The sequence below is a fragment of a genome, unplaced genomic scaffold, assembly GCF_019419815.1.
Source record: "Pyrus x bretschneideri cultivar Hongxiangsu unplaced genomic scaffold, Pyrus_bretschneideri_v1 Contig4, whole genome shotgun sequence".
NCBI classification, from domain to species: Eukaryota; Viridiplantae; Streptophyta; class Magnoliopsida; order Rosales; family Rosaceae; genus Pyrus; species Pyrus x bretschneideri.
In genome coordinates, this window is record NW_025999723.1 from 10,017,500 (window position 1) to 10,089,588 (window position 72,089).

The 72,089-nt window shown below is 37.1% G+C and overlaps 3 protein-coding genes, 1 long non-coding RNA gene and 1 pseudogene across 4 annotated transcripts; 2 read left to right on the forward strand and 3 right to left on the reverse strand.

Moving 5' to 3' along the window:
* Window positions 1-13,128: 13,128 nt before the first annotated feature.
* On the forward strand, window positions 13,129-19,212 carry LOC103956377 (CDPK-related kinase 3-like). Its single transcript, XM_009368348.3, has 11 exons — window positions 13,129-13,783; window positions 14,900-15,030; window positions 15,192-15,233; window positions 15,316-15,424; window positions 15,534-15,612; window positions 16,330-16,626; window positions 17,048-17,157; window positions 17,921-18,028; window positions 18,121-18,183; window positions 18,567-18,734; window positions 18,847-19,212. Exons 1-11 carry the CDS (start codon window positions 13,226-13,228, stop codon window positions 18,982-18,984), a joined length of 1,803 nt encoding a protein of 600 aa, XP_009366623.2. The 5' UTR covers window positions 13,129-13,225; the 3' UTR covers window positions 18,985-19,212.
* A 20,726-nt stretch (window positions 19,213-39,938) lies between these two features.
* LOC103956379 (auxin-responsive protein SAUR32-like) lies at window positions 39,939-40,797 on the reverse strand. Its single transcript, XM_009368349.3, has one exon. It carries the CDS (start codon window positions 40,506-40,508, stop codon window positions 40,137-40,139), a length of 372 nt encoding a protein of 123 aa, XP_009366624.2. The 5' UTR covers window positions 40,509-40,797; the 3' UTR covers window positions 39,939-40,136.
* Window positions 40,798-50,349: 9,552 nt separating this feature from the next.
* LOC103956380 lies at window positions 50,350-53,508 on the reverse strand. Its single transcript, XR_007251213.1, has 2 exons — window positions 52,920-53,508; window positions 50,350-52,778 (listed from the first exon to the last, which is right to left on the reverse strand). It is a non-coding gene; the product is annotated as an uncharacterized LOC103956380 (long non-coding RNA).
* Window positions 53,509-63,926: 10,418 nt separating this feature from the next.
* LOC103956381 (homeobox-leucine zipper protein ATHB-12-like) lies at window positions 63,927-65,472 on the forward strand. The gene is made up of 2 exons (XM_009368350.3): window positions 63,927-64,492; window positions 64,760-65,472. Exons 1-2 carry the CDS (start codon window positions 64,121-64,123, stop codon window positions 65,114-65,116), a joined length of 729 nt encoding a protein of 242 aa, XP_009366625.2. The 5' UTR covers window positions 63,927-64,120; the 3' UTR covers window positions 65,117-65,472.
* A 4,737-nt stretch (window positions 65,473-70,209) lies between these two features.
* LOC125468916 lies at window positions 70,210-71,587 on the reverse strand (annotated as a pseudogene).
* Window positions 71,588-72,089: the final 502 nt, after the last annotated feature.

Consider the following 72,089-nt stretch of genomic DNA (forward strand, 5'->3'; position numbering starts at 1 on the left):
AAACCCAATCCCCTTGACCACCTCCCTTTCCTCCACTCTCTTCACCTCCCCTCCCATCCAAAAACCCACCCCATCCCACCCCACCCCCACCTTCCCCAGCCCTTTCTCCTCTTCACCCCCACCCACTTTCTCCCTTCTCTCATCTGCAACCCCACCCACCATGGCATTGGATTTTTCCAAAAAAATTAAATATAATAAAATTGAAACAAGTATATGTGTGTGTGTGTGTGTAAGGAGTACTGCTGGCTGCCATTAAAAGCAGGGGTATGAGGTTGCTCGGTGGTGAATGAGCTGTCATGGATGAGGAAGAAGCGGAGGTTGGAGGAGGGGAAATCCAATGTGACGCTGAGGTCGTTAAATGAGGAGATTTTGTGGGGTTGTGGGGAACCAGGGTTTTGAGTGCCGGAGATGGCGGCGATGAAGATTTGGTAAATGAAGGCGGAGGTGGAGAAGCGAGATGGGTATGAGATGGTTAGGGCGGCGAATGAGGATTTGATGGCGTAAGGGTTGAAGTATTCGAGTTGGTCGCTGTTTTTAAGGACGAAATTTTGGAAGAAAGAGTTGGTGGGGGGGGGGGGGGGGAATGAGAAGAGGTTTGGGGAGAAGAAGTTTGACGGGTCGGCGAGGACGGTTGATTGGGTTTGGGGGAAGAGGAATGGGTCGATGGTGGCGGGTGGGCTAAAAGGTTGTTGCGGTGGTGGTGACATGGTCTGAGATTCTTCTTTCAGAGGTGAAGAGAGTGGAAGAGAGGGAGATGGTCGAGAGAATCGGTTTCTGGGTTTTCAGGTTTAAATTTTTTTTTAATTATTATTAAAAAAATTATTTTTTTGCCACATGGCACAAATTTGGCAGCCATATAGCACAAATGTGGCAACCACTTTAGTTCTTAACGGATCAATGAATAAAAAATGTAACAGATGTATTATATTGAAGTAAAATAGTACTTAAGGTATGAAAATAAAATATTTTAAAAATATTATATGAGGTTACAATATACCTTAAATCTGAAATGGTAAAATGTAATTTACCCAATATAATATAATCACAAGGACACTTGTGCCATTTTAAAGTAAATATTTAACCTGACAATTGCTAGTGCTTGTGTGTGATGATATGACAATAACTAGTCCTCATAAGGACGGTTGAGAAGATTCGTACTTTAACTTATTTTATTTTCATTAAGTTAGGATAATATTTTTGTCTTATAACAACTTTGACCGTATGAAATAGATAACAATTGTTTTTAAAATACCACATTATTTAGAGCATCTCCAATGACATGGACAATTCGGTAAGCAAACTTTACTTTATGAGTCATGTAACATCCCGTCCCAAATTTCATTTTAACGTACATGGGAAATTACGATTTTACCCCTAATCTATTCGTTTACGTGTATATTTGTGTTGTGTGATGTGGTGGGACCACACACACTCATACACTCTCTTTTCTCCCGGGATTCCCTCCCTCTTTTCCTCACTTCCTGTCACTCTGTCTCTCAGTCTCTCTCTCTCTCTCTCTCCCCGAGTTTCCTCTTCTTCTTCTTCCTCTACACACGGCCACACACACAAACCAACTCAAACCTTCACCAAACAAGAAACCAAGACCACCATCGTGTTCGTGGAGCTGAGAGGAGTTCAAAGGTGCCATTTTCAGGTAAGAATATAGATGTTTTCACGTCGATATCACAATGGCCGATTTGAACACTGTTCATGCAAACCTAAACTAGCTTGTTTTTGGAATTTCTAAGCTTGTAGATGTGTTTGTGAGGTCCCAAGGAGCCTCGGAGTGGTTCGTTGGGTGAATTTGGACGTTGGGAAGGCTAGGTTCGAAGTTGGCCGAACTTGGATCGTTGTTGCAGGTGAGATTCTTTAATTTTTAGGCCTTAAAACTAGTCTAGCGTTGTTCTACTAGTTCTAAGCTTCATTTTGGTATAAAGAACGTGAAATTTGGTTGAAAAACGAGTGAGAAAACAAAGTTTGAAAAATTCCCAGTTTTCCGGCCACCGGCGCCGGCGACGGCGCCGGCGAAGGCTCGCCGGAGAAGACAGGGGAATATTCCGTTAAGTCTAACGGAATATTCCTAACGGCAGTGGACGGAATCTGGTTAGATTTGACGGAATATTCCGTTAGTTGACGGAATATTCCTGACGGCGTCAACTGACGCCGTCAGTGTGCAGTGCACGTGGGCCGCGCGTGGGGGCGCGTAGGGCCGTGCCTGTGACGGCGCGTGGGGGCGCGTGCGTGGTCCAAAATTTTTTCTAAAAATATGGGTGTGATCCTGAGGTTGTGTAGGTCACGTTGGTATATTCAATTGTCCAATTTGAGCAATGTATGAGAAGTTATTACGAGAAGTTGCTTAGGTGCTTTTAAATTAATGTTTTCGTAACTTTGTCGCGTATAGGTGATTCGTTTTCCGAGGACGAGCGTACGCACTCGAGGCAGGGGGGCTACGACCCTTCTATTTATCAGTGAGTGGGCTTTTGTTTTCCGTATATACCTATATACATATTAATTCCCAGAAATTAAATAGAAAAGGTTATTTGTTTTATGCCATGCATTATATGAATGTTGTTTACGCATCATTGCATGTATTATTGGTGACATACATACATATATACATGTGTATTTGGTGCTGTGGATGCACAGGTAAGTGCCAGGTAAGCGGTATTCAGGTGGTTATGCATTCCTGTTTATTATGCAATAGTAGTTGAAATGTTTAGAGAGCTCATATCTGCACCCCCGGTGTTAGTGCTCCCGCCCAGAGAGGGGCAGAGTCCTTCACGTGTATGTTCACCAGCACCACACGCTCGCCTTGGATCCAAGTTAGGTGCAAGCCTTGTCGTGCAGACCACATTAGGTGGCTCCGACTCGTAGGTGACCCGCGATTATTCGCACAGTCTTCACGTGATCGTAGCACTAGAGCGTATATATCACACCCAGTCCTGTCGTGCAGACCACGTTAGGTGGCTCCGACTTGTGTGCAGATTCAGATGTTGAGTTGAGATTAGAGCTCTATATGCAGCGGTACATGTCACGTTAGGTGACTCCCGGCTGCCAGATTATATGTTATTGATGTGATTTACGCTTGGGCATTTATACTTGATTATGAGATTCTGTTGTGGCATATTGTGAGCATGAATGGCATATCATGGAGCATGATTGACATATCTATACATACGTATATATGTTCATTTTCTGGGAAGTATACAGGTTTTACGGCGAGGGGTTAGAATGTATTTTGCTAAAGAGTTTTCAAAGAACTTTGTTTTTGCCCACTCACGCTTTTGTTTTTGCGCCCCTCCAGGTTCTAGTGGTCTAGCAAGTTCGGTGGTTTATCCCAGAGGGCGTCCCGGCATTTCTGACAGACATTCACCATTGTAGGGTCACCTTCGGGTGTAAATATGTCGTATCTTTTCCTTTTGGACTGTTGTAGCTTTGCTCTGAATTGTGTCTCACATACACTAGCACTCTGTATGCTATTAGGTTTTTAATTATTAGTACTTTTATATTACCTTCTTAATTGCTTCCGCACGCGCACATGGCTACGTCACCTTCGTGTGACGGCCAGCACGCCCTGATCTCGGTCGGGGTGTGTCAGCTTGGTATCAGAGCCTAGGTTTGGCAGTCCTGTGTCTTTGTGAGTATTCTAATAGTTGGTGTCTTCTGTCAGAATCATGCCGCCTCGTCGGGAACCACGTCGCTCAGATGAGTCTAGTTTCCCTGATCTTACTCAGTTGGGGGAAGTGATTGCTACAGCCCTTCAAACAGTGATACGCCCTCCCCAGAGGACCCCTCTGGAGACTATGTATAACCTGAAGTTGGATAAGTTTAAAGGTAACGAGGGTCACGAAGGCGCAGAACGTTGGTTAGAACACATAGAGAAGACTTTTCGGGTGTTGCATAACCAGGGGAACCTTCCTATGGAAAGGTGGGTTGAGACAACTTCTTGGTTTCTGGAGATGGAGTCTGCAGCTTGGTGGGAACAAGAACTTCGTAGGTTGACTCCAGCTCAGAGAACCGATTGGAATGTTTTCAAGGACGTATTTCAAAGGAGATTTGTACCCCCTGAGTATATCGACCGTAAGAAACAGGAATTCACTGAGTTAAAACAGCGAAAAATGACGGCTAACGAGTATTATCGTAAGTTTACTGATTTATCTCGTTACTATCCTGATGTCGCTGGTAATCCGGCGGAGATGCTTCGTCGTTTCCGTTTGGGCACTAGAAAGAGATGGCGTTCTATGGCCACTACTACTCACTGTGAGTCCTACCAGGAGTTCTATGAGATACTATTGAGAATAGAGGACTCAGAGAATATGTCAAGTGACAGTGACGAAGAGAAAAACGGTAATCAGAAGAAAGACGACAAAGGAAAAGGTCAAACATCACTTGGGCCTCGCCAAACTCAGAACTTCAAGAGGGGTGGTGCCAGTTCGAGTTCGTCTAGTGGTGGTTTCAGTGCTTCTGGACAAGGACGTGGAGGTAGGTTTTATGGAGGTGCTCGAGGCCAGAGACAAGGTGATGGAGGTCGAAACCGAATTCCATTTTGTCGTAGATGTAATAACCGACATTTCGGCGAATGCAGGCGTGGCAGCGGTGTTTGTTTCACGTGTGGACAGATGGGACATATAGCTGTGAATTGTCCCCAGGGTCAGCAGCAGAAGCCGCAGCAGACCTTTATGCCGCCACCTGCACCGATTCGGCAAATCCAGGGTCCGAGTACTTATGGGCAAGCAGGTAGAGGTGGTGCCTATCACTATCAGGGTGATGTTGTTCCCTATGCCCCGGGACCGTATCAGTACCCCCAGGACCCGTATTCACAAAGTGGTTATCTCCCGTATCCCAGCAACTACATGCCGTATCCTCCAGCTCCGGTTGGTGGTTCTCAATGGTACCAAGGAGGACAATATCAGCAGGGTGAGATGGCCACTAGTAGTGCCGGGTCTTCAAGACAGATGGGTCAGTCCAGTCAGGGACGTGGAGCTCAAGGTCGCGGTGTTCAAGCGAGCAGAGGTCGTGGCGGACGACAGCAGGGCCAGGGGCGTATTCACAATATTTCCCTGCAGGATGCTCAGAACAACCCGGACTTGATAATGGGTACGTTAAACATTCTTGGTTATTTTGCTAGAGTCTTAATTGATTGTGGAGCTACACATTCCGTTATTTCTCATACATTTGCTCAAGTAACGCAACCTCGCCCCACACCTCTAGGGTACGACTTAGAATTCGCTATGCCTAGAGGAGAGAGATGTGTTGTAGATTGTATGTACCCAGGATGTCCAGTGTTAGTAGAGGGTGTTGTTATGCCCGCCGATCTTATCCCGTTAGATATTGTTGATTTTGATGTGATTTTGGGCACAGATTGGTTGCACTTCTATCGTGCCAACATTGATTGTTACGGGAAAGTAGTTACATTTCACCGTCCTGGATTACCTGAAGTTACTTTTGTGGGTGAGCAGAGTGGGGTAAGACATGGTGTTATTTCGGCTTTGCGAGCGAATAAGTTGTTGACTAAAGGTTGTCAGGGGTATCTAGCTCATGTGGTGCTAGAGGAGACCGTTCCTAGCAGAATTGAGGATGTGAGAGTGGTTAGACACTTCCCTGATGTTTTTCCTGAAGATTTACCTGGTTTACCCCCAGATCGAGACGTGGAGTTCAATGTTGAGTTGCTTCCAGGTACCAATCCTATTTCTTTAACTCCTTATCGTATGGCTCCTGCTGAGTTAAGGGAATTGAAAGTGCAGTTACAGGAATTAGTGGATAAGGGATTTATTCAGCCTAGTACTTCGCCTTGGGGCGCTCCAGTGTTGTTTGTGAGAAAGAAAGATGGGACTTTGAGGCTATGTATCGACTACAGACAATTGAATCGGGTGACGATTAAAAACCGTTATCCATTGCCTCGTATTGACGATTTGTTTGATCAGCTGAGAGGTGCTTGTGTATTTTCTAAGATAGACTTGAGGTCTGGGTACTATCAGCTGAAGATTAGTAGGGATGATGTTCCTAAGACGGCGTTCAGGACTCGTTACGGTCATTACGAGTTTTTGGTTATGCCGTTTGGGTTGACGAATGCACCAGCAGCCTTTATGGATTTAATGAATCGGGTATTTCAGCCTTACCTGGATAGATTTGTCATTGTCTTCATTGACGATATTCTGGTGTATTCTAAGTCCAAAGCAGAGCATGTCCGACATCTTACTTTGGTGTTGAAGAGGTTGAGAGAACACCAATTGTATGCTAAGTTTAGCAAGTGCCAGTTCTGGTTAGATCAAGTCGCGTTTTTGGGACATATCATTTCTGCTCAAGGTATTCTGGTTGATCCTCAAAAGGTTGCAGCTGTGGAGAGTTGGGAGCAACCACGAACTGTCACTGAGGTGAGAAGTTTCATTGGTTTGGCGGGATATTATCGGAGATTCGTTAAGGATTTTTCGGTAATTGCCTTGCCATTGACGAGGTTAACAAGGAAAGACGTTAAGTTTGAGTGGAATGATAAATGTGAGCAGAGTTTCCAGCAGTTGAAGCATTGTCTTACTAATGCACCTGTGTTGGCACTCCCGGACGATAGTGGTGATTTCGAGGTTTATAGTGATGCTTCCTTGAATGGTCTGGGATGTGTATTGATGCAGCATGGTAGGGTGATTGCTTATGCTTCGCGGCAGTTGAAAACCCATGAGGTGAATTACCCTACACATGATTTGGAGTTGGCTGCTATCATCTTTGCGTTGAAGTTGTGGAGACACTACCTTTACGGAGAAAAGTGTAGGATCTTCACAGATCACAAGAGTCTTCAGTATCTCTTCACCCAGAAGGAACTTAATCTTCGTCAACGGAGATGGTTGGAGTTGCTCAGCGATTACGATTGCACGATTGATTATCACCCTGGTCGTGCGAACGTAGTAGCCAATGCACTTAGTAGGAAGTCACATGGCCGTATCAATGCGTTGTACGCTAGTCGTATTCCTCTTTTGGTGGACTTGCGTACTACAGGAGTAAGGTTAGAAGCAGAAGATCGAGAAGTGGCATTACTTGCTAATTTTCAAGTTAGGCCAATCTTGGTTGATCGGGTGCTTGAAGCTCAGGTAGCTGATGAACAGATCCAAGAACTAATTCGAGCTCGAGATCAAGGACGGAGGCGAGATCTCAGAGTTCGTGATTCTGATGGCATGTTGATGTTAGAGGGTAGAATGTTCGTGCCTAGTAATGTGGAACTGAAGAAGGAAATTTTAGATGAAGCACATATCTCGGCTTACGCCATGCACCCAGGGGCAACTAAAATGTATCATACCGTTCGACCATTTTACTATTGGCCGGGTATAAAAAGGGAGATAGCTGAGTATGTGAGCAGTTGTGCTGTTTGTCAGCAGGTTAAAGCAGAAAGAAAGAAGCCGTTTGGATTGTTGCAGCCGCTTCCCGTTCCAGAGTGGAAGTGGGAAAATATCACTATGGATTTTGTGTACAAGTTGCCGCGTACACATAATGGTTTTGATGGCATTTGGGTGATTGTTGATCGACTCACTAAGACGGCACATTTCATTCCAGTGAGAGAGAAGTACTCTTTGAGCCGGTTAGCAGAGTTGTTTATCTCAAAGGTTGTAAAGTACCATGGTGTCCCTGTAAGTATTGTCTCAGATCGTGATCCACGATTCACATCGAAGTTTTGGGTAGCTTTTCAGGAAGCTTTGGGTACGAGACTACTTTACAGTACGGCATATCATCCACAGACGGACGGACAGTCTGAGAGAACTATTCAGACCTTGGAAGATATGCTGCGAGCATCGGTGTTACAGTTCAGTGATGCTTGGCACCAGCGGTTAGATTTGATGGAATTTGCTTACAACAACAGTTTCCATTCGAGCATTGGCATGGCGCCATTCGAAGCCTTGTATGGTAGATCTTGTCGCACTCCGTTATGTTGGTCAGAGGTTGGCGAAAGAGTCTTAGTAGGTCCGGAGATTGTCGAGGAGACTACTCAAAATATTCAGGTAATTAGGTCTAACCTGAAAGCAGCTAAGGACAGGCAGAAAAGTTTAGCAGATCGACATGCTACGGACAGAACGTATGAGATCGGAGATTGGGTATTTCTGAAGCTTTCACCGTGGAGAGGTGTTGTGCGGTTTGGAAAGAAAGGGAAGTTGAGTCCCAGGTATATCGGACCGTACATAGTTACAGAAAGAGTTGGTGAGGTAGCTTACAGGTTGGAGTTGCCTCCGGAGTTGGCTAAAGTGCATAACGTTTTTCACGTGTCTATGCTCCGACATTACGTTGCTGATCCATTGCATGTGATACCTCCTCAACCGTTAGAGATAAATCCAGATTTGACGTACGACGAGGAACCGTTAACGATCTTAGATTGGAAAGAAAAGGTTCTGAGAAACAAAACGGTGAATTTGGTAAAAGTTCTGTGGAGGAATCACTCGGTTGAAGAAGCGACATGGGAGACAGAAAATAGAATGAGGGACTTGTACCCTAGATTGTTCTTCGATTATTAGGGGTTATATGTAGTTATTTTGAATTTCGGGACGAAATTCTATTAAGGAGGGTAGGTTGTAACATCCCGTCCCAAATTTCATTTTAACGTACATGGGAAATTACGATTTTACCCCTAATCTATTCGTTTACGTGTATATTTGTGTTGTGTGATGTGGTGGGACCACACACACTCATACACTCTCTTTTCTCCCGGGATTCCCTCCCTCTTTTCCTCACTTCCTGTCACTCTGTCTCTCAGTCTCTCTCTCTCTCTCTCTCCCCGAGTTTCCTCTTCTTCTTCTTCCTCTACACACGGCCACACACACAAACCAACTCAAACCTTCACCAAACAAGAAACCAAGACCACCATCGTGTTCGTGGAGCTGAGAGGAGTTCAAAGGTGCCATTTTCAGGTAAGAATATAGATGTTTTCACGTCGATATCACAATGGCCGATTTGAACACTGTTCATGCAAACCTAAACTAGCTTGTTTTTGGAATTTCTAAGCTTGTAGATGTGTTTGTGAGGTCCCAAGGAGCCTCGGAGTGGTTCGTTGGGTGAATTTGGACGTTGGGAAGGCTAGGTTCGAAGTTGGCCGAACTTGGATCGTTGTTGCAGGTGAGATTCTTTAATTTTTAGGCCTTAAAACTAGTCTAGCGTTGTTCTACTAGTTCTAAGCTTCATTTTGGTATAAAGAACGTGAAATTTGGTTGAAAAACGAGTGAGAAAACAAAGTTTGAAAAATTCCCAGTTTTCCGGCCACCGGCGCCGGCGACGGCGCCGGCGAAGGCTCGCCGGAGAAGACAGGGGAATATTCCGTTAAGTCTAACGGAATATTCCTAACGGCAGTGGACGGAATCTGGTTAGATTTGACGGAATATTCCGTTAGTTGACGGAATATTCCTGACGGCGTCAACTGACGCCGTCAGTGTGCAGTGCACGTGGGCCGCGCGTGGGGGCGCGTAGGGCCGTGCCTGTGACGGCGCGTGGGGGCGCGTGCGTGGTCCAAAATTTTTTCTAAAAATATGGGTGTGATCCTGAGGTTGTGTAGGTCACGTTGGTATATTCAATTGTCCAATTTGAGCAATGTATGAGAAGTTATTACGAGAAGTTGCTTAGGTGCTTTTAAATTAATGTTTTCGTAACTTTGTCGCGTATAGGTGATTCGTTTTCCGAGGACGAGCGTACGCACTCGAGGCAGGGGGGCTACGACCCTTCTATTTATCAGTGAGTGGGCTTTTGTTTTCCGTATATACCTATATACATATTAATTCCCAGAAATTAAATAGAAAAGGTTATTTGTTTTATGCCATGCATTATATGAATGTTGTTTACGCATCATTGCATGTATTATTGGTGACATACATACATATATACATGTGTATTTGGTGCTGTGGATGCACAGGTAAGTGCCAGGTAAGCGGTATTCAGGTGGTTATGCATTCCTGTTTATTATGCAATAGTAGTTGAAATGTTTAGAGAGCTCATATCTGCACCCCCGGTGTTAGTGCTCCCGCCCAGAGAGGGGCAGAGTCCTTCACGTGTATGTTCACCAGCACCACACGCTCGCCTTGGATCCAAGTTAGGTGCAAGCCTTGTCGTGCAGACCACATTAGGTGGCTCCGACTCGTAGGTGACCCGCGATTATTCGCACAGTCTTCACGTGATCGTAGCACTAGAGCGTATATATCACACCCAGTCCTGTCGTGCAGACCACGTTAGGTGGCTCCGACTTGTGTGCAGATTCAGATGTTGAGTTGAGATTAGAGCTCTATATGCAGCGGTACATGTCACGTTAGGTGACTCCCGGCTGCCAGATTATATGTTATTGATGTGATTTACGCTTGGGCATTTATACTTGATTATGAGATTCTGTTGTGGCATATTGTGAGCATGAATGGCATATCATGGAGCATGATTGACATATCTATACATACGTATATATGTTCATTTTCTGGGAAGTATACAGGTTTTACGGCGAGGGGTTAGAATGTATTTTGCTAAAGAGTTTTCAAAGAACTTTGTTTTTGCCCACTCACGCTTTTGTTTTTGCGCCCCTCCAGGTTCTAGTGGTCTAGCAAGTTCGGTGGTTTATCCCAGAGGGCGTCCCGGCATTTCTGACAGACATTCACCATTGTAGGGTCACCTTCGGGTGTAAATATGTCGTATCTTTTCCTTTTGGACTGTTGTAGCTTTGCTCTGAATTGTGTCTCACATACACTAGCACTCTGTATGCTATTAGGTTTTTAATTATTAGTACTTTTATATTACCTTCTTAATTGCTTCCGCACGCGCACATGGCTACGTCACCTTCGTGTGACGGCCAGCACGCCCTGATCTCGGTCGGGGTGTGTCAAGTCAGGTAAGAAAATGTTACTAATGACCACATAAATCAGTATAGTACAAATTTTCCTACTTTGCTTACCTACACAATTGAAGATGCTTAAGATTAGAGCATCCTTTATGGTATAGGCAACAAAATAGGTAAAATTATACTGTAATAATTGACATAACAAATTACATACTTAATTACTTCATAAAAAAAATATATCACTTCAATAAAATAAGCAAACAAGTAGTTAAAACGTTATTATAAAAAGAAACATGAGGTCCGATTTGTCAATAATGTTGAAGTAGGCAATACCGCCACTTTGTTTTAGTATGCAAATTTGAAGTTGCTGTCAAATTTAACAGTAACCTCTTTGCTGCCAGTCCATATCAGCATCATATAGGAATTTGTATTTCGGTTGGAGAATATTAGTGTAGTCTTTTATTACTGTTATAGCTTATGTGGACATTTTGACATCTCATTTGGAGATGCTCTTAGGGTTTTTCACTCTTTTCAGTGTAGTAGGTTTTCGTATATTTATTTAGCAAATAGGAATATTAGGGTTTTTCACTTTTTTCAGTGTAGCAATTTCCTCACTTACAAGTGAAGAAGAATATCACAATACTACACTACTAAGTGGTTACGCATGATGCTAAAATTTGAAAAATGAGATAAACACCATGTGTTGTTTGGATTTTATTTAGCAATTCAGACTCGGCATGAGTGCAACTTAAGGGTTGGTCTAGTGGTGGATTGGCTAAAACAAATGGCAGGCGGTGGTTAAAAAATGATCACATAGCAGTCATACTTCCGTGGACTCACACCTGATCCACGCCTATTTCGAACCTTCGGACCATACTGTGCATGTTCGCCAGCTGACTCACTCCAATTCCCTTTCAAATATTTCATTCCCTGCTTCGCACTCCTTGAACGACAACGCTCCCGCCCCACGTATACCATACCACCTGTCAAACTAAGGGTAATCTAGTAATTCCAGTTCCCTTACCTTGTCAAAGCCCAGCATGTCCATCACCTGCACCGTACACCAACCCAAAATACATCCTCCTTTCCCGGAAAAGCCTTTTGTTTGAATTTAAAATTACAAAACGGCCAAAACATAAGCAAGGACAAAATCAAAAGGCGTTATAAACAGAAGAACACAAGCAAAATAATATACTAAAAGCATTTTTAGATATTTAAAAGTACTTCGTATGCTTAAAAATGCTAATAATAATATTTTATGAGAAAAGCTTAAGAGCATATTCAAAGAAGGTGTGAAATTTTAAACATCAAAATAATATTGATGACTAATGTGGCAATTTGACATCATTTAGTGATAATTTTTTTAATCTTTTTGTGGGGTTCATGATTGGGGCAACTAATCAAATATTTAAAAAACATAAGAACATTTATTATATGTTATATCAATCTATTAAAATATCATTTAATAAATTTGACAGTTGCGGTCGAATTTGACAGCAAAATGCTTTGTTTTGAATTGACTCAGCGTCACGTAAGAAATTGAAGGCTCGATTGGAGAGAGCTTGCTGCTATTTTTTACTGTTGTATGTTTACGTGACAATTTTGATATCTCATTTGAAGATACTCTAAGTCTTATGGAGTTAGTAAAATACTAGAAATTGCTTTTTGGAGTAAGCACACGTACTTATTTAATCATACTCTCTCGAAATTTTTAACATACAATATATCTCATGATAAAATTTTCACATTTTCATAAACTTTTTCAAAATTAACTTCAATTTTTATTAAAAATTTTGACGTGCTTCTAATAAAATAATTACATAAGTATTCCAATCTATCCTAACTCCTACGCCATGGTTACTATAAAATCGAACCATAATAAAGTTTTCACACTTCCACGAACTCTTCCTGAAGTAACCTAAATTGTCATTATTATTAAGAACCTCGACGTGTTTCTAGTAAAAACGCTTACGAAAATGTTTTATACGAAAACATCCCTCCTAACTCCTATGGTTCTATTTGACAAAAGAAAAAAACTCCTACAGTCCAATGACCGTGATTTTGACAATCCATCCGTGTGATTGATCAAGTCCAACGGCCCATGATCTGTCAAACATTTTTTTACCTAGTAAGGAGTAAAACAGCTTGTAATACCTCATCACTTGTCTCCATTGTGTCTCAGAAGCACAGCGCCTTACTCATTCTGTCTCAGTCCTCTCTCTCTCTCTCTCTCTCTCTCTCTCTCTCCACCCTCCCCTGACTCAAATTCTCTTTCATTCTCTTGGTTTATCGTTTTCTCGCCGTAGATCTCAAACTTCTCATTTCTCTCATTCTGTCGTCTCTCGCCGGCGGAGGGACGACGCAGATTCGATAGGGGCCGTCAGATGTGCGGACTTTAACTCGGGGCTCGTGATCCGATACACCGCCGGAGACTGAGTTTCGACGATGGGCCAATGCTACGGCAAAACCATTCCCACCAACGAAAATGACCCCAACGGCACCAACGTAACTACAATCACTACCGACGTCCACCAATCTCAAACGACGCCGTCGCAGCAGGCCGGGCAGAACGGGGCCCGCAGCGTAAAGAACACGCCGGCCCGGTCGTCGAACCCTAGCCCATGGCCGAGCCCGTACCCGCAGGGCGTATCTTCCAGCCCTTTACCTGCAGGAGTGTCGCCGTCTCCGGCGAGGTCGTCGACTCCGGGGAGGTTTTTCCGGCGGAGGTTTGCGCCTCCGTCTCCGGCGAAGCATATAAAGGCGTCGCTAGCGAAGCGGTTCGGGAAGCCGAAGGCGAGTCCGATTCCGGAGGAGGGCGGGGCGGAGCCGGAGCCGGAGCAGTCGCTGGACAAGAGTTTCGGGTATGGGAAGAATTTTGGAGCTAAGTATGAGCTTGGGAAGGAGGTGGGGCGAGGGCATTTTGGTCATACTTGCTCTGGTAGGGGAAAGAAGGGTGAGCTCAAGGACCAGCCTCTGGCTGTTAAGATCATTTCGAAAGCCAAGGTACAATTGAGTTCTGATATGAATTCTGCATTCCCTTTAATTGCTTGTTTAGTGGTTGTTTTCGGAAATTCGATTGTGTTTATATAGAAAATGTAGTGTAGAGGGTACTAAAGTTAACACATTTATGTACAAGTTATGCGATTATCGCCATTTTGAAACCATTGTGGGAAATGTAGAGGGATTGGAATTCCATCTATTACTATTGGAGGATTCCTGTTTCTGGGTTTGTAAATTGGTGGTGGCGAGTAAATTTTGAATAGGGAAGAAAAAGAAGTGATGGGTGTGGATAGAGAAACCACATTGAGGGAAATTGTTATAGTCAAGCAGAATTTATGAACTAGATACTGAATGTTATTAATTACTTAAGTAGAAAAGATTACGGTGGTTTAGTTTGCAGTATCCTACAATGACGAGGGATGTGTTGCATGAAAATGATGTGTTCAACTCAGGGATCGTTAAATCTTACGTTGCTTCTTGCACTGCGGCCATGTTGCTATGTCTGCACAGTGTAGCTGTACGTGTCCTCGTCTCTAGGTTGCATTATTGCATGATAATTGTGTTTCTGTAATGATTGTGTGATCATCTGAGTTCACAAAGGGGGTACACGACAAGTTTGTTGCAAACTGTTACTGGAGCTCTTGATTCACGTATTTTAATTAATTTCTCTTGTAAAACACAAGTCAGAATTGTTAGAGTTTTTAAACGACTTGCCAAAGCTAGGTAACGGTGTAGGTCTGACATTTGTTATGAGTGTAAATTGTGTTACTTTTCAAATTGAATATTTGTGTCCAGAGCTAGATTTTTACCCTTTCTTCACATGTCAAATTTGGTAATCAATAACAGGACAGCATTATGATCGATTACGATGTCTTGTCGGAGGTTGTAATTTATAGCTGGAAATGAATCTGGTCTATGATCTGTGTGTGAGTGCATAGCAAGTATGATAACACCCGTGCTCCAATGATTTGGACACGTGCCATCCTTCCTCATATTCTGTTTCCTTTTCCCTTAGGTCTCAAATTTCTGTAGTTTTAAGTTGTAACGGTACGAGATATTATAAATATTGGCACCCATTTAAATGCATTATGTTTGTTTCTTACCAAATTCATATGGCAGATGACGACAGCAATATCGATTGAAGATGTTCGTAGAGAGGTGAAGATATTGAAAGCTCTATCTGGGCATAAGCATCTTGTAAAATTTTATGATGCATGTGAAGACGCCAATAATGTTTACATTGTCATGGAGTATGTATACCTTGTTTTCTATTCATCCTTTTTATTTGGAGGGTCAGTTGCATGCATGATTGTTGAATGAAGAAGTATATAAACTTTTCTGGTTGAGGCAACATATGCCATGTCTCCTACTCCTTTGGTATGACATCTGTGGATTTGTGTTCTCTTACCAGATTGTGTGAAGGGGGGGAACTTCTCGACAGAATTTTATCTAGGTAATTTCTTTGCCAGTATTGAAATGTTACTCATTTCATTCCAACGGTGTATTGTATGTTGACAAAGTCACCTTAACTGCAGAGGCGGAAGGTATGCAGAGGAAGATGCAAAACACATAGTCGTGCAAATTTTAAGTGTTGTTGCATTTTGTCATCTTCAAGGCGTTGTGCACCGCGACTTAAAGCCAGAGGTTTTGATTGTCAACCTATGTGTTTAAGTTAATCATGAGTTCTTATCTGATTCTACCTCCAAACACAGTGCTAAATATATTCTCTCTTTCTCTCATTCTTGCTTAACAGAATTTCCTTTTCGCTACTAGAAGTGAAGATGCTGATATGAAGCTTATTGACTTTGGTCTTTCTGACTTTATCAGACCAGGTATCTAATGATGATCATCCCTACTCTCTCATTAGTTGAAGTTGATTTCTCTCCTTGACTCAATAAATACATTAGAGCTGCAGTTTCAAGTGCCGCTTGGTTTTAGTTATTATTCTCCTTTTAAAACGGACAACATTCAATTTTCTTGACTATTTGATGTTTCAATTGAATGGAACACCCTGCAGTGAACCATATGATAAGTTTGATGATTTTTATCTACTCAAAGTTAAATTGGTTGAAATTTGAAGATTAATAGTACACATATTTTTTGTATTTGTAATGGTGTATGAAATAAATTCTTTCTTAGAACTGTTTTGTTTTCTCCGCCATTTTTTGAATTTGTAAGAAACTTGTTGAATGTTTTCTACAAGTCCAATCTAATTCCGATAAATCTGTGGATACACTAGTATCAAGTCTAATTTTGTGCAACCCGTCTCATCTAATCTAATCCCTCTTGAAAAGAACAAAAGAAGCATTTAGATGTTTATCATTTAAAATAAAATATTTGGTCGTACAAACCGAAAAAGAAGAAACCATATACTATGAGAACTGTAGTGGAAAACATGAAGTCCTTTTTCAACTAACCAATTTCAATATTTAATGAGTTCCCCTCTTTTGACTGCTTGAGCCAATTCATACTTTGTTTATTTGTACTTATTAACATTATAGGAGGAAACTTTTTCCTCATTATTTATCCATGTATGCATTTATGTGCAGATGAAAGACTTAATGATATTGTTGGAAGTGCATACTATGTTGCGCCTGAAGTCCTCCATAGATCTTATAGCCTTGAGGGAGATATATGGAGCATTGGTGTAATCACCTATATCCTGCTATGTGGAAGCCGACCTTTCTGGGCACGAACCGAATCTGGAATTTTCCGTGCAGTGCTACGAGCTGATCCTAGTTTTGATGAGTTACCCTGGCCTACTATGTCTCTAGAAGCCAAGGACTTCGTAAGAAGACTTTTGAACAAGGACTACAGAAAAAGAATGACTGCTGTCCAAGCCTTATGTAAGCAGATTTCTTTCTATTGCTGTCTAAAGTACTACCCAGGAGATAAAAAATTGGTGGACAGTTTTAGATGATATGCTTTGCTCTTAATCATGTTTGGGTGGTCTTTGTACTTCCCTTCCACAATCTAAATAAAATGTTGATATCAGGGGAGCGGGTGGGAGGTTTCCATTTGGTTGCTCCATCATATTTGAACTAAACATCCATCTATATTGTGTCATATGCTGAAATACCTTTGTTCATTCTTCTCAAAAAGTGTGGTTATAACTACAGATTGTTAGTTCGATACCAAATATTCATTTACAAGCAAGAGTGACTTTAAATTGAATACTATTTGAATTTGGCATTGTTATTTGGTAATGATGATAAGTGATCTTTTCCATTTGGTTTTCAAAGCTAATAATGACACTCATAATTGCAGCTCACCCATGGTTGCGAGATGACAGTCGTCCTCTTCCTTTGGATATATTGATACATAAATTAGTCAAATCATATCTCCATGCTACGCCATTTAAACGTGCAGCACTTAAGGTATTGTTACCATTTCCAAATATGGCTCTTTCTACCTTCACCCCATTTCGTTTTTCAGTATTAGAAATTTTTGATATCGCCTAATTATTCCTATTACACATAGCTTGGTCATGTCTGCTCTTAAATATCAAAACTTCATCTCTTGGTCTTACTTGATGATTAATTTGGTATCGGAGTGATGTGTACGTTATCCTTTCTGATAATGCATAATGTATCTTAAACTCTTTCCTTTTCTGTTTGGATCTTGAAGAATGTATCTTCAACTGTGTAGTATATCATTACCTTCACCCTATGGCATCCTTGAAAATGATGCTTATAAAATGTCAATATTGAGATGTCTTTGATTACATGGGAAGATATTTTTTTTATATAATCAATATCTACTTTTTAAGAAACTTATTTGGCAAGTGAACAGAAAAATTAACCTTTGTTTTGTTAATTAGTGTGGAAAGAAAATTATTAAATTTCCATTTAAGTTTCCACTTTTTGGTTCTATGGCTAATGGAAGTGAAAAGAAAAGGTAAAACCTTTAGCTTTTCTCTTGAACTCTTTCTACAAAGTAGGCAGAGTGATGGTTCATAGAGAGTAGAGACATTCTAATTACCTATCGTTTTCTCCATTTAGCTAAATCCTAGTAATGTAGTGATCAATAATCTGCCATTTCTTTCACTTTTCATGAAGGCAGCTATAAATTGTTTTTGACCATACGTGCATATATTCTATATTAAAATCATGTTTTTGTTTTTTCATGGCATGATTGCAGTCTCTTTCCAAAGCTTTGACGGAGGATGAGTTGATATATCTAAGAGCCCAATTCATGCTTTTGGAACCAGATAATGATGAGCGTGTCTCTCTTCATAATTTCAAAATGGTTATTTACTACTCCGTACTTTTTCAAATTTGAGTTTCCAGGCAATATATATTTTGAAGAGGGGCTTATGTGGAGAAAATTACATTTTGCAGGCTCTACAAAGAAATTCAACTGATGCGATGAAGGAGTCAAGGGTTGTTGATATCCTAAATGCGGCAAGTGTTCTTTTAAATTCTTTTCTTGCTTTTGGATTGTTTTAGTTGAAGGGCTGGTTTGGGAAGTGCCCTTAAATGACTGAAAGCGCTTTTAGAGGAAATGTTTTTGGATTCCAAAAGCACTTGAAGTGCTTCCTGCAAGAAGCACCACTTATGTGCTTTTCCAGAATTAATTGCATTTTTACTAAGGATTGATTCTAAAAACATTTTCTCTAAAAGCACTTTCAGTCATTTAAGAGCACTTCTCAAACGAGCCAGAAGTTTGCTAGCATGTGTAGGCTATCTTATGCTATAATTTATCTGACATTTCATCCTCTTTTATGCCATGACATTTGAGGTCAGCAATTATCAGTTTCTCAATTCCCTGTTATAATTGATTTCAGATGGAACCGCTTGCTTATAGAACAATGGACTTCGAAGAATTTTGCGCAGCAGCAATCAGTACCCATCAATTGGAGGCCCTTGAAGGGTGGGAGCAGATAGCCTGTACTGCTTTTGAGCATTTTGAACGGGAGGGTAACCGAGTCATATCAATTGAAGAACTGGCAAGAGTATGTCCAATTATGCTCTTTTCGTTTTCACTGAGATCTTGTATTCTCTTTTACAGTCGATTTTTGCTGCATTTCCGATTTTAACTCAAAATGGCTTTACCTGTGAATGCAGGAATTAAATCTCGGCCCTTCTGCCTACTCTATCCTCCGAGATTGGATCAGAAGCGCAGACGGAAAGCTCAATTTCCTTGGGTATACAAAATTTTTGCATGGTGTGACGATCCGTAGCTCCAACACCAGACACCATTAGTATTATTCTTTTCTCCCTTTTACCCTATTTTTTTTTTTTAGCTTTTTAACATATAGTTTCTTGTAAGATTCATGGGTTTTTCGGATGATTTGCGGGAATTTTAATTTCGCTTTCTTCGGGCAGGTGGGGATAAAGGAAAATGTGTATAAAAAAATGAACATGCTAGTGAATCCAGTTGGGAATTTCAAGCCAATTTTTTAAAAGTCAATGATTTTCTCTCTTCTCGTTCCCTATTTTTGCAGTTGATATGGTTTTTATTTATTTAGATATCTCGTGTGGTTGAGTTTTTGTTGCACATCATTGTTCTGGGGATTTTGTAGCCTCTCCCCTTTTTGGGCGTGCACTCTTGTGGTCCCAGTAGTTTCGATCGATCAAGTTCGATGGATCACTAAATATATGAACCAGCATCCCTCTCTAAACAAGTGGGCATCTGATAATCTATCCTTCCAATAACCCTAATCAATTTAAATAAACAAATCAAGAAAGGGAAATGATTTTCAATTCAAAAGTCATAAGTAAACACGAGTGTACGGAAAAACAAAACTCTTGGATTATATTGTTGCTGCGTTCGATTATTTCGACGCCCGATGTTAACAAATTGATAGATTAGCAAACTAAATTCTTAATTAAATGGAAAAGTTGCTCCGAAGGAAACAGAGAAATGCAATGTCAAATTAAGCATATTCATGAACAAAAGAGGGGGCTATGCCCTACATTTGTCCTATTGTGATTATATAATAAAAACGTTATAAGATCAATGAAGGAAGTTGAAGTTCTATTATAACTATGACACCCAAAATTATATATACGTTAGCGTGTCACAAAAGAAATAAAATAAACTGTACAAATAGAAAGGTAAATAGAAAAGTTTAAATTGTGATATTTATAGAAAATCATTTTCTTGGTTATCAAGAGAGTAGATGGTAGCGCGTATCAATCATAAACTAGTCGTATAACCAAGAAATAACTCAAGAAAAAAAAAAGATTTATTAAATTCCAACTGGCTAAGTAAACATGATGCTTGAGAAAAACCCTAACGGATACCAACGACAAAGGGAAAATTAAAAGTACCTATTTATTTTGAACCATTTAATTACTCTAAATCTAACTAGCTAAATCTTAAGATTAAACTAGACATGGATACTAAGCTTTTGGGGGTGCCGGTGAAGCTTTGCTGGAACAATGGTTCTTTAACAGAGCTTGGTAGAAATAGTTGTTGAACTTGTAGAAAACATAGTTGGTGCAATCGTCGTCCATTTCTACGACGGCCTTGCAGCAATCTTCTTGAATGGCAACTTTGCGAGTCCAGTAAGATACGCAAATCTCATGGTAACAAGTTGCAGAAGCAGTGTGGTAAGCTCCAAGGCACTTTACAAGCTTAGGATCAGGGTTCCACTACAATGATCGTACTTTGGGGATGCTGGTGTTTTGGGTGCTGGAGGAGCTGTGGAATCGGAAGTAGCCATACATTGTGTCAATGCTAAGAAAAATAGAACGAAAAACACAGCAACTCCTCTCTTCATCATCTCTGCAACTTAAAATCTCAAGTTTGAAATATAAGTGATCGAGTAAGTGATTTGGTCGAGTGAAAGATGTGAATGAGTGATTGTGAAATGTATGGAAGTATATATAGGCATGCATATAGAAGAGTTCAAATTTAAGTTAGATAATCACTCAGAGTTAGACGAGAATGATTTGGTTTTATCTAAATTAGTTGAGCGAAGATTAGTATAAAAGTAAATAAAACCCATAATGTATAGGTGATTACAAACTCTAGTTTAACTATAGGATATTCTTTGTTAGAGATTATTATCAATTCTCATACAAAAATTATATATGCATATGGTCCAATATCCTAGTCGATAAGGTGTTGATTTCTACCCTTGCGTCCAGTTTCGAAACTCTCCCTACACTATTGTAATTCTTTTCTAGTTGACAGTAAGTATCAATTAAAAGAGAATTACATAAAAAAGAATCATCTAATAGTTCGTATTAGTTCACTCTTCCAATTACAGCACACGACTATATACTCGCATATTATATAGCATGCTGTAATTCACCAAATGACCAAGAAATGGATAATCACTCATGGATTCTTCCAAAGGGTTTCTCCATTTTAATCCTTGATAAAGATTGAAATTCAATTAAAACCTTATGTTAGATTATATATTCATTATAGTCTTTGACTAAATTTCCATGTCAGCATAAATATTAAAATTCATATTTTCTTGTTTTTAAATATTTAATGCGTTTTTTTGGTTCCTATAATGCTCCTATTAAATATTTGATTTTAATTTGCTCCATATTTTTTGGCATTGATTATTGTTTAACTTTCTAAAACGATAAACACAATTCAAAGAAAATATTAGTGATACGTTATAAGAATTAACAAATGCTTAATTCAAATTATTCATCATCACCATTCCAAGCATAGAGGAAATAAAAATAGGCAAATCATATATTATACATAATCGAATGCACTAAAACCATGTCCTAATGTGCTTAAATCATAAAACCTAGTTGAATGCACATAAATCATAGTATCAAGTCGAATGCACCTAAACCATGGTACCTATCACAATGCACCTAAATCACAGTATCTAGTCAAATGCACCTAAATATGTAATCATAGTATCTATTTGAATGCACCTAAATCGTAGTACCTACATGAATGCACCTAAATCATAGTACCTATATGAATGCACCTAAATCATTTAGGTATTGTCAATTAGGTCCAATCCATTCGGTACGGTCGGTTACGTACTATATAGTGTATGTCCGATTAATTTGGTACGGTCAATTAGGTTGTGATTTCACATTCTATTTTCTCTATTTGTATTTTTTTTTTCATTTATCTCTGGATTCACCATCAATTTGGCATCTAAAAGCCCTTTTTTCTTCTTTCTTCCGAATACAATGAGATTTTTGGTTTCTAAGTTTTCTGGCTTTTTTTGTTTGATCATGATTTTTGAGTTTTATGGGTTCCTTGATTGGAATAACACATGGAGGTTTATGGTAATGTTATTGTTATAACGAACATGTTAATTATGGATCTAGTTAATTAAGCATTCTTGCAAAATTAATTATATATTTGTTTTTCTAATTGGTTTTAAGAGAGTAATAAGGGTAAATAGGGAAACTAAAAATGCAATAAATTTATAAAAAAACAATGATTAAATGTGACATGGAATACTATAATCTGACATGGAGGACTATTTTTAGTTTTTAATCTTACATACGGTATTATTGAAAAAGCAATCTTATTTAGGGATTGAAATGAAATTTCTTTTTCTTCCAATTACAATACACGACTACATACTCGCATATTATATAGCATGCTTTAATTCACCAAATGACCAAGAAATGGATAATCACTCATGGATTCTTCCAATTACAATACACGACTATATACTTGCATATTATATAGCATGCTTTAATTCACCAAATAACCAAGAAATGGATAATCACTCATGGATTCTTGAACTTGATATCAAGGGTTAAGATTAAAACAAAAAAGAAAAAAAAATTTATTCTTCATTCCTCTTGATATAAAAAAATAAGTGATCATAAATTCTACATCACCAGGTGACCAAGAGAACATGACTCTTTATCCAAATTCGTTGAGTGAAGTCTGAAGATTAGCATGAGATTCATTATCTTTTAGGAAATAAAAAGTAGGAAATTCATCATCCATAGTTGAAATCAAACTCTAGTTTAAAAATAGGATTCTTGTTAGAGATAATTATCAATTCTATGAACTTTTTCCACATTTTATGCGTCAATTGTATGTTGTCATTTATCACTTCTCAAACAAAAAGGGTATATATCACTTAATATTACGGTGTAGTAGTATTCCTGAAAGGTATTAGGTTCGATTCTAGCCAAAGGAAAATTTGAACCACATTATTGCTAGCCCATTGTGAGACTTAGCTCACTCCCCCATCCCCGTTAGGGTAGATATTATCGTTTGTTAAAAAAAAAAAAAACTGTATGTATGAGCTATCAATTGTCAAGAAAAAAAAAAATTATTAGAGTTGAATAATTAACACACATAGCGTGTAGTAGTGCACAATGGGAGGATGAATTAAATTAGCAATAATGATTTTTATCCAAAAATTATGAGATAATTAATTGACAAGCATTATAATTCCAATATAATTGCAGTTAGTTTGGTGTTATATCCACTTCATAAGTAATCTGAACTGTAGAAGATAAATTTAGATATATGTTTAATTCAAAAGGGTTCCTTAGAAATCTAGTATTTCACGATTTTGAAAGCTTGAAGAGACGACTCAAAGTCCACAAACATCTTCAACATTACTTCACATGAAGTAGGTAGATTTAGGCCTAGCCTAGTTGGCTAGAATATGGTATTTCCTTTGTATACACTTAACTTTGAATCTCTTTTCCTTTGATTTTAATTAGATTAAAAACCTGGAATGACCCTCCCCCTTTGAATATGGGTAAGGCCAGATCCTCGAGTTTGAAGTAGGCCAAACTTCATTGTTGAGGTTTCAGCAATAACCATATCAGCATGACTGATATATATATATATATATATATATATATATATATTTGTGTGTGTGTGTGTGTGTGTAATGTCTTAATATGGGGTGTAGCTACAATATTATCTAATAGAGTATATAAATTTGATGAAAAGACATAACCTCAGAAGACCTACAACCAAAAAAACAAAAAAAATCGAACCTAACAACCAACACCCCCACGAACTCAAAGCCTGGAACCTCAACTGCATGCTAACTCTGTGCCTTTCATGAACTTCCAAGATATATAAAAATGGCGCTAATTAATCAAAAATGGCAGTAAGACCTGGTAATTAACAACGATCTGAAAAAGGTCCCAAATTAGTTTCTGTTTGGCACTTCTATTGAACGACACACCAACTGAAAAACTTGAACAACATAAACGTGGATGCTATGAACCCACCGAACTCTCTCTCTCTCTCTCTCTCTCTCTCTCTCTCTCTCTCTCTCTCTCTCTCTCTCTCTCTCTCTCTCTCTCTCTCTCCTTGTGTATCGGTAGTCTTTCTCCAAGACCATGACGGACCCAATTAACGCGGTCCAAAAAAAAAAAAAAAAAACAGATACAATAACTGGAAGTTTGCAAACAAAAATAGAAGAAAAAGAAAAACGGAAGTGATATATAACGCAAACGATTCCAAAGAGTATTCACTTTCAGTGATGTGATGAGCACAGGGAGAATGCTCCACACTCATGTTAAATTTATGGCCCATCACTACTGGTTCCAATTTTCCGGAGTTTTGGCATCTTTAGTCATACATATAATATCTCCTGTAAATAACTTTTTATTTTGTTTTATTTTTTAACAAACGATAGTATTAGTAGGTTAAATAATTAATGTTAAAAAAAAAAAAGAATCGGTAAAAATCAAACTCGAACCAAAATGTATATAAATAATTATTGCTTTTCGCCAAAGTGTTGGTAGCTCCTTAAGCAGTATTACTTTGTTCATTCAATAATATCAATTGTATAACTTTCAAATCAATACGTTATTACCAAGTGATCGAAAAAGAAAAGATTTGGGAAAAGGACAATTTTATTTAAACTTATATAATCTCTCTCTACACCCAACTTAAATTGTAAATGTAAAATGTCTTTATTACCTTATTGTATAATTACAATAAAGTACAAGATGTTATAAACTTCTAGTTTAACTGTGATTGTGTAAATCCTAGACACTACTACAATATTAGCTTTAGGTGGCGGATGATGGTGGCGGATATTAGGAAAATCCTGTCGGATAAATTATATCCGACACATCATTTAATTAGTGGCGGATATTAGAAAAATCATGTCGGTTATATCCGACATAAATTCCTGGCGGATATTTAGTGGCGGATATCAAATAAATCCTGTCGGTTATAACCAACAGTATTTTTGAATCGTTTTTTTTAAATATTTTTGACATATTCTGGCGGTTTTTAAGTTAATGGTGGCAGTTATAACCGACAGAAATTGACTATTTTATTATTTTACTTTCAGGCGGTTATTATTTTAGTATTCTGGCGGTTATAACAGACAGAAATGAAAATTTTATTATTTTAGAATGTTATATTGATTAAAAATAAATAAATAGGCACATATTAATTTTTTTTTTTTCACTTATGACCCTAAAGTCTAATGAACCCAATTCACACGAGCCATAAATTTTCTGAGAGAATAATAACAACAGACGACAATTCGAACCTCTATTATTTTTTTAATAAGGATTATGCTCCCTCACAAGCAAGCAACAAGATACAAAGAGATTCAAACAAATTCTTTTAATGCGTCACAAAGCACATTGTTTGGCACATAAACACACATGAACATTTGGTATACTCTATCATGTCTGATTTTATTATTTTAAAATGTTATATTGATTAAAAATAAATAAATAAACACATGTTTTAAATATTTTTTTTCACTCATGGTCCGGTTAGATATAACCGACACAAACAAAGCAAAATTTTGGACGGCCGCCATAATAATTTCTTTTATTTTTTTTTGCGATTTTTTACACATGCTCTCTCGGAGTATATACAAACATATTTGACGGTTGGATCGTTGAAACTAGTTTCGTAGAATGCATATCAAATTGATAAATTTAACAAACACTTAAAGAGTGAATGTTATACTTCCATTAAGTATAAAATAAGATTTATCCACTAGTGTAAATATTTTAAATTGAAGATTGAATTCATTCATTGCATTCTTATAGGATCGACGAGTGTAGCAACAAAAAATCATCAAAATCGGAGCTAAAATAACCGTTAAATTGTGATTTTTCGTTTATAACCATCGAAAACTTTTGTTCCGTTACCTAATATCTGAATGTTTGTTTTTTGCAATTTTTTACATATCCGATCTTGGAGTGTGTACAAACAAGTTTGATAGTTGGATCATTGAAAAACATTTCGTAGAATGTGTATCGCATCAAAACGGTAGATTAAACCAACACTTAGAGTTAATGTTATACTTCCCCATCAAGTATAAAATAAGATTTTGTGGTATTCACTAGTGTAAATATTTTAAATTGAAGATCAAATTCATTCAATGCATTCTTATAGGGTTGAGGAGTGTAGCGGTAAAAAATCATCAAAATCGGAATTAAAATAACCGTTAAATTGTGATTTTTCATTTATAACCGTCGAAAACTTTTGTTTTGTTACCTAATATTTGAATGTTTGTTTTTTGTGATTTTTACGTATGTAATCTTGGAGTGTGTACAAATAAGTTTGACGGTTAGATCATTGAAAAAAGTTTCGTAGAATGTGTATCACGTCAAAACGCTAGATAAATAAACACTTAAAAGTTAATGGTATACTTCCATTAAGTATAAAATAAGATTTTGTGGTATCCACTATTGTAAATATTTTAAATTGAAGATCAAATTTATTCATTGGATTCTTATAGGCTCGTGGAGTGTAGCTGTAAAAAATGATTAAAATCGGAGCTAAAATAATTGTTAAATTGTGATTTTTCGTTTATGACCGTTGAAAACTTTTGTTCCGTTACGTAATCTTTGAATATTTGTTTTTAACAATTTTTTACATATGCAATCTCGGAGTGTGTACAAATAAGTTTGATGGTTGGATCGTTGAAAAAAGTTTTGTAGAATGCATATCGCGTCAAAACAGTAGATTAAACAAACACTTAGAGATAATATTATACTTCCATTAAGTATAAAATAAGATTTTGTGGTATCCACTAGTATAAATATTTTAAATTCAAGATTGAATTCATTCATTGCATTCTTATAGGGCCGAGGAGTGTAGTTGTAAAAAAATCATCAAAACCAGAGTTAAAATAACCGTTAAATTGTAATTTTTCGTTTATAACCGTAAAAAACTTTTGTTCCGTTACCTAATCTTTGAATGTTTTTTTGTTTTTTTTTTTTTGCGATTTTTTACGTATGCAATCTTGTAGTATCTACAAATAAGTTTGACGGTTAGATCATTGAAACTAGTTTCGTAGAATGCATCTCTCCGTTAAATTTGCCTAAATTTTGAAGTGTGAAAAGTAATTTGTGCTAAATTTTTATTTATGTTTTTCAAGTATTGATTAGATAATATTTAGTTTGTGTGATGACATTTTCATTGTACAATTATCTTTTTGTTTCTTTATTGCATATTTTACATGGATTATTATCTATTAAACCAAACAATTATTTAATTAATTTTTAAAAACGTATTCTATTTAAATAAATATTATTTATTTATTTATTAAACCAAACAATTATTATTTTATTTTTTAAAATCGTAACAAAATTTTGGGGGGAATTTAAAATTTTGGGAGGGAATTTTGGGGGCAATTTTGCCGCTATTTTGTTTATGTCGGTTTTTATTTTAAAAAAAATGTTTCTATCAGTTTTAACCGACAGTAATGAAAATTTTCCAAAATAAGACCGCTCCATCTCTTCCTTTTGCCAGTGCTTCTCCCTTCCCCTTTTTTCTCATTTCCTTCTCATTCTCTTCTCCCCTTCTCCTTCTCACTTCAATCACCATGGATGAATAAGGCAGAAGCAATGCAAGTCCTTGAGCACAGAGACAAGCAAAGCACCGTAAGTCCTTCCACATGCTTCCACCTATGATTTAATTTATATTTTTGTTGGAAATGAAATTCCTGCAAGGTTTTCAGTTTTTCGAGTCAACACTCTTCTTATAAAAACATAGGAATTCCTCCACGATCAGAATACAATTATACAAGGTTGGTGATTAATATGACTGGAGAGATACAATTTTGGACGTGGTTTAATTCCACAAAGCAGTGGAATTTGTGTGTTTAATGCTTGCAGCAACTTTGGCAGCTGCAATAGTAATAATAGGCCGCTGCTGTGCAAATGTTTGCCAGGTTTCAAGCCCCAGTATCTACAGCAATGGAATTCTGGAGACTTTTCAGGTGAATGCATAAGAGACTGTATTATGTTGCAACAACAAGAATGATACCTTCTTGAGCTTGAAGAAGATGAAAGTGGGAAACGCAGTCACAAATCAATGTTGAAAATGAAACAGAATGCAGGAACAGGTGCTTAAATAGCTGCAAGTGCAAGGCCTATTCATATGCTAAATCTGGAGAGTATTCTGTCTTGAAGAATTGAAGAACATGGTGTACCTTATTAGCTCAATCTGGTTTGCTCATTAGCTGTAGAATTTGGTTCAAGAATGCTCAATGAGAATGAGCAGGAGAAGGGAGAATGCTCTCATGTCCTTTTCATATTTATTTTTATTATTAATATATTTTCTGTCGGTTTTATCCGACAGAGAATGCTCTTATTTATTGATTATTAATTTTTTTTTTCTGTTCGTTTTAATTTATTCTCTGTCAGTTATATCCGACAGAAAATATATTAATAATAAAAATAAATATGAAAAGGACACAATTTTTTGCGGTTATATCCGACACAATTTCTGTCAGTTTTAGAGCATTTTCTGTCAGAAAATTCATTTCCTGACGCTGGCAAATCTGTCGCTTTTTATATCTGCCACTACGTCCATTTTCTGTCGGATTTTGCTTAATATCCGACAGTAATACACGTTTCTTGTCGGTTGTCATAGTGACACTAATAAATGGTTTTGTAGTAGTGAGATTAGATTTTATTCTAGTTATTCTTTCCTATATGAACTTATATTCCTTGGAGTAGAATGATTTCTTCTCTTGCTTATTACTATAAAGAAAGGCACTGCATAGGGGAATAACGCATCATCTACACATTTCTCTACACAACCCTACAAACACATCTCTCTATTTTCCTTCTCTGTGTTGCCAGCCCCTGTCAGATAAAATAGTCTACAACACGTTATTAGCATACTCTTACCACTGCGCTTAGGAATCTGACGTAGAAACTTTTTGCATCAAACTAGTTCATCAATATCATCATGCAATCAAGATCTTCCAAAACAACGGTTTTTATATCGATATTTTTGCAGCCCTGATAGCATAAACATTCACCATAATGCAAAACCCAACTTTACATTTTTCGAATTTTAGATTCTACATAATTTGTGTATGCATTATATTCATAATTGTTGAATTATGTGAATCTGATATTTGCCATGAATTGCATCAAATATATGTTCATTCATTAAAATGTTAGGGTTCTTCAAACCCATGACTTGTGACACAACCCGAGCTCACGCGAACCTTTGAGCCGAGATGCACCGGAGCAAAACCTTATGCTCCATCTGAGACGATGCCGTTCTTGGCATCGAAACCCCGACCTAGTGCCGCCTGTAGTTAGCCACGGCCTCACCACTGTTTTCCTTGGGAAATCACAACCTACAGTCATGCTTGGAACTAAACCATCGTCGGCGACGATGATTTTTTTCTGAAAAAAATCAATGGAAATCGGTGAATTTTTTGATGGATTCTTCGAATCCTCAAAGGTTTCTCAAACCCCCCTCCCCCCCCCCCCCCAACGTTGAAACTTGATTTTTCATCCAAACCTAGGGTTCCCAATTGAACCCCTGTGTATCGCTGTGCTGTGACCACACGAGGAAAGTCGCCTGAAGCGACGCTGGAGCTTTTTCTGATTCAAAACCAACACCCAGCACTGCTGAAGTGTTTTGGGTTTCCAGACTTGAGCCCTAGTGGGCATTTGACCCTCGGGCTTGCATCGCACAACATTCTTTTGGGTTTGCTGCCACATTTCAACTCCAAACAACCTATTGGGCTGAATTGGAATCTCGCCCTGCGCACGATACCAGTTCGTGGCTATGGTGTCCTCGTGTCCTGTGACGCACTGGATTGCGTCCCTCCGGGTTCATCTGTCCGCGCTGCATTGGATCAGCGCCCTCACCTGGGCTTATTTTGGGCTTGATTTTTCCTTGGTAGCCCGTTTGCTGCCTTGGGCTTGAACCTTATTTGCCTGATCCGCCCATTCTAGCCCAAGTTTGGGCCTGTACCGCACAGTTCCAATTTGCTCAGCCTACCCATAGGCTTTGGCCCATATTTTTGGGCCCCAAGCTTAATTGTTTATTTTTTTAAACAATTTAGGTTTTATAATTTTTTACCCACACTTTGAATTTGGCCCGAAAATAAAATAATTAATTCAATTATAATTATAGGCTTGAAGTTCTATTTGCATATTTTCTTGTTGCGTATTTCTGTATATATATTTGTGTTTGCCTGCAGGAACATATGAACTTGATGTTCATAATTATTTCGAAACCTAAAGTTTCTAGAAAGATACCTTGTTTGAAAACCTGAAGTTTTCCTTAAAAACATCACCCATGAATACCCAAAGTTTTTCATGCGAATTTAAACCAATACATGTCTATTAGAACTTAAATGTTCTACTCCTATATGGATGTATTGATTTTTTCTCCATTACACTAACCACATCTTGTCCATCTATTTTGTGATAGGAACATGTTAAAACTCAACTTTACCGTTTTGGAGGACTATGGAAGGAACTACCTCAAGTGGGTCTAAGATGTGAAGCTCCACCTCACTACAAAGAATTTACGTCCTGCCATTTAAGATGAGATGGACAACCCGGTTAGCGAAGCTGGGAAAGCCACTACTATGATCTTGAAGACATATTCATGACGTACTGCAAACTAAGTACCTTGCTGAGGAGGATCCACAAACACTATGGGTCGCTTTGGCTGATTGCTGTGATTACCAAAAGGACATCTTCTTGCCTGAAGCAAGATATGACTGGCAGCATTTGTGCTTCCAAGACTTTAAGTTTGTGAATGAATATAATTATGAAGTTTGTCAAATCCGATCACTTCTTAAGTCCTGCAGCAATAATATAGAGCTTAGAAGTACACTAAGTTTTCAGATTTGGTCTTTGTTTTACTTCTTGTTGAAAAGCAGAATCAACTGTTGATGAAAAATCATTAAGCTCGACCTACTGAGGCAACTGCTATGCTTGAAACACACTATAGCACGAACCAATGCCAAAAAAGGCGTGGTAGGGGTGGCCAGAAGCCACCCCAACAAGGTCAATAGAGCCAAGGCCCATCTAAGGGAGGAAACAAAGCCCAGAAGTGCCTTAACCTCACTTCCAAGGCCTCAAACTTCAAGAATAAGGGCAAAGCACCCGAAACCATGGATGAGGATATGTGCTATCGTTGTGGTTCAAAGAACTATTGGTCCCATGTTTGTCGAGCTCCCCAAAAGGTTGTAGCTGAATATCATTCTCGTCGTAAGAAGTTTAAATCAAACTTTGTGCAAGTGGATGAACCGGAGAGTATCAAGATGGAGGTTTTTGACTTTCAAGAGGCTGTTACCCCTATGGAAGATTAGAATCTTAGACATAAACTATTTTTCTAGTTGAAATTTGGACAATGGGGCTGAATTCCACCTAGTGGCCGAACCCCCTTGTGTTTTTGGTTAATTTTGAACAATTTTCCTTTATGTTTGGATTATTTGTTGATGATTTGTTTTTTGGATATTAAGTTTTTATTAATTACCATCCTTGAATACTTAAAATTATTTTGAATGGATATTTTTTTTAGAACTTTTATGCATGTGATCGATTCAAATTAATTTTTATTCTAGGTATGACTAGTGGGAAAGTTAGTTGTCTGGCAGATAGTGCAACCACACATACCGTTTTGCATGAACGCATCTATTTCACTAACTTCATACCTAAGAATGTACCTCTGACAACCCTCTCAGGCCCATCCAACCTGATCGAAGGATACGGTAAAACACGTATAATGTTGTCAAATGGTACAATTTTGACCATTGATGAGGCATTTTATTCTCCGCGTTCCGGAAGAACGTTGTTGAGTTTCAAGGACATTAGAGATAATAATTACCACGCTGAAACTTATGTAGAAAACAGAGTTAAATTTCTGTGCATAACTTTCTACGAATATGGCCAGAAGTGTATTCTAGAGAAGATGAAGCGTATCTTGAGTGGTCTGTATACTACGACCATACGCCTCATAGAAAGCCACTATGTGGTCGGCCCTACCTCTGGGACTGCACACGAAATTACACTTTGGCATGATTGTTTGGGACATCCTGGACAAACAACGATGTGCAGTATCCTTAAATCAACACACGAGCATCCACTAACTCGAAGTTTGGGTTCGATTCAAGGAATCGCATGTGAAACTTGTTCCATGGGAAAGCTTATTATTAAGCCTTCTTATGATAAGATTCGTTCGAATTCTCCTATTTTTCTACAAAGGATTCAGGGGGACATTTGAAGATCGATTCACCATCCTTGCGGACCATTTAGATATTTTATGGTTTTGGTTAATGCTTCCACACGTTGGTTATACATGTGCTTGTTGTCCATAACGAACACTGCATTCTCCAAACTGTTGGCTCAGGTTATCAATCTCAGGGCTCACCATCCTGATTATCCGATCAAATCTATTTGATTAGATAATGATAAAGAATTCACATCTAAAACTTTTGATGAATATTGCATGTCGGTTGGGGTTGAAGTTGAACATCCAGTACCCCATGTTCACACCCATAACGACTTGGCAGATGCATTCATTAAGCGCTTACAAATGATTGCTTGATCGTTGGTCATACGTACCAAGCTCCTGATCCTTGCTTGGGGCTATGGAATATTGCATGCAACCATGTTGGTCCGCCTGAGGTCTATTGCGACCCAACCATATAGCGCCCTTCAGTTGGTTACCAGATACGAACCCGACATATCGTATTTGCGTGTCTTTGGTTGTGCTATGTGTTGATTTCACTGCATTTACGTACAAAAATAAGGCCTCAACTAAGGATGGGAATCTATGTTGGATATGATTCTCCTTCAATTATTCGTTACTTAGAACCTTTGATAGGCGATCTGTTTACCGCTTGTTTAGGGGATTGTCACTTCTATGAGACAATCTTCTCGTTGTTAAGGGGAGATAAAAACGTTAAAATTCCTGAAGAACGACGTGAATTATTATGGGCGACTCTCACTTTATCTCATTTAGATCCCCGCACCGCTCAGTTTGAAACTAAAGTACATCACATATTAGATCTCCAGAGCATAGCTCAAAGCATGCCAGATGCTTTCACCGATCTAGTGCGAGTGACAAGATCACATATTCTAGCTGTGAATATGTCTGCAAAGATGAATGTACCAAATGTACGACGGATCCCTCCTAGAGGCCCGGTATGCCAACTTTGGTGATCCACATACATTAGCGGCTAACCAATCCTCTGCCCCTACACATAAGCATGGCAGACCTATTGGTTCAAAAGATTCACACCCCCGGAAGAGGAAACCCATGACACAGGCACCTAAAAAGCTTATTGTGAATCCGATTGTCGCTTACTTATTCTATCCAACTCATGAGGAAATTCTAGATTACGGAAGCGTCCTTGAAGAGACGAATCCACCTCCCAAAAATCGTGGAGATTTTGGTCTATTATGCTAGCTTAGATGATGTGTGGTGTAGAAATGAGTTGATCGTCGACGATGCATTAGCATATACAGTAGCTACTGAGATATGTTGAGCGATGACATTGAACCCCATTCCGTTGATGAATGTCGACGTAAAACCGATTGGTTAAACTGGAAACAAGCAATCCATGTTGAGCTCGATTCGCTTGCGAAACATAAGGTGTTTGGACCTGTAACTCCTACTTCTCCACATGTGAAGCCCTTTGGCTACAAGTGGGTTTTCGTTCGAAAGTGTAATGAGAAGAAAGAAATTGTGAGTTATAAAGTTCGTTTTGTTATGCAAGGTTTCTCACAACGCCTCGGGATTAACTATGACAAAACTTATTCACCCGTTATGGATGTGATTACTTTTCACTACCTTATCAATTTGGTAGTTTCTGAAAAACTGAGTATGTAGCTGATGGACGTAGTAACTGATACGAGATTTATACGCACACAAATTAAACCCTCTTTTTGACAATTGTAGTAATGATGTAAGTAGGGATCGTTCTGGACCGGGGATTAGGAGGGATTGTTAATCACTTGGATTTGACTCAAAAACGTAAAAACACAATCTAAAACACTATACTAGACTCAAAGAATTCAAAAATACTTTAAAACATAAACTAAACAGATTCTAAGCATTAAAGAACAAGAAAGTAAAGGGGGGGTTTGATTTGACGAAAATTAACTAAAATGCACAAATTGTAATTAAAGGCAAAACGTAAATATGAATGTGATGAAAATATGGATGATGGAATAGCCAAGGGGTTCTTCTCCACACATGTTACACTTGCATACAAGATTGATTCTCAGTTGGTCTTTCGATAAATTATGAAACTCAACACCCCGGGTCAATTAGGTCCGCTTAAATTAACCGTCAAGTTTTCCTTAAGTTAATGAATTGGATGGGTTTGCGCAACGCAATTCACAACATTCTCCAAAAGTCCTTTACGTGAAAAGCACAATAAAGATACAATCAAAGATCATTAAGCATTATGAAAACTATAAGTGTTGACGAGGCATTCGTTACTATGATGAGCATGAAACTCGTGCCAAGAATTCATTTAACGCGATTGTTTATAAGCAACCTCCACTACTTGTGAATATAAGTTCATAACGATTAGGTGAAACTCACTTATATTCTAGCGTCATATTCATGCATGAAAATTAAGCGCGCATTCTTAATAAACATTCATAAATAAGTTATCAATCAAACGGTTAAACAAATTGAATCCACAACTTATGAAATTCCAACGAAAGTTAATCAATTCATATTGCAAACATAAACATAGTTTCGAATCACCCCCTAGCTAAAGGGGGTTTAGTTCCTCATAACTTTGAAATCAAAGAAACACCTAAACATTCCAACAACTCAAACTTGAATTGTATGAACGTTTAGGCACTCTTCTCTTCCATTCCTCATACGTACAAAACAAAGAGAATTGAATTTAAACATTGAAATCAAAGAAACACCTAAACATTCCAACAACTCAAACTTGAATTGTATGAACGTTTAGGTCCTCTTCTCTTCCTCGTTGTTGTAGCACAAGGTCTAAGGTGAGTTTTGGGGATTATGGATGATTTAGAATGATAGGTTTTGTGGAATGGTGAAGGAAGTGATGGTGTTTGGATTGGTAGGGAAGGCACGGCACAAGGGGAAGTGTGTGTGTTGTGTGTTGTGTTGTGAATGGAATGGAATGAATTGTGGCTGCAATGGGTGCTTATTTATAGGTAAATGAATGATTAAAAGAGGGAACATGACAGCTAGGAGGTGGGTGGAAATGTGGCTGCAAGGTGAGTGAATGATTATGAGTGAATGCATGTGGATGTGGCTAGGTTGGAAAGCTGGAATTGTGTGGTGGCCATGGCATGGGTGTGTTTGTGGCTGATTTGTTTGTTGGTTAAAGATGCATGTGGATGAATTATACAATGGGAAAGTATGTGATTGACAACTAGGGTGAATGGTGGCTGCAATGATGAAGTGTGATGGCTGAAAATGGCAAGGGAGGTGCACGGCAATGATGGTGTTTTTGGAGATGAATGTGGCTGCAAGGTGTAAATGATTATGGCTGCAAGGTGTAGATGATTATGGGTATGATAAGTGATAAGTGTATGGTTATGATAAGTGATAAGTGAATGATTATGATAAGTGATAATAAGTGAATGATATGTGGTGATGATAAGTGTATGATATGTTGTTATGATAAGTGTATGATATGTGATGATGATAAGTGATAAGTGTATGGTTTTGATAAGTATATGATAGGTGGTTATGATAGTTTGGTCTTCAATTTCGTCCATCTACTTGGCTTTAAGCATATGCAATCCATTTAATGCCCCAAATTACTCCAAAATGCACCAAAATGCTCCACAATGCATCCTTTCGTCAAACACGTTTTATGATCCTGAAAACACACAAAACTAACTTAAAAGACTTAAAGAACTAAGAAATAACAACGTAAATGTACGAGAACAAGCCATTTAAGTCGCATGAATATGCTCCTATCAGTAACTGTGTATCTCTATGGGGATATTGATACGGAAATTTATATAAAAGTTCCTGAAGGACTTACATTGACTGGATCAAATATTTCCAAACCCTGGAACACGCTCTCAATTCGGCTAAGGCGTTAACTCTATGGTTTGAAGTAATCCGGAAGAGTGTGATACAACCGTCTGAGTGAGTATTTAACTAGTCAGGGATATGTGAATAACGAACTATGCCCTTGTGTGTTCATTAAGAAGTCACATTCCAGTTTTATGATAGTTGCAGTATATGTCAATGACATGAATCTCATCGGAACTCCTAAAGAGTTCGTGAGAATTACCGCGCACCCGAAGTCAGAATTTGAGATGAATGATCCAGGAAAGACTTGATATTGTCTCGGTCTCGAGATAGAGCACTGTTCAGATGGAATCTTAGTACATTAAACGAACTACACCAGAAGGTGTTGCGCCGTTTTAATAAGGATAAAGCAAAGCCTTCGAGTACTCCTATGGTCATTCAATCGCTAGATGTAAAACGAGATCCCTTCCATTTGGAGCCTGAAGTTCTTTATCTAAGTGCGATAGGCGCTTTATTGTACTTAGCTCAATGCACTAGACCCGACATCTCCTTTGTTGTTAGCCTTTTGGCAAGATACAATAATGCACCAACATGCAGACACTGGACTGGTGTTAAAGACATTTTTTTGCTACCTTACGGGTACTACGGATTTGGGCTTATTCTATCCCTACGGATCCTCGAGTGATGCCGCACCCCTTTATTTCGAGTCGATTCTCGCTTTTTTGGTTATGCCGATGAAGGATACTTATCTGATCCACACAGAGCTCATTCTCAAACGAGTTATGTCTTTACAGTTGCAGACACTGCAATCTCTTAGAGGTCAACTAAACAAACTTTAGTTGCCACTTCGTCTAACTATGCTGAAATTCTTGCCTTACATGAAGCAACTCGGGAATGCTTTTGGCTGAGAGCAGTTGTCTATATTCGAAGCTTTTGCGATCTTTACCTCGACGTTAATGTCCCGATGACGATCTATGAAGACAACTAAGCATGCATCAAACAACTCAAGAAGGGTTACATCAAAGGAGACAACACTAAGCACATTGCGCTGAAATTCTTTTTCTCACATCAACAACAAGAGCATTAGAAGATTGAAGTCACACAAATCTGTTCACAAGACAATCTGGCTGACCTTTTCACCAAAATCACTACCGAATGTGACGTTTTAGAAGCTTGTTCAAGGAATTGGTATTGGTAAACTTTATGAGTTGTAACATTTCTAGTTCTTTTTGGAATTGTGTCAAATTTAGGAGAAGTATTCTGAAGTATACTTGTTTGATCTTAATGGACTATTTTTTCTTACGATTAAGAGCATTTTGTCCACTAGGATTTTGCTACCTAACTAGGTTTTGACGAGGCACCCACGTTGGGTTGATCATATCTCTGATAACGTCTCGTAGACGCTTCATTTAACTTTGTATTTCTCTTGCATTTTTCCTTAGATTATAGGTTTTGTCCCTACTTGGGTTTTTACCATAGCCATATGATTTTTTTAGTGAGACTTAGTCCTTTATGCAAGTTCTAACCTTATTGAGAATAGTTTGTTCCTCGAATCAATGCTGACGAGTCGACTTCCTCAACCTCTACATGATGCCGAATTTACTTGAGTATTTACACACTCAAGGGGGAGTGTTATAAACTTCTAGTTTAAGTGTGATTGTGTAAATCCTAGATTAGATTTGATTCTACTTATTCCTTCCTATATGGACTTGTATTCCTTGGAGGAGAAGGATTTATTTCCTCTCTCTCTTATTACTATAAAAAAAGGCACTGTGTAGGGGGAATAACACATCCTCTACACATTGCTCTACACAACCCTACAAACACATATCTCTCTCTAATCTCTCTCTATTTTCCTTCTCTGTGCTAACGGCGCCCTTCCCTGTCGGATAAACTAGGCTACAACAAAAGATAAAAATAATAATAAAAATAAGATTATAAATCCACACCCAATAATTAAACCTAACCATCACCATTACGTATCATTCTCCTACATTCTATAATGACAAAAATCATAAGATGCTCTCGTAGAAAAAAATGAACTTCTTTTTTTACGGATGGATAGTAATTTTGAACCATCGACAATCTATACTAAGGCAATTGCCCCTTCTCTTATACTTGGATGAGATGGAAACACATGGAGTGGATGGAAAAGGGAAGGATTTTCTCTTCCTTTTCTGTATAGAGTAAGAGTGGAGGGGGTGTGGTGTGCATGCAAACCCATCATATTCAACCCCTTAAAAATTGGACAAGTTTGAATAAACAAATAAAAATTGTAAACATGGGACCATAAATTTGTATGCAGCACATATGATGCATGTGAGCCTAATTTCAAAAACATCTTAAACAACTTAAGTCTTTAAATTCTACCCAGGATATGTCAAATAAGAATATGTGTTGTGCTGCAATCATATTAGAAACTAATGAGAAAATTGACCAATAGTATCAAGTCTTGACAAATACGAAACTGAGTTGAGAGAGCAACACTATAGAGGGGGATGGAGATTCCATCAAAAGCAACTGTTGGAAGGAGAGAACGTCAGAGGAGAAGAGCATGCTTTGATTTTTTTGGTTTTTTTTTTTATGGGTGTAAAGATAAATTTACATATTAAATTGGGTTTGTGAGGGTAGTTTAGATAGTAAATTTGGGTTTCAAGAGCTATTGATAGTTCAATTAAAAATAAAATGGGTATAAAGAGTAAGGTGGGTGTAAAAAGAGGTTAAATGGGTGTAAATAAAATTACCCATTGGGAAATTTCCGATGTTGGGACATTTTCCATTGTTTAATTATTAGGAAAATTAATGAAAATAACTTGAAAGCTTTGAGTTTTAATCAAAATGACAAAAAGGTGTTGTAAGTGAATAGTACTAGGAGTGACTTTGTAGAGTAAAAATGTCTTTTTCGTTAAAAGTGAACAGTACCGGAAATGTTTTTGTTAAAACTTCCTTAATTATTATGATAACCATTTCACAATGAATGGTTTAATATAAAAATTATGTCACTTAGTACTATGGTCTAATGGTATTCATCTTCACTTGTAAGTGAGAGGTCTTAGGTTCGATTTTGGCCAAAAGCGAATTTGAACCACATTATTTCTAGCCTATTATGAAACTAAGCCCACTCTCCCTCTAATACTATTTATTCAAAAAAAAATTACATTTCTTAACCACCAATTGTTAAAGAAAGAGGTGCTTATTAGTAAAGTACTCTTCCTCAACTAAAAGAGGGTGAAAAGATGAAATCAACCATGTCAATAAAATTAAAAAAATAACCAAAATAAAAGTTATGGGCAATATAGTAAATTAAACATAAAATAAAGGTTATGGGCAATATAGTTGTCCCAATTTTTTCTTCCATGTTTTTCTCACAAATAAAATAATCTTTTAGTGACGAAATAGTTATCCAAGAACAGTGACTAAAGGTATGAACAACCTCTTCAGTGATGAAAAATTGTTTGAAGGTTGTTATCAAAAAACTTTAGCGACCATTTTATATTTTCTCTTTTTAAATTTTATTTTCAAAATTTTAATAAGTTTTATATAAATTAATGCTATATCTAGAATAATATTGTCGAAATTCGAGAAAAAAAAAAGAATCATATCGTTGACAGGACTTCTATTGATATATATTTTATAACACAATTAACATGAATGGTCATTTCTTGACATTTGGTTATCAATATTGCGTTGTCGTTATTAAAAATAATCATTGTTGTACCGTCGTTATATGATCAATATTTCATTGTTATTAAATATGATCATTTATACAACTAAATCAGTAGTCATAACTGCTAATTGCCCTATTTTGTATGCAAATATTGTCTCTCAACAATACACCAATACCTAGTAATTTTAATCGCTTAAAGGAACTGCTTTGACCCTACCAGCGTTTTGGCCTTGTCTTTTCTCTCCCTCTCAATGTTGTATCATTGATACCCTCCTGATCACAAAAATTTTGAAATACTCATCAACAATAAAGAGAAGAAAAAGGAAAGTAAAAAGATAAAGAAAAGCATTTTGATTTCTCTTTATCATTATTAAGATTCCTAACACTAACAAAATGACTGCAATTGCAAGCCACATTCTTTTTTCATCATCATCACGTCATATTTGCCATCACTTTCCAACTAAAAAGGAGACAAACACAAAAACTCGAAATTTACAGAGCAGTGGGATTCAAACCACAATATTGGATTAACGATCAAACCCTAAAGCACCCGACATGGAGGTGGTGGTGCTGGTGGTGGTGATGGTGGTGGAGGGAGTTCTCCCTATCAATCATGCCTTGAACGGACCTGAACTCCTCCACATGGCAAGGGATGGTGATGGTGCCCTTCTGATCAAACCCATACTCTTCCTCCGCTTCCTTCAAGAGCCGTATGAAGAGTGGGTGATTGAAGTAAATCACAGGCACCACAAACCTCTGTTGCTCTTCTCCCTGGCCTACCTTGATTGCCAAACACCCTTTTGGAACATCTCTAATCACTTGTTTCTTCCCACCGTGATGATGGTGGTGGTGAAGATGCGGCAGGTGCCGATGGAAATTTCTCAGACTTCTCTCTCCGCTACCCATATCTGAAAAATATTAATAGAAAAACCAACAAACAAAGGCGAGAAGATGAAGACCAAGACAAACCCTAGGGCTGTTGATCTTCTCCCCTATAGAAAATCTTACAAGAAAATGAAGGAAAACGGCCAAGGATCTGAGGCTGCGATGGCTTGCTTGAATAGGGTTAGAGAAGAGTAACTCAGAGACCTTGGTACGTTGGTCATCTTTGATAAACTACACTCCTATGATGTAAAACGGATACAAACCAGAGAATGAATTTGATATATACATAATAATATATATATATATATATATATATCTACGTGTATATATATATATATATAGAGAGAGAGAGAGAGAGAGAGAGAGAGACCAAATATAATCTGGGCTTTCATTAGGTATGTAACTAGGGTTTCGTAAGTGGGCTCCTTTAACCCAAGTCTTAGTTAACGATGATATCATCCTCATCTTTTGAAACCAATCAGATAATAAAGTGGGGTGCTGGAACGTATGAGACTTGGGTTTCTAGTCCTTCACACACAGGGAACTTGGATTGTTTGACCATGCGGTATATGGAACATAATTGTGTTATTTTTTGTTTTGAGAAATGACATAATAATTTACAATATTAAATTTATCTAAATATAAGGAGGGGAGAGGATTGAACTCGAAATGCATGAGAATGAAAAGTAATGCACTATCCATAAGTTGATTCAATTGGGAAACGATTTTGAGGTGAAATAATAGCTATTTTATTTTATTTTATTTATTATTATTGTTTTTTTTTTTTTTGTTAAAAGGGGGCAACTAGTGGCAAGCCACGGTTATCCACCTCTTCCGGGGGGGGGGGGGGGGGGAGGGGGGTCGGAAAGACTCACAGAGGCATTTCAACCTCCTCTTGACCACAAGTCTGGTTTTCACACTAACAACGGGTTTCGAACCCAAGACCTCCAGTTTTCAATTTGAAGAAAGCCTCGCAATTCACCTTTTACCATTGAGCCACCAACTCGTGGTTAAATAATAGCAATTTTATTAGAAAATTAAAAGAAAAGTAGAAACTGTAATGATGGTAATATTAAGGGCCTTCAAATTAAAATCAATAAGGTAACCTTGGTCAGTTTAAACAACCAACGTATTGGCAGATTTCTGGAAGTGATAATAACGATAGAAACAAAGGAACGCAACAAATCTTGTAATCATCAGCCGACCAAATTCAATGAAGAAGAAACACCACACAAGTTGTCCAAGACTTGGGTCGGTTGTAATCACCACTCAAAAAACAAAAGAAATTTTCAACCTTGACAATTGAAAATTCAATCACTTCTTACAAAACCACCAACTGAACTAGCAACTAAAATGTAGAAAAGAAGTGAGAGAGATTTCAAATCTAAACTTGGCTTAGACAAATATTAACTATCACCACAAAGGGATCATTATTCACCACACTAGACGTGAAAGGAAAGAGGTGAGAGTATTGGAGGAAGGAGATCGGTGCTTCCCCTTTTTCCTCATGTGACGATTTTTGCTCTAAGCTCTCTTTCCTTATGACGAAGATTTATTCAACATATTTTGTTCGTACTCTGAATCCTATTTATTCAGCAGCTATTGCTCACAAGATTTACAATTTATTGTACAACCTTTAAGAACCTCCTTTAACAAATCATAAATTGTCTATCACTAAATCAAATACTTTTTGGCACGAAGAGTACATGATTATATGTGAGATATTAAGTGAGACGATAAAGTACTACATTATATATGCAGGTATTGGGAAACTGTTCTCTTATTTTTTTTTTTTTGTAGAAATTAGATAGGGTAGGAACAAGGTTCTAAAAAACGTTTAGCGCAAGTCAGGCAGTAGGTTGGGGCCTAGTGCCTAGGCGGCTAGGCGGACTAGGCGGATTTAAGTGAATCTATTATATTTTGTTTAAATAAGTGTCTGTTTATAGTTAATATATATATATATATATATATAGATATAAAATTTCATCATAAACTACAAAATATAATGACTTATTTATTATGAAGTATTGGAATATAATGAAAACATGGGGAACAAGCATATAATGTGTGTTCATTTAAGTATTCAACAAGTCTTACAATTTATTAAAAAAAAAAAAAAAAGATGCAAAATGAAAGTTATCTGTTTTCTGTCTAAGTGAGTCTCAACCTAGGTGGGTTTGGACGGGCTAGACGGGTGACTAGGCGGTCTAGGTGGACACCTCAATAGGTCTAGGCACCCTTTCTTAATTTTCAAACGCCTAGACATTAATCAGGGCAATAACCAGCCGCCTAGCGCTTAGGCGGGGCCTAGGCGGGAATTTTTAGAACAATGGGAAGGAATGACTTGTATAGGGAGGTAAGACACGTAGATTGTGAGTGGAAGAAGGCAAGACACGTGGGTGGAGTTGGAGTCTTGAAGCACCTAAGCAAGAAACCGACAGTGAGGTGTCGTCTACAAGATGGCAAATTCTGGGGACATCCAATGGCAGCTCTCGAACATGTCCATGTTGACATACATTTGTTAAAAGACACAAGGCACAAGACACACAACATAAACCCACCCTTTCCCTCATATGAAATGTATACTTCCAACAACTTGGAGGGGTCGAATCAAATCGGTTACAGAATGACAAAATGGTCCTTCTCTCCTTTCGGCTCAAAATACCATTCCAGTAGGCAGTAGGTCCCAACATTTCTTTGGTTTAGAATTAGATGTATTTATGTGTTGCTGGATTTCACTATCAATCGATGGACAAAGTGTGGAGTGTGTGCTGTATAGCGCACAAATATGGCCCTCAACTTTTATTATTTTTTTGCTCTTGTGTAATACAAATTCTCAGAAGTATCCTTCCAATTAATTGAAGAGATCTTATTTTGGGACCAGGAGGTATTATACGGAATATATGTTTTCTTTTTAGAAGAAAAAACCATGTGGTTTGACTTGTGCAAAAATGGTGCTTTGCACACCAAAAGACCTACCCTTAGTGTGTTCCAATAAAAAAGTCTAGTTGCAAAGGAATTTCCAAAGATGAGTGCAGGTTATAAAAATTTGTATATATTTATTGTATTATTCATATGAAAAGAAACCATGTTTTAATCCTATTTTCAATTTTCTTTTTCATATTCTTGTTCAAGGCGTTTGATAGGATTTTTACCATATGCGAAAGTATGGTTAAATTATATTGAAATACTTGAAAGAGAACGCGGTAATTATAGGATAGATAGTTGAAGTAAGATCGTTTTCTATAGGAATTCATACGAATAGCTTGTATTTCAAACAAATTCTTAATTAATATTCAATACAAAATATAGAACGTTAAGATCATGAATTAAAATATTGAAAAAAGAAATTAAAATTAGCTAAATTAGCTAAATTAGCAAGAATAGAAATCACACAAAGTAAAAATAACACACAATTTAGAAAATCAAGGGTAAAAGGCATTACGGTTAAGCCATCACCATTAACAAATCTATATATATAGTTCTACAAAATTATTTATGAGTTAACACATACAAACTTTGAAGGTTGAGTATTCCTAATGCATATTCTGCTTGTGGCATTCAAGCTAGAACGTATATCTAACATGCAATCTATATGTGTCATTTAGATCAAATCTAAACATGCAAGACTCATTAAATTTTGTGAAAACCTTTTGAAAAACCATGCAACCCTTAAGAGCATGGCATTCGCCTTAAGTGAAGTTACAATTATCAATCACAAGAAGCATTATTCAATTTCAGGGTGTCATTCCAATAAAAATGCATCTGATTACTTGTCTAAACATCCTAATGGTGGCCAATTATCAAGACATATAAATAGTCTAAACACGGTGATTGATAATAAGTATGCAAGTATAACATCACAAGGAAATTGACAAGAAACTACATATTCATACTAAAGCTTGTGGTGTGGCCTCGCCCCATCAAAAGAGAATTAGTTATGCATAGTCATAATTGAAAACCCTCATGATTTGATTTGGGATATATTGTTTGAAGAAAGTTTATAATTTTGATGTATTGTCATTTGAGGGTAGGCTCCTTCCGTTGTGCGGGATACTTTTTTTCCTTCGACCAGGTTAAAAGCCCCATCAAGGTTTTATCAAGGCTCATTATGCACACTATCCTTAGTTTGTACATGTTTAGTTTGATTTGCAATGAATATTGTACTTCTTTAAAAAAAAAAAAAAAAGTCATAATTGAAAAGAAAAATATTAGTTAGAAAAAAAAAATATAGAAAACACCCTTGTAGGATAAAGTTGTGAATCACTGAAAGCTCCAACCCCAAAAAATTTATGGCCCCTTAGGGCCAAATACTCGGCATATACATAGACTAATACTTATGTATTCTACCTAAAATAGGTTTCCCGACACATCTAGCAAACCAAATAAATTAATAAACTAAATAACATATTCCTATTCTAATTTGGGTAATAGGGGCAGCTACGAAGTCCACACGTTTTCTGACCAAATCCGCTCCAAATCAGGGCTGCTAGGAAGTGTTAGAAAGTAAAAACGTCCCCCACACTTTTGCAGAAGGAAATTTCCTTAAAAATCGCCATCTTGACTGACTTATAACCCAAATAAACCCAAAACGCCAACTTGGCAGCATTGCACAACCAATGTTTTTTTATTCGCCATAGTCAAACGGCTTGGAAATGGAATATGGAATTTTGATACAATTATCTTGAAAGACTCCTGAATCCACTTCAATTTGAATTAATTACTCCAAAATTCCTTCATTTCTTCGCTTTATGCCCAAAATAGATTCACATGTCCTTCAATTGAAATATAAAGCAAAGTATCGAAATTCTCTCAAAATAACCAATACATTATAACTAAGATTAGGGTAAAAATATAGATTAGTGTCGATTCATCAACGTTCATCTTAGAAAATAAACGTTCAGAGTTTTCTATAGAGTGAAACAAGTGATGGTAATTTTTCTTTTAAAAATACTTATACGATGGCCATTAATTCTAGTGGTGTTAGTGATGAAATGTCATTTAGAAACTTCATATACTTCCAAAGCTCAAAAGTTCTTATGGCTACACTTTCTTGATAAGCTCCTAACTAATGTGCAAAAGCTGGAAAATGGGTATGACCAATAACCCTGGGTGTCAAAGATGTGCTTGTGGCTCTGAATCATTGGCTCATGTTTTTCAAGATGGTCCTCAGGCAAGAGAAGTCTGGTAGAGGTTGGGAATGTATAATCAGTAGTCATACCACATTGATTTTCATATCTGGCTGCTTTTCAATCTCACTACTAAATCACTTCTAACCTTAGGTTTAGAGTGGAGGTTAGTATTTTCTGTTCCTTGCTGGCCTATTTGGGATTGGCAAAATAAATTTGTTTAAGGGCATGATTTTGTAATGACTGATTAACCTGGTGGGGTTGCTAGAGAAGTGGAAGGGGGTGGGCCCCCTTTTTGTTATTGTTAAGTTTGTTTTAGATTAGTTTAATATTTAAATTATTTTTTATGAACTAAATAATTTTTATTCACATAAAAGCAAAGTTGGCATCCACACCTCATTGAAAATGTATGCCTTATATAATTTACCCGAAAACTAACTAATGACCACAAATAAAATGAACAAAGAATTAAACACATTTTCAAATTTTGAGACCTTCATAAAGTGCTACGCAACTAGATTCGGTTTAGTTTCCGAAAAAAAAAGAAGCTAGATTCGGTTTTGTTTTTTTAAGTACCAACACTAAATTATGACAAGTCAAACTAAGAGGAAAAAAAAAAAAAAAGGATCGTATACTAATTAGTAATGTAATTAGGTATGCCGTATATGCGCTAAGTCATTTAGAGATATTGTGGAATTATCCTTGTTATATGCTCCCGAACTATATATATACTATTACATACTCAACGTATGTGATTGTGTTTGATAAAATATGTCAGCAAAATGAGACCACGAGCTGAAAGATGCAAAGTCAATGAAGTGAGGATGAACCATGAGTTGGTGGTCTAGTTGTAAAGAACAGATTATGAGACTTCTTTAAAATTAAAAACTAGAGGTATTGGGTTCGAAACCTACTGCTGGTGTGGAAGCCAAACTTGTGGTCAGAGGGAGGTTGAAATGCCTCTGTGAGTCTTTCTGACCCCCAGAAGAAGTGGATAACTGTAGCTTGCCACCAGTTGTTCCTCTTTTTTATAAAAAAGAAAAAAGAAAAAAGAAGTGTGGATGGAAAAGCCACCCAAAGTGGGGGAGTGAGCCATCGATGCTTGCTTTTGAAGAAAGCAAAAGAGAAAGGGTGTAAATGACATGTTATTCTCTAATTCTTCTTGGAGGGCTGCTTTGTGTTTGAATATTTTCCATACAACATAATTTCCACTGACCTTCAAATAATCAAAATATAATTGTTTTTAACCGATTTGCACCATCTGGTCTAATTGATTATCGGCTTTAATTTAGTGGTCAAATTGAACCAATACAAGAATAAAAGGTAATTTCGGCCAATATATGGCTTAGACCATGGTTCTATACCGACTTTATTCGAGGATGTGACTTACGCCATCATAAGATTAAAGCCAAAATTGGTATCATTACGGCATACGACCGATATGCTAGTCGATAATGATACCAAGGCCAAAGATGTTATCGACCAACCTATTAAGGCCGCAACCTGACTGTGGGTCAAATGACCTGTGTGACCATGAGCATGAGTCTAATGGCTTACTGGCCTGTGGGAACGTTAAACTCCAAGGCTCTACGCCTATCAATATGAGTTTAGTCAAGTTGGTTAAAAGGCGCGAGTCATCCAAATTGAGATGGGTTTCCAACTGAAAGTAGGCCAACTGGCCAATGCAAGCACCCATGGGTATGAAATCAATTTATTTGGTGGGAATTGGATGAGATTCGTTTGTGGTGGAATGTCAAATAAAGAGGAAATTATGGGATCAATGTCAACCAAGAATTCTCACAATACGGAAGAGATCAAGCTTCAAGTCTAATATATGATAAAATCTACATTTCTCCGACCCAAATCAAGGAGGCTAGCCTATTTTCCAAAAGTTGACTCCGGCCATTTAATAGCAAGCTGGTGGGATGAGCATTAACCTATAAATATGAGCTCCGAAAAAGAGAAAAGGATCCCCCGATGAAACATAAAGCTCGTTATTCAATATTTTCTTCATTTTCTATATAGGATAATGCAGTCTTAGTCTAGATTATTTTATTTTCATGCAACTTATCCTGCACTTGTATTTCAATTTTTATACTTTAAGTGATTTTATTTACGCATTTGTACTTTAATTCTGCACTTGTTTTTCAATTCTTTATTTCACGCACTTTACTTTTCTGTCTCGTCTTTTAAATTTATTTACTTTCAAAACACTTTTATTTCATGCACTTGTTCTTAATTTAATTTACTTTAGGAAAACTTTATCTAAATCCATATAATTTCACTCTACACCCAACTTAAAATTTACACGTAAATTGTCTTTTTTGTTATATTTAATAATGACCATCAAGTAAAGATGAAATTAACTTGAAAACTGAGATATATTAATAAACTTACCTCCAATAATCAAACCATTACAATCTTTCTCGGTGGCTAGTGTCAAACCATAGTCTAGCTCTGTAATTCAAATTCAATATACAGCAGCTGTTGGATGGGTTAATAGAGTTTGTTCTTTGTATTTTAAATGTTCACGTGTAAATTAATAGGGATTTGTTCATATTCCTCAAACACTCAAACTTATGGAACCCTATAATAAATACAATGAACTATCACGATGACAAGGTATTTCATCCAAAAACTACTTTGCATATGCTGAGTTTTGCAAACCTTTCCTCTGGCTGATTGCAGATATGCTTCTCTTTGCCTGCAGAGACTGAGGATGACTTGGTTTTTTTATTTTTTTAAATTGGGTATACAGTTAAATTTACATATTGGATTGAGTTTGTGCTCCTAGTTTAGGTAGTAAACTAGAGTTTAAATAGATATTGATAGTTTAATTAAAAATAATACGAGTGTAGAAAGTAAGTTGGGTGTAGAGTGATATTGTATGAGTTCAAATATCTAGGCTCATGCCTTATTCTACAAGGAAAGTAATTACAAAAGATAAGGAAACAAAATCCTAATTAAAGATTACAAATCCTAATCCTACCTAAATAACGGACTCTAAAATTATTAACAATCATTTGGTTGTTCGCATTGGCAGAGCCAAGTACAAGGCTCCCCTAGGCTATAGCATATATAGGGAAAGTTTTGGATCTTAGCCTTCAAAATATTAATCTTTTGGGCTATTTTATGATTTTTAATTGTCATATTCTAGCAATTGAAAATTTTGAATCATAAGGCTGCTTTTAAGGAAAATAAGAGCTAATAAATGTTAAATAAACTCTTTAACCTATATTATAACTTAATAGTAATAAATTAAAACTTTCATCCCACAAATAGTTTCTTATTTTATTCACCTGAAAGTTTTGAAGGTTAGAAGTTTAGAAAACATAATATAAATTTCTTACCTTTTTTTTTTTTTTTATTTGGAACACATGATATTATATATACTAAGGGGTGGGGAAGTGAGCTAAGCTTCATAATGGACTAGCAATAATGTGGTTCAAATTCACCTTTGGCGAGAATTGAACTTAAAACCTCTTTCTTACAAGTGAAGAGGAATACCACTAAACCGTAGTACTAAGTGGTAGTATAAATTTCTTACTTCAAATTATTACTTTCAGGTTTACTATTATATAACTTTATGTACGCAACAAAAGATTAAAAATTTGATTTCAAAGTAATGATATTTACTTAGTCCACCCATCGAATAATTCATGGCTACGCCATTGGTTGTTCGTTCAAAGCCTTGTTTTTTAGAAAGAGAAAACCTAGGCCAAGAAGACGTTTCTTGCTTGGCTGTTCAATGATTTCATTAGAAGTCAAATCTAAGGCACAAACACAATCACTTTTACATATTTTCTAAGTAGGCCAATCTCGGCCATGTGATAGCATGCTTGCACATTTAAACCAAAGAAGAACCGAAAGTCCTTCTAGCTAGGCCACCCAGTCCGGCCGAAAATAGGGAAACAATGATATATGTAGCTAGTCACCAGATGCATTATGGTCAATGCATTCTACATTTATATGAAGCATGGATCAATTCCCTTTCATGTATGTGTGGGGAAATCGTGGATTTTGTTAAGAGAATTAACGTGTGTTTTGTTGAAGAAAAATTGAGTTTTTGATATTTTGTATCGATATTTTCCATTTTCCATGTGTCAATATTTTGGCATGTCAAACAAGGCTAGATGAGAATACATTTTTTGAGCAGGGCTTTTTATGAATGGTGGTTTTATACTAGAAACTTGAACTATTTTCTTAAATATTATTGGCCATATTGCATTCCTCTCTACTAGTTCAAAATGTTATTTGCAAAGCCCAAACTTAACATGATGCGCATTTCTCTGAACCTCAAGCTTAGTTTGAGCTCGCCCTCAAGTTTTGGACTTGTAGGGTCCAAATAATGGAAATCCGACAAACTAGTTAACAAATAAGATTTTTTTTTCTTGTACAAATCTACGACCATGGATGTAAAAGGGAATACCTCTAACCAGTTTAGCATTATGATTGATAATCTATGCCCCAAAAAGCGTTCAGAACTAATTTACCGGCCTCTGACATTCAAAACTCGTCCCGATAAGAGGTATTAACTTGCCTCTTCAAAACACTTCGTAATTGACGCACAAAACTTAATATTTTTGTTTATGCTCGGAGCCATTCCAATAAAATAAATTGAAACCCTAAAGTAGGAAAAACAAAAGTAGAGAACACTCGGAGTTTAGTATCTAGCACTCCCTTGTGAGTGTATAAAATTACAAAGAAATATATGAGAAGAAAGGATCTTATGATTCAAGAGAAGTTGGAGTGTTCTATAACTTTCACATCACAATACATGTGAGAATACACACGTGATGTCATGATACACAGGTGGTCTCCAATTATTACCCTATTACCAATTCATGACTCAATGAGGATTTAATAAGTTCGAACAACTGTAAGTAGTACCACAGCACCTATATTTGTATGGCGCTATTACGAATACGAGGTCCACCACAAGTTCCCATCCGCTAGGACCAATAGCCCAAACTTCCCATGCACATCGATCTAATAGCTAGCTATATAGCTAGGAACAATAATCCAAAGTACTCCTATACCAAAGCTTACCGAATTAACTAAAACCTAAGAAGTCTTGGTCAAGTGGAACAATCACACCGCAATTATTCATCGAAAGTTGTGGCCATGCACAAAAAGCTTTCATTGGAGCTCGCCCTAAAGGACAGCTGATGACTCCAACCTCATCTCCTTCTTCTTTCTCTGTGTCTGTGGGTGTGGGGAAAGTTTTGGGCACAAAGAAAGCAATAATAAAGGCTTTACTTTTATGTTTGCAAAGGTCAAAAAAGATTCAATTTCCCAAAAGGAACTCTTGTGACAGTGAGTCGGCATTCATACGTTAATCTTAATCCCTTTCCGGGGAAATTAACACTAACTAAGAAGGGTCACGAAAAAGGAGAAGCATCAAGCAATGAAAACAAGGAAATAGATTTGTGATTGCAGCCACAAGAAAAGTAATTGATTGCTAGCATTTGAGATTGCTTCCTTGATTCCAAACCAGCTGCTTTTTTCACGGATTGACTTTTCTTACAAGTAGGGTTTTGTGAGAGGGAAACTAACAGTAAAATTCTAAAAGGAGGGACACAAGCAGACCCCATGTATTAATAAGGACCCTATTAATAATATCAAGCATCTGAAGATGAATGTGATGGTCTTTCTGAGTGTGTGTAATGAGAGAGAGAGAGAGAGAGAGAGAGAAAGAGAGGTTTCCTTGGATTTTACATTAGAGCAGTGGCATCTACCATGTGTGTTCTTAGAAGCCATGACAACTCTTCTTCCAGAACCTTGTATTCAACTTTTTAATTCTCTCTATTCATTTGGGAGGTTCTCAAGTAGCAAATTATAGATGCAAATATGAAGGAAAGTTATTAAAGGAGATACAAATTACACTAGACTGATTACGCATCAATTTAAGTCTGGGATTAAACCACTGGGTTAATCCAGCAAGGGTTTGAAATCCTCCTCTACAACCAAAAACATTTTTAAATCTGGGATTAATCAGCTGCCCTTCAAGAATACAAAGGGAATTCTTAAACTTGAGAAAATTCTCACAAACAATTGATCAAATTAGTTAATGATACTTTGAAACTTGATGGAGCATCATGGATACCTGCACAACTTTTCTTGTCTAGTATATAAATTACTGAAACAAAAAAGAAATGTTCATACAATCAAACTACTCACCTTTAGTTTTCAGCGCTGGTTGGGTTCTAATTAAGCTCCATTGACTCTTTGAACAACCGCAGTTTAGTCATATAAAGCCATAATAAAGGGCAAAAACCAAGGTGGAGTTAAATCATTGTGGGGGACTAAAGCTTTGACAAACACAAGTTCACAACATTCACAGTAACTCCAAGATAAACAATATTAGGGTTTCAAATTGGTGTCAATTGGTAAAGAAAATAATCTAAAGGAAAAGGCAAGTGAACAGATTTCCTTTTGGACAAGCACTTTCCCAAGGTTATAGTATTCGTACTTTCTGCTGAACCTACATTTTCATATGCTCATCACATTTGGAAAGAAACAAGTTCAAGATACATGAGATGTCTAACAGAAACATTATCAAAGCTAACAGGTAAAAGTGTGAGAATAATAGACTGATCTGAGAAAATAGGAAAGTACTAATCTATTTATGCATTATTATACTTTATAATCAAGACTGCAAAAGGATTACTGACTAATAGCGTTAGATTAAGAGTCCGAAACAGATGGGTGTTCAGGGAAGCTAATTTTATATTTATATATTTTTGACAGATGAAAATAGGCATTTGAACAGTGTCAGAAAGGGTGTCATTTTTTTGCTTGTTCTCCTAAGCATAAAATTAATTTGCTATTTTCTAAAAGATTTGTTTAGATATATCGTAGCTTAATAAATCTAGACCCACGAAACCCTAAGAGAGAGAATTATAACGTGAAAGAGAGGAGGGAATGTCTACCAAAGTTATTTTTTTTAATGAACAAAAATAATAAAAAGGGGGGCAGATCTGAAAAAATGGCAGAAGCAGACAGATCAGATACTGGAAGGCATCATTAGGCTACAATCATCACAGCATGATGATTCAAACAAGAACAAAAATAAATGAAAAGGAGATCCAGCAATCATCAAACCTTTTATGCGAAGTCGATGAAAAACAAAAGTAGTCAAGATACTCCTCATTACACCAATCTGCACATAACGAACAACCTTAATTGTTCTAAAGACAAAAACCCAGAATTCTAAACTGAGTTAAAAAAAAAAAAAAAAAAAAAACCCAAAATAGCAAATCGATAAAAATAAAAATAATTAAAAACAAAATAGAAATCAAACCTTCAGATGAAGAACCCATCTGCCCTGGAAAAAAGGTCTCCGTATGGATCGGAAGCCATGAATTGGGGGGAATGAAGCCTGGTCCGACGACACTACTTAACCTGATCATCTATGTATGCAGATGATACACACAACATATACAAACACATACACATATATAGATATATGTATAGGTATATAACGGTTGTTGATCCAGAGATTATAGATCAAGGAAAGTGTCCTCGAGCCAGACAACATTCCCCTCAAAAGCTAAAGCTCCTCTTCTCCTTCAACATCTTCGAAACCCTAGCTACAATAATTTATCCATGAATGAGTGTATCTCTTTTTATGTATGTGTGTGTTTGTTTCTCTGATCTCTTTTATCTCTCTGTCCCCCAAGAGCATCGCCTATCTTCAAGGGGGTTGAGAGAGAGAAGGAGAGAGGAGAGAGAGAAAAAGAGATGAAGGATGATAATGATGATGAGAATGTAGAGAATGATGATATGGTATGGTTAGTATGGCATGGGGTGGGAGGGGGTGACTTATAAATATATATATGAAAAAAAAACCTTATAATATGTAGAATAATAAATGCCTTCCAAAAAAAGACAAAAACATAGGTGCAGACTCCCTACCAGCTGGGTTCTCATCTCTCACTTCCAGAAATGACCACGACCCCATGCACCATCTCTCCTTCTCTCTCTCTCTCTCTCTCTTCTTTTACTGTGTCTAGCCACAGTCATAAATTTTATTTAATTGTTTTTCCAAAATTTCGATAAAATGATACGTTATGTTAAGGTTAAGTAATATAAAAAGTCAAATAATAATTTGATACTAAACTTGTCATAAAAGGAGGGTCATTGGAGAAATAGAGGGTTAGTGTGCTAAATTTTTTAGGCGGAAACAACATGTAAATTTTTTAGTGTGCCATTTTATCAAACAGTTGATGAGCTGAAGTGATATATATGCATAGCCATGTTGAGCGTATGTTGATAGAAGTTGATAACTTTTGAGCGAGTTTGTCGATAAATGTTAACAACAACACACACCAAAGTGCTGACAAGTGTTGCTGAGTCTCGCTGAAACATTTTGTCAAACACTTTGTGGAATTGGTTACTACCCCAACAACCAAGGGGTCATCGGAGGCACTCTTCAGAAACTTTTTCTGCCGGAGTCAAGTAACGAAGTTGATCCCGCAATAAATCTGTCAATTGATCAGACCTAAAATTTCTTATTTACATAGTAAAAATATAGTATACTAATAAATTGTAATATAAATTGCATAGTCACAAATGAATTAAAGAAAAAAAAAAAAACATGTTTATAGGTTTTTATTTTGGTCAATTTATTAGGTTGGATTTGATGGATGAAAGTGATATGATATGATATCCACCGTCGGATTTGGCAGATGAGCCTCCTCGTACCGCATGGAGCATGAGAATTAGTACCACAAAAAGTGAGGAAAAAAAAAAAAAACACTCACCATTTGATTTAGGGCAGGAGGGTTCGATTGTGTCATCAAACATATATTAAGGGTAGTGAATAGTGAGCCTGCTACTCTACTCTGTGTAAGCCTAGTGATCGATGGACCATTTTTGACCGTAGGATATTATCATTGTACAATGATCAAAAAGTGGAAAAACAATCACATAACAATGACAAGTTGGGTACATATAAAAATTTGAGTAATACTAAATATATATAAATTAAATTTGTAAATTAAATAATGTATATGAAATAAAAAATAAGAACATTATTAATATTTAAGTAATAATTAATTATTATTCTTTATGTTATTTAGTTTATAAATTTAATCTCTTTAATATTATTATAAAATATTTCTCCAACAAATATGAATAAATAAAAAAAAAGAATCAAAACAAACAGTGGAGCTATGAAGCGAGTCAGAGGAGTGGTTGAGTGATTGAGCTGCCCGATGATGGAAACCCCATTTAATACTTTTGTCACTTTTATGCGAAATCACAAAATTAATTAATTAGTTTAGAACAAGATTAATTTTTAATTCATAAAATAAACAATAAAAAATGGGACCCTCGGCTGGCGTGTCACTTTAGAGCTGACGTGCAGGACGATGAATTCGAGGTGATGACCGACAGATGGGGCAGAGGGAGTCCATTCCCTCATTTTTCACTTTGCCTTTTAACCTTTTTGGTTTTTACCTTTCGCCGACCCCCAATTCTTCGGCGACTTTTCTGGGTTCCTCCCTTCTGTGCGTGTGAATATATGTTTGCCTTAGGTTCGACGACGCCGTTTTATTTTTCACCCCACCACCTAGGTTACATCTTTTACCTTTTTCTTTTACTCCATGTCGCATTCATCTATTCAATTCAAACATTCAAGGGGAATTGACATGGCTTGGGAATGATTAATTAATTAATTAATTGTCGTAAATTTGGGTGTATGAAAGCATATAGGATATTTGCACGTTGGTGAGATGGGAATAATGGGTAGATAGGTTAATTTATGAACCCTAGTTTTTTTTTTTTTTTTTCTTACATCACAAGCTGCAAAAGTACTGAGCCTATACAGGCAATAGACCATACACTCTGGCATGTTTTATATTACAACTGTGGCAAATTTAAAAAAAAAAAAATGAACATAAATTAGGGGCTGCAGAAGTTGGACTTGTAAAAAAAACCACTTAAAACAAATGCATTGCAGTGTTAAAAGTGCTGTAAATAATTGTATTAGGGCTCGTTTGGAAGTCCTTTAAAATGACTGAAAATGCTTTGGTGAAATTGTTCTTGGGTTCGAAAAGCACTCAAGTGCTTTTGAAAGAAATAATAGTTATGTGTTTCTTGCATAAAGCACTTCAAGTAATTTTTTTTTCTTTAGAATTCATTTGTATTTTTACTAAGAATTAATGTGAAAAATACTCTCATTAAAAGCTTTTTCAGTTATAAAACACTTATAAACGAGTCCTTAGTAATGTTCATGTTTACTAATTCTTTATTGAAGCATTGTATGTTGGAGTAAAAGTTTTGATTTAAACACACATGCCGTTCAGTATCATGGTTGGATAATTTATTTGAATTATAACCCCAGCTAGAAAAAATAATTGCATATAATATAAGGTGTTTGTTTTAATACAAGTCAAATGGAAACCCTACCTACCAATTTGACATATAGATATACCTAGGTCTATATGCGGCTATGCCCTTACCTAGCTCTTGTAAGATTCAAGTGATAATGTCAAGCACGAAATTCGCACAATAATAGCCTAAATATTGGAGTTAGTCCAATATAGACTAGAGCTGTATATCCAGATGTTTATTACCAGAGAGCTGCATAGTTGGATTCTTAATCATGAAACTTTTAGCTGCATATCCAGATGTCTATTCACCTGGTTCAATCTACGAGCCGATCCATTCTAAAATTTCTGTTAATTAATATTTTTCATGCAAAATTGAAAATACAAATAAAAAAAGTTCAACACATAGGACAAAGGTCCTTAGTTAGGGAGACATTATTTTCAGCTTTTGGTAATAATATTTGTAGTTTCTTGGCATGGTGAGGAATAATTACCATTAAAAAGTTGAATGAGATCATGTACATTAATGTAATTAGAATAATATATTTGTTGATTAGTAAAATCGAGAATTTGGAATCATGATGATCTCCTTGTTTTATCTAAAAGGGGGTGTCCGGAAGATGTGCTGCCGTGCCTAGTGAACCCAACTTCACCACCAGATTAAGAATAACCCTAGTGAGACTCAGACCTACCTTTAAATTTCTAGCTCTTATTCGTATTTGGGTCTTTTTCTTCTCTCTTTCTGTCTTTCTTTCTTCTTTCTGTCCTTCTTTCTTCTTTCTTCTTTCTTTCAAGGTTGAATGTGTATTTGCTGTACATGTATATATCAGATTGACAAACGGAGAGGACGATACTGGCTCCAGACTTCGAAGCTATTACAGGTCTTGAAAGTTGTGTAAATTAAGAAGCTGTGTGACTGACTGACCGTGAGAGAAAAATGAAAGAGAAACACAGAAAGGCGCAGCAGGAAAGAAACAACACGTAAATGTCAAATCCTTCCCCCTAGCTACTCCTGTGCTTCCTCTCAAAGCCAGCTTGTCCATCCACACATTTCAAACTTCAAACAACACAGTACTATACATATAATAAATTTGCTTATACATTAACAGTATGATTCTTATATATGTATAGAAACGGTCTCTTGTGCAGACATAATTTGTATCGATAATGCGCCAAAATATATGCTTTGCTATTAAAATACTATCTACCAACATTATCAATACTTTATTAATATCATGGAGACACTGTGTAAAGAACAGACGTCTTGTGAAGTGAGAGAAACTACAAATGCATTTGAAATGTTTATAACAAAGGACAGGTGATATAACAAAAACGACCTGGACCTAGGGTTTTACTGTCTTCACTGCACTGCATAATCCACGTGCTTGTCACGTGGTGTCGGTATTTTTGGGTGTGACATACACTGACTGTGAGACTGTGTGACCCAGTGTATGACTGTGTGAAAGAGAAAAGGACCAAAGGTGGTGGTGGTTGAAAAGGAGGAAAAGGTTGAGAAAGCTTTTTGACAATTAAGTCAATTTGGTGTCTGGATCGATAAAATAAAAGGCTGGGAAAACATATGCACACACGTACTTTGTACTAATCACTCATATATTATTGATTAATCTATCTCTAAAGGGACTACAGATAATGTAAACTTTCATAGGGAATTACACAAGCCTTTCCTGGAGGTTATTGCAGTTGTAATATATATGCTACTGCATGCTCTTCAGCTTTTGAATTCCTTTGAATGTCAGTTCTTGAGTGTATTCACTCTCTCCTTTTTCATTTTTTTTTTTTTTTTTTTTTTTTTGGAACTTTTAAAGGATAGCCAAAGCTCTCTGTGTGGACCATGATGGAGACTATAGAGAGTCAATACAAATTCATACTCAATTACTATAATTTAATTGTAATTTGGTGGCGAATTGAAACTCTAATTCTTGCAAAAGATGTATTTCAATCAGATACAAGCCTTTCTCAGTCAGTTGGGGTTTTGAGTGGCAAATGGTTTTTAAAACAATGTTAGGCCTGCCTTCGTGTTTCCCAATATCAAATTCAGGCCCAGCCTCAGAGTGGGCCTTTCAACCTTCCAACTTGTGGATGTGATTTAGAGGCCAATTTGTTTTTATACAACTGATATTTTAGAAGGGGCTCTACAACAAATAAACGTTTCAGCGACGAAATGATTCCTCAGTAGAAGTTCGTATTCGACACTTGAGGTGTTTGGCGAGGAAATCGCTTCGTCGCTACGATCATCACCGGATCTCAGCCAGTGAATACATGAATTTCCTCGCTGAAGTTTGGCTTTAGCAAGAAAGAAACTTTGTCACTACTGTTATGGAATTTCTCGTGGTAGCTCAATTTCAGCAATGAATTTTTGAATCAAGTCACATGGGTTGGCTATAAATAATTAAAGTATCGACTTCTCTCCTTTTATGGAAACATTCAAACGATCAAAGAGGAATGAGTGTTCCTCTATTCCTACTACGCTTGATATTCTAGAACCCACTCGATGGACAACAATGGTTCAATATTTTAACAATCAGATCTCAAAATATCGAGCTATAAACCATAGTACTAGTGGTGACATGCCTACACTTTAAAAAAGGAGAAAGGATTAGTCTGAGCAATCTTCTTTAACCATTTTTTTAAGCTAATAAGAATTTATAAAGAAACCATCAAGAGGTCATGCATGTCGAACGTAACCAAGAGGTCACACATGTAAAAAAAAAAAAAAAAAAAAAAAAAAACCACACAAATTCACAGTTACAAACTCATCATGATACAATACATTTCTCCAACTACCAGGGAGACTCATATTTATCCAACAATAAAGATAACAATATTGCGAGTTGTAGAAGCACCATAACAAACATCACGAGGAAAAGACTACACCACCTTTGATGATCTTGCAAGTATCAACAAAGAACTGTTGTGAGTCATCTCTAACAAATGTTGAGCTTCCTCCTCATAGTCATCTCCAACAAATCTGAACAATAGACGCTTCTTAAAGATCTGAATTTGAACCGTAAGCCATAACCATCAGTACATCCATCCTAATAAAATCAATTGATAACAAAAGGAAAAAACCTATGATTATTTAAAAAGTCATTCAAGGCTTCACCTCAAGACGTGAAATTCATATTCTCCACAATACATAACAAACTTAATTACATCTTAAAATTTCTCATCCAAATACACCTTCAATTCGAAATCCTGCACATCTTTCTAACGACAAAAAGAAGAAATAGAGAACTCAAACTACTAGTAATCCACAATAAAAGATAGGACGAGTGCCGTTTGGACAACAAAACAAACTACAGGTTTTGTCTTCTTGATACTAATTTTTCAAGTCACATCCAATATGCTTTTATCAATTTTCCCTAGTACAGATATCCACTATCCTCTTTACGTTGGCTACGAATCAGACTTAGAGACTAATTAAAAAGGTCCTTTTCGGGACTTGAATGTAGTAGCACTTTGGAATTTAGGCAACGAAAACAATAGGTCATCCCCTTCTTAGGAGTTTGACATGCATTCACATGCAGTGACGAAGCCAGGAATTCTCGGGAGGAGGGGCGAAATTTAAAAAATTTAGGGTCCCAAAAAAATGTGAACATTCATTTGAGGTCTAAGTCCAGAATTTGCAAGAAGATTATTTGAACTACCCGTAATATTCATAGGAGAATTTGCACTAACCGAAATATTCATAAGAGGATTTAGACTACTCAAAAATAGTTGAAGGAGGGTTTGAACAATAATATTATTTGAAGGCTGATTTAGCACCATTTCCTGTTGTATTGTCCTATTACTTAACTGTATAATTATCAAAGTTTTAAAAGATGCTAAGCTCTAGTCGGATGATGGACATGACTTTATACTTAGGCAAGGACCTAGACAAATTTGAATAAATTTATTATACACCGTATAAATAATTGTCTATTTATTAAATAGCTTATAATATCCAAAAAAACATTGATTATAAAACATATAATATATAAAAATATTGACAATTTTTCTTCATTACTTTGTTGAATTTGATGGTAAGAGAAAAAAAAAAAAACAAATAATTAAGAGTTTGTAATATTTTACAAATTATTTTTTGAAGCTCGTATAAATTTATAGTGAATTTTAATATAAATAACAATGTCAAACAAGTGGCTTAAAAAATATTGGAAGAGTGGTCAAATTAATTGGACATTAATTAAAAAATAAAATAAATTTCAATATAAATTAGTTAGGTGGCGCAAATTGATTGGCCAATATTTAATAATAAAAAACAAATTGTAATTATAAAAGGTCACGTAGGGTGGGTTGGGAGAGAGAGAAATTTCTCTCTTCTTCTTTTCTCTTCTTCTTCGTTAGAACCAAACCAGAACTTCATTTCCAGTCTCCAGAAGCTGCAAAATGCAGATCTTATCTCCTCCTTTCTTTGGCCTAGGTTTTTTTTTTTTTTTGAAAAAGAGAGAGAGCCTGTGTTGCCATAGAGCAAGGAAACCCAAAAGACTAGAAAACCAGACGGAATTTCATCACTTCCGACGAGACTGAAGGGTTGGAACCACCGCTCCTGGGCTTGATTTCCGGCGAGGGGAGGGGCAGCCGCCACTCCTTGCCCTCACGTAGCTTCGCCACGGTTCACATGCACTATTCCACCAACCTTCATGATGTATAAGTATAACCTTAATTCCTAAACGCGATAGGCACTATGACTGACTACAATTTGATCCCTTCCTGTGTTCCTAACTTTTGATATCCCAACATACACTAGTAAAATAAACCTGCTTCATCCAACAAGCTCCACCTTGTTCCGCTCGTTTTGCACCATGTTGCTAGTACTCATTGGTCGTTTGCATCCGAACGATATACATAATGCTAATCTAGCAAGAAGGAAATGTGACAAACAAATTTCGTTTCGTAAAACATGATCAGCTAATTATTAAGTCTTGGTCTGCTTTGCTACTCAAACAGTGTAGATTGATTCAATTCTTTTTTGCTGTCCAAACTTTACCCCATATGGAACGAATGTCTATACAAATAAACTAGTGTCATCTTCAAACACTATCTTCATGGTCACTTACCATCTCTTTTTTTCGTTCTCTTTAATTTCTACAATGATGCTAATAAGGACTGCGATCAAAATACTAAAACAAACATGACTTCAATTTAATAGTGGGTTGACCAAAGATTGGAACTAAAATAACCCTTAATTTAATTTAATTAATTCAACTTTTCATGGTCACGAGTCTATGTTTTAGCACACGCTTAAAGTTTTCATACTTTTTTCTCTTGATACGATGTAAAGAGGAAGATCTTGTGTAGCAATTAGGTTCTAAAAGATGTTAGGTGCTAGTCGGGGGTGTGCTGGGGTCTAGCGCCTAGGAAGGGGGCATAGACGAGTTAGGCAGATTTAAGTAAATTTTATTGTATATCATATAATTAAGTGCCTATTTAAACTTAAAAAAAAATACAAACTTGTATTGGGATACATAAATTACAAAATAAAACTATGTATAAATTATAAAGTATTAAAAACATATTCAAAACATGGGGAACAAGTATATAGTGAGTGTTTATTTGAGTATTCCACATGTTTCTTACATTTTATTGAAAAAATAAAATGTAAAGTGAAAGCTATCAATTTTGTGTATAAGTGAGAGTCGCAACTTAAGCTGGTGCCTAGGCGAGTCTAGGCAGGCTAGGTGAACACCTAAGCAGGTTTAGGTTCATTTCTTAATTTTCAAACACCTAAAGATTAATTGGCCTAAAAATTAATTGGGGCAATGGTTAGCCGTCTAGAACCCACAACCTAGGCGGTGCTGAGTGGAGATTTTAAAACAGTGCGTAGCTATGATGATATTGTAAATAAAAGACCTACGTAACCCAATCCCCATCGTCCAACTATTGCCTACACACAGTAGTATAAGGGAAAAAAAAAAGGACAACAAACATTTTAAAAATTAAAAATTAATAAATCAAAAGATAAACAACAACATAGAAGAAACGTGAGGACATTCCCTTACCCTACATTTGTGCCCCATATAGTATTTAAAGAATTTTTCCAACTCATACAATTTTGTGGGTTATTTAACAAGAAATAGTACAATAAACTTTACTAAAGTAATATACCATTATTCTAATATTCTATAAGTCCTTCAATATGATATTAGGAAACGATCGATTTGAAATGAACTTTTTAAACCGGCATCGACAGCATCCCAGATAGCTGTTAAGAAAATTAGTTTCATATAATTTTCTGAGCTAGAACTCTTTATAATTCTGCAAAAGGATTAAAAACAAACCAAGGTTCTTATACCAAGTAAAAAATGACAAAAAATTGTGGTTTTGAAGGGTTTACTATGATGTTGTGAAGATGTGAAGGCAACAGAAAAAAGGAAAAGGGTTTACCATAAAGAAGGATTAAACGATCGGACTAAGATTTTATTTCCTCTTCTTTTTATTTCCTTCAATCCTCTCATCTTATACACTTTTTATTTTGTCTTTCTCTTTTTATAAAAAATTAATATAAAATATTGATATGTCTTAATTGTGATCATTCAAATAAAAAATAAAAAATAAGAAAAAAATAGAAAATAAAAAATAAAAGAGAGAATCCTTTTCCTAAACGATCATCTCCTAAACGACCACGTCGCAAACAGACAACCTGAAAGACTTGTCCCCACATGCACGACTCAGAACAAACGTAAGGGCACGTGTCGGCTGTATTCCACAAGCTTTCTAACGTACAACCACCAGATAAATGCCACATCAACGAGCCAGCAATGGAAACCCTAAGAAAATGGGATACCAAGTTTTGACCGAGGGCAGGTGGCAAGGAATGAATGGGTGACGTGTGACAGGTGACAGACTCTTGTCAGAATGCAACCAATTTTATTGGTTTAAAATAATATCCTTTGGTGAATTAGTTAATGTTTATCGATTTGAATAAGATTTAAGATTTAAGGTGTGGGGTTTATAAATTGATCGTTTGGAAGGAGAACCAAAGTTGGACACGTTCTGATAGGGACTTGATCATAGCCATTTTCATGGCTTCGAGTCGAAATTGGAAGTGGCTTACCTAAGTCTAAGCCCTATCCTTGAGAAGTTTTTAATCGTAAGTATGAAACTTGGTTTGGGACGGAGACCTATTACTCACTAAGTTTAGGTTCAATGTTAATAATATGATAAACATGACAAAGTTTAGGTTCATTTTGCTTCCGAATTAAAAAATTCTTGGATTCACCACAATCACAATTTCTGTTGCAGAAAATATGGTATATAGAAATTGAATCTGAATGTAAGTTTAAACTACGATTATTTCAAAGATCCGGAATAAAAGACACCAAAACCTAAACAGAGATTAGAAGAATATTTGTGACATCATAGATTCATATTATATATATATATATATATGTATATAGGTCTCACAAAATCAACAAAGGCGGAAGGTTCAATGTTGGAACGTGATTCACGTTGCCGACACTATATGGCTCACTAGGAGAAGACTTGGCTAGAGTTCTCTGTATTGTTCAGATTACGAAAATGACAAAGGCATTTTAAAATCATATCCTAAACAATTTAAAAATCACTAAACAATTTTAAAATTATATCCTAAACAATTAACAAAGACAGCTCGGCTGCAATGCTAGCTAGAGAGCTCTAAGTTAATGAAATAAAAATCATATTTATTATATGGTATGGCCTATGAGTAATTTATAGGAGAGATGTTTTGGTATATTTAGAATACCGTCATCTGTATTTTTTAAAAATTTAAAATCAAAACATGTCAACAATATTATCATTAATGTTTATAACACGTAAAATGTGATACTAGGTAACAATTGCCCTGCAAATACATAAAACTTCTCACAATTTAGAAAAGAGAATGGAAAAAAATCGTCATGATGTTTATAACACGTAAATCATGTTGATTAATTCAGAGCCCATGGATTGTGGATATAAAGGAGAATCCCAAGTCACTAAGTCACAAAACCCAGTCAGACCAAAAAACCATGACATCAGACGCACATTGCTTAAGGCCTTAAAAACCACGAATTCCATATCATGCATTTATCAGAAAAAGCACACACGCACACTCCCAAAACATTCTTTCTACAACCACCCACAAAACCCTATTAGGATTTTCTAGTTAAGCTACGAAGATCCTAACAAGATGCTCGATCCGATCGAATATTCGAGTCCCTCGGCAGAAGATCATGAGACTTTCAGCTGTATGAGCTCACCGAGAGCTGCTACTACAAGGAGGAAGAACAACAAGAACAAGAAGAGGTTTAGTGATGAGCAGATTAGGTCACTGGAGTCCATCTTTGAGTCTGAGTCGAGGCTTGAGCCGAGGAAGAAGATGCAGTTGGCCAAAGAGCTAGGGTTGCAACCGAGGCAGGTTTCTATTTGGTTTCAGAACAAGAGAGCCAGATGGAAGTCCAAGCAGCTTGAGAGAGAATACAGCATATTGAGAGCCAATTACAACAACTTGGCATCAAAGTTTGAAGCTATGAAGAAAGAAAAGCAGGCCTTGGTTGTTCAGGTAATTATTCATTCATTCTGGTTCTTTAAATATGCCTAATTGAAGAACACTGCTTTTCCTTACCTGTAAGAAGTCATTCTTTGTTAACCATAAGTTCAGACTAGTGCATGTAAAAGTAACTCATTAAAACCATAAAAAAGGAAAAGTGTAAGCACATGTCATATATAAGAAGTAATGAACCCTCACAAGTCCGGAACAAGACATTTTTCACTAATTTTAACATGTTAAGATAATCAATAACTGATAAATATGTCTTATTTGTGACAGGTTCAGAAGCTGAATAATTTGATGATGCAAAGGGAGAATCGTGGGGAAGATGTAGCTATGAACAATGGCATTGATGGTGAGTCAGATAATGGAGATGCCACCAATTCTGAATCTGATCAGGTGAAGCTTGATTTTTCAGTGGAAAAATCAGAGCAAGGAGAACTTGGGGTGCTGTCAGATGATGATAGCAGCATAAAGCCAGCGTACTTTGGACTGGAAGATGAATCGAACCTTGTTAACTCAGTGGAGTATGTAGATGGTTCCTTAACATCAGCTGAGGATTGGGGGAAATTGAATTCTGATGGTCTTTTTGATGAATCAACTGGTGATTATCAGTGGTGGGACTTCTGGTCTTGAAACCAGAAAATGTGTGTATATAATGAAGTGCTTCTTCTATTGGAGTGATCAAGAGAAAGGGGCTTATAAACTCATCAGAGTTACATTAGCTTTTGGAGATTGTTTGTTCTTCACCATGTCACTTGCAGACATTGTTTTACACTCAAATCACTTTGATGTCCTGTTTAATTACGATGTTGCAATTCTGATATGTGGGTCTATGTCTAATCTTGGAAAAGTAACATCATAAAGCCCAAAGACACACACATGTGTGCTTGACATCAACTAGAATTTTGTAGGAGTTGGTATGTTGCTCAATACTCTGAACCTTGATGTAGCCTTTAACATATGTGAATTTGTTTTATTTTTGGTGTCAATGACCTTTTGCACACACGCACACTCAGTTAGTTCTAACATATGTAATATGTTGCTCAACACATTCATTCTACTCGTTGACCAATCTCGACAGCGAGTTGGCACGTTCGCATTCACTGGAAGAATGTAATTAGCTATTTAGTTACTCGATATGCAGGTCACGTAGGCTAAGTAGTTTTTAAGGTTAACATGTTTGGAACGACCAGTAGGACAAAATGCTAAAAAACTACGAAGTTCATGACCATCGCGACCTGCTATGTCAAGAAGAAAACAACGATGGAAAAACCGCCAGGAAATCAGACATTTGCAAATTAGGCAATTGTGTATTCTAACGTAGAACTGGCACATGATCCTCCTGTTGCCGTCACATAAGACTATGTAACACATTGAGAGGTAGCAATTAATCTGAACTGCCAGAAACACAGTGCATTGGCAATCACAAAGACCACTAAGCTTGCTGATTTTGACCCTCTAGAAGGGATAGTTGAGGAATATCATGATGAGAACAATAAAACCTCAAATGTACTTCCTAAGATGTCCATTTGGTAAAGGCTTGAAGAGCACACTAGACATTTCGAGTTTACCCTTGAACAGGAAATTAGCCCTCTGAGTCTTAAACAAGACATAACAAATTAGTACCACAAGGGAATATAGCGAAGCCAAGAAACGACAAATCGTTTGCTCACAACATGAGTTACTGAGATTCGGCAGACTAGAACAAATTCTAGCGCCGAGAAACAACACCAAATATAGCCCCATCGAAAAGAAGATGATTCTTGACGGGATAGGCCATTGCCACCACAGTTCAAGGTATATTAAGCAGACATAGAGTTGATTTAGAGTCACTATATGGGCCATTATTGTTTTGCAATTTCGCTAGAACCGACAAAATGGGTGCCAACAATAAAGAAAGGGCTGGTGGTCTCGCAGTTTATTCATCCTTATCTTCCCTACGCCAAGAAATACAAATATCCTCGAGGGTTTAAGATTCTTGACTTTAGCATTTTTAATGGCGAATCAAGTCTCTCCTTGTTAGAACATATTGCTTGGTTTATTGCTCAGTGCGGTGATGCTAACCATGACTATCATAAGTTGTGACTGTACAACTTCTCATTGACTTCGGTCGTATTCTTGTGGTATATAAAATTGTCATCAACTCAATACAAACTCGGGATGACTTCGTTAGGAAGCTTCACCAGCAGTTTTAGTCTCAGTCTCCTTATTTGCGAGAATGGCTCAGGCACCTGAGGATATCTGGGAAGTAGATATTGGATTCTCTTAGGAGTGAGATTACTTGCAATGCACGCTTATCGTTAGATTGTAAGGATTCTTAGGAAACCTGTTGATTCCATACTAGATTAGGTTCCTAAATCTTGTGAAACAAGATGGTGACATCGCGTATTCGTTAAGTCAGCTCCATAATGGAGGCTGTTGAGTCGATGATCGAACTTCTGAGGTAGGCGTAGTTCGATTTGTCTTTCTCCGGCCTTGAAAAATCATGGTTCCATAATTACCCTTAACTAGGCATTGAAAACGACTTGTTCTCCTTAAGGATGTGTAGTTACTTAGAGGCCAGGCCTTTAGGAGTCAATCTGAGTGCGTACTGTTTTCTTTCTTTCAGACACGCGACGTATTAACTTTGTTGCTTGTGAATTTTTTATGTTCTAGATTCAGCTGTGTGATCTCGAATATTGAGAAAGAGGCATAATAATGATGAAAGATGCTAGGTTACTTATGCACATTAAACAAGGAATGGCTCTCTATATCACCGAGCAATTATGAAAGACGCGAGGTTACTTGTGCACATTAAACAAGGAACAACTCTCTATATCACCGAGCAATCTTCGCTCTTTGAACACACAAATCTCTTGGTGAAACTTTCTAGACTCAATGGTGAAATCTCTTGGCACTTTGCCTTTAAATAACTTTATTGCACTGGTGGTTTTCGCATAGCATAACAAATCTTGTAAAGCTTTTCACAGCATGTTCCATAATATTCATTCTTTGCCCTCTTGTCTACAATGTCCTCATTGCAGTCTTCATATACAGGTTCAACTTCAAAAGGGCTTTAAGATTCTTGTAAAAGTTCTTCTTCATTGTAGCTGTCTTCATGTTTTTTCATAGAAGTCTTCAAACGATGAGTGAACTTCATCAGAGTTGATGATCTTCATCAAATCTACTTGATAATTTTCCCAGGGCATGCTAAGGATGAGGGCTTGTCTCCCCCCAAATAATTGTACCTTTTCTACCCTGTTCATGGGACTTTGATAATAAACGTATACTTTATGTATTATAAACACTTCCCATTTCATCCAAGTCATTAATCCAGTTTGAATAAAATGTTGAAATTTTTTCATCCCTTGCCTCCACATCATGCAATAATTTTAGTAATCCAACAAATGCCTTCAAAATAAGCTAACTTCAAAGTAAAAAGTAGTAAAGTAGAGTACGAGCAAGCTTGTGGCCCCGTGGCATAGCTCAAAACCTTTCTTGGTAACCTTGATTCGGAAAAACACTATGTCCCAAACTTGGCATTCATAATGATTCCCATTGCGACTATCGGAGCGCTACCTTACTCCAACACTAGGTCTAATGCCCATGAAAATCCTTTACTCTATACTCATAATTTATTTGTCAAACTTAGGATAAAAAAAAATGACAAGTCTTACCCAGAATATCCTCCAAAGTTCATTTTTGAATAAGCGTTCCTGCTTTGATATGATGTCTTGTTTGTTCACCTTATCCAATTTCAGGTATGAGGATTTTAGATGTTGCAACGTGTAACAGAAAAGAGGCTGGGTTCCCAATCTAGATTGCTGATCCATCCCTAGTGAATCTTAAAATGAAAATTCGTTAGGGACTTGGTTGCCTGCATATGGGTCGGAAACACTTAATTGAATCCCATTGCTAGACCTTATACGTAGGACCTGAGTGTTTCTTGTCAGACACCACTGACCTGACTTGGCTCAGGAACTTTCGTGCACCAGAGGTTTATTGGAATAAAATTCAACCTGGGGATTTCCTAGTCTAGATACCTCTTTCAGACCTGCTTAACACATGGTGTTGTAGTATGTATTTGACATAGTACACTGGTCTGGATAGAAGTGATCATACTCAGGGTCGGGATACAACGTATTTTCCCTACTCCTAGCCCGCCAATCATTACAACATTTATTACTGTTCGAGTCTCCCAAGTTGCTAATCGGACACTACAGAGTGGGCTAAATGAAACTCCTTTGAACACTATCACTTTGAGTTGTTTAGACTTGTAGCTAGCTAGGGCTAGGCATTTAATAAAATAAAAAATAAAAATAAAAACCGAGTGAAGCGCTCGAACCACACTTTTTGTTTTTATTTTTTAAATTTTTGGTGATTAAACTGAACCGCATCAATCTTAATCGATTTGGCAATCGGTTCCCAAAATTCTTAGGGTGCAATTAACCGAACTAACCTTCATATATTTAATTTAATTTTGTAATCATAATTAATACGTGTAGTAATATAAACGGTTAGTTTTATGAGTTACCGTGTTTCACCACATGAACACAAAACCTGATTAGCTTAAGAGTCTTTTAGAGAAGAATATGAGGCACCATTTGGAGAAGGCAGCAGCTGCTGCCTTGGTGCTCTCATTGAGATGATTCATTTGTGCTTTCCTTTAAGCAATCACTTATCTTGGTGCTATGTTCTTTAGTTTTAGAGAGAAAATTTCTATGTATTTTCATCTTTACACAAACCGATAACCGACCCAAACCAACCTGCCTCTATCAGCTAATCGACCTGATCGGTTCTAAGCCTAGTTGGTTTCGGTTTGCAATTTTGGCCCAACCGACTAGGTCGATTTGCTTTTGGTTTTAGCCCAAAACCAACCCAACCCAAACTAGCCCATGCCCATGCCTACTTGTAGCTATGCGAAGTTTCAAAGTTTTGTGTGATTTGGACTTTTAGTATTCTTATTACCGCAGAAAAAAAAAAAAATTGAACAAGGACGTAGCATAACTCTAAGAGTGTTACACCCTTGTTTGCTGGTCTCAATAAAGTACCTTGGTCTAGTGTTCTCAGTAAAGCACCCTAGTCTAGTGGTCTCAGCAGAGCACCTTTATCTGGTGGTCTTAATATTGCACCATTGTTTGGTGTTCTCAGTAGAGCACCCTGGTCTGGTGTCTTAGTAAAGCACCCTGGTTTGGTGGTCTCAACAGAGCATCCTAGTCAGATTGTCTTAGTATAGCACTGTCCACTAGAGTATAGGCCATTAGATAACTGACCATTTGGAAGAGGTGGTCTATCACTGATCAAAGTGTCTCCTCCATCCAATGGTGATCTAGTCTATAATAAAAAAAGTCTTCCCTCATAGTGATGACGTGGCAACAGTGGACCGAGTCATTTAGGAGACTCGCGTTAACAATAACTAATCATGTGAAGCTTTGCCGTCCTTGATGATGCAAGTCAGCCGTCATAGTCTTGCCTGCTAACTACATTAGAGAAGTAGCAGAGATGAACAATTACCAAATCACGAAATGAATGAAGCTTTTGTATTAAACTCAATGAACTAACTTTACTATCTGTTTACAATAGCTATATATAGCTGACTAGAGGACTAACTAACTCTTTCAACTAACTATTACATCATCCAATCCTTTACAACTGTTTTGATGAGCTGGCAAAGATGAGTTGGCAATGATATATTCAACATCCCCCCCTCAATCTCAACTGGGTTTCCCAGGTTGAGATTGAATGAGCATAACTCAAAATGACCTATTCGGGTTTGAAGAAGAAGATGACTTGGCTTTCGCAAAATCAACTAGATCATTGAAAAGAGCATCTTCCTGTTTTACTTGTTTTGTTGGGGTAGATGAATTAAGGGAGAGATTCTGAGTCTGTCCCACTAAGTTGTCATAAGATGAACCAGATCCGCTGCCTGGAACGCTTTGTTTCTCAAAAAACTGTTTGTCTCTGGTTATACCTGGAAGACGGAGGTGGAAGGCTGACAGGAGAGTGACCCTTGCCAGGAGACTGAGGATTCCCTAGAGACTGAGTATCCCAAGGAGTAGGAGTAGCTCATCTATAGATTTGCTTCTAGGAGTCGGTTCATCATATACAGGCTTTCTCGTGAATATAGGTGATGGAGTTGTGTTTTGGGAAGAAGGGGGTGAGGGTGATAGTGGAGTTAATCGTGAGGTGGAGCTGGAATGAACTGGAGCTGCAAAGGATGTGGATTCTGATGTTGCAGATGATCTTTCATATTTGTAGGCTTTTCCACTGAGATAATCAATCACACCAGGACCCAGAGTGATTGGCCTTTGCGAATACGGTGGAGGAGGAATAAGTGGGCTGACTTACACAGGTTCAGCCTTGGCATTGGCTGATCTCTGGCCCTGTCCTTATGAATTATCTCTTGATGACCTGTGCGCTAGTTGGGAAAATTCATCCTCGGACTCATCATCCTCATGGTTCACATTCACAAGTGGCACAACTGAAGATTATGCTTCTCTTACTACAGTTGTAGTTCCCTTCACAATATCATCATGCTGAGAAATTACACGCTGCAGATCATCGTTCAGTGCCAATCCCTAACATAGAAGCTCCTCATCTGCAATCTCATTCACAAGAAGCCTGACACGCTTTTGGTATGAACGACACTGATTAACAAGGTCAACAATCACTTCTTCCTTCAAACCCTCAGGATTCTTAGGATCCAAGGCATTAAGCATTTCCATCAACACAGCTGCAATTCTACGAGCATTCTGAATCTCTGGCAAGCTAAGGCTCGATGCATCCGACTGGAGAGAAGCCTGAATGGCAGCATCATCATATGATGTAACAGGAGAAACTACTAGCTAGGTCTGGGGTGGAGTAAATATTGGAACACTGTTCTCTTCTCTTGGTGGAAATTCAACTCCAGCAGACCTCAATTCATTATATGTTGCATAATACTGAGGAAATCGTCCCCTTGGTCCCCCAAAAGCTTCTTGCCATGTATCTATCAAAATTAGTATCTTTTCCCTAACATTCAAGTCTGGCTTCTTCTTTACTATTTTGACCATTTCATGCAAGATATCACGCTCAACGATCTGCTGAAAAACATTCTCACCACAGTTTTTGCTCATAGTCTCCAATGCAAAACTATGAAGTGCTTCTAGTCCATGTACTCCTAGCCCTGCTCCCATCATCAATGAGTCATTTGTTCTTGGTGTTTAAAGGTGTCTCAAATAGCAAACACTAAAATATGGACAAATGGACGCACTGCAGATTGATCCTGAGCTTGAAAATGCATTTAACTGTCACTTGCAGGACCATTGGTTTTGTATCCAGAAAGTGAGTGGAGAGTGGTATAATTTCAACAGTCTTTATGCGGCAACATTGCACCTCTCAAATTCTCAACAACAATATCAAATTCCGAATTTCATATTTCTTCACCATAAGTGCACCAAAAAAACCCAATTCTTCTCAACTCTCTAATGGGTTTCTGTAACAGTCAAATCACATTCAACTGCATGATCTGCACCTTCCTCAAACTGACAGGTATTCAAAAACTTAAATCCATACTTTATAGCTACTGTTTTCTTTGCGATAAGGTTTCCAATATTTCACAATCAACATTTTGAGAAGACCCTCAATT

What these genes read in the sequence shown, in the direction of transcription:
- LOC103956381 (XM_009368350.3), top strand. Translation starts at nt 64,121, where the DNA reads ATGCTCGATCCGATCGAATATTCGAGTCCCTCGGCAGAAGATCATGAG. An exon ending in AGCAGGCCTTGGTTGTTCAG is followed by an intron (nt 64,493 to 64,759) that starts GTAATTATTCAT and finishes TATTTGTGACAG; the next exon opens with GTTCAGAAGCTGAATAATTT.
- LOC103956377 (XM_009368348.3), top strand. Translation starts at nt 13,226, where the DNA reads ATGGGCCAATGCTACGGCAAAACCATTCCCACCAACGAAAATGACCCC. An exon ending in AGATCATTTCGAAAGCCAAG is followed by an intron (nt 13,784 to 14,899) that starts GTACAATTGAGT and finishes TTCATATGGCAG; the next exon opens with ATGACGACAGCAATATCGAT. An exon ending in CTCTTCATAATTTCAAAATG is followed by an intron (nt 18,029 to 18,120) that starts GTTATTTACTAC and finishes TACATTTTGCAG; the next exon opens with GCTCTACAAAGAAATTCAAC.
- LOC103956379 (XM_009368349.3), bottom strand. Translation starts at nt 40,508, where the DNA reads ATGGGTAGCGGAGAGAGAAGTCTGAGAAATTTCCATCGGCACCTGCCG.